The sequence below is a fragment of the Mytilus californianus genome, unplaced genomic scaffold, assembly GCF_021869535.1.
Source record: "Mytilus californianus isolate M0D057914Y unplaced genomic scaffold, xbMytCali1.0.p SCAF_10, whole genome shotgun sequence".
Taxonomy (NCBI): Eukaryota; Metazoa; Mollusca; class Bivalvia; order Mytilida; family Mytilidae; genus Mytilus; species Mytilus californianus.
In genome coordinates this window covers 26,797,325-26,858,272 of record NW_026262582.1, presented here as the reverse complement: position 1 = coordinate 26,858,272, position 60,948 = coordinate 26,797,325, and the positions used below count along the sequence as shown (strand labels likewise).

At 32.5% G+C, this 60,948-nt stretch overlaps 2 long non-coding RNA genes across 3 annotated transcripts; both read right to left on the bottom strand.

The window, feature by feature from the left end:
• Positions 1-19,144: 19,144 nt before the first annotated feature.
• On the bottom strand, positions 19,145-38,443 carry LOC127717863 (uncharacterized). 2 transcript variants are annotated; one of them, XR_007989444.1, is made up of 6 exons: positions 38,372-38,443; positions 26,045-27,468; positions 25,354-25,396; positions 24,625-24,717; positions 23,902-24,054; positions 19,145-21,923 (listed from the first exon to the last, which is right to left on the bottom strand). It is a non-coding gene; the product is annotated as an uncharacterized LOC127717863 (long non-coding RNA). The 2 variants fall into 2 exon arrangements; XR_007989443.1 differs by having other exon boundaries at positions 24,625-25,396.
• Positions 38,444-47,628: 9,185 nt separating this feature from the next.
• Positions 47,629-48,965, bottom strand: LOC127719057 (uncharacterized). Its single transcript, XR_007990140.1, has 2 exons — positions 48,632-48,965; positions 47,629-47,998 (listed from the first exon to the last, which is right to left on the bottom strand). It is a non-coding gene; the product is annotated as an uncharacterized LOC127719057 (long non-coding RNA).
• Positions 48,966-60,948: the final 11,983 nt, after the last annotated feature.

The following is a 60,948-nucleotide window of genomic DNA, read 5'->3' as shown; positions in this document are numbered from 1 at the left end:
TTCAGTTTATTCAACAAAAAAGTCTTCTTTAGGTGTAATACCACCAAATCATAGTACGTCACATCCGGTTGCATACGAAAATAGGTCGAAAAAAAATATTCCCTTGAATTTGACAGTTGTAGGTAATTGATCCTACATTTCATTGCAGTAAAACATTTCTGAGTCATAAACATATATCTTGGGTATTTCAAAGCACCATTATTTCTTTATTTGGGGTTTCTATAGAATATTTTGGAAACTTGAGGTTACATGGTTACTAAAGCTTGTACACAGGTTAAAAAAGGGGGAAAATTTGATTGGTTAACTTCCAGTGATGGTTATTTTCTTATATGCAATGAAATGTTATGTGAAATTTTTTCTATAGTACTGGACAGGATAAAACTTTACTCATGCCAAGTATTTCTTTATTTGAAACAAAGATAAATTCTGCACAATTTTTTGAAAAGTGCAAATTTAACAAAGACTAATAGGGGAAAATCAATGGTGGTATTACACCTAATATGGGAAGCTGTACATGCACCTTTGACCTTGTGAGTACTCTCATGTGTTAAAATTTCTTGCTATTTAAGTGAAATATTACAAATAATGAAATATTCTGAGTGGATTGAGTCTCCAAAATACATTTTATGAGAAAATTTCCTTGAAATAGGACTTTACCATGAATATTAGATGACAGAACAAGCCATACTTAGAGTCTTGGGGAGCTTTTTCTCCTTATTTCTTATATTCTGCTATACTAGAAAATTTTTCCTAAGAAATACTTTAATAAATATATAGTTTTAAGTAAATGAAATTATTTTTAAAGCAGTAACAACAAATTATTCACCAAAAGAGAAGTTTTTTATGTCCCTCTCTGGAACGCGGCGTGAATTTAAGTTTTACGCAAGGACTTATTGAAACCTCCTTGGAGACAGTAAACTTTTATACGGATAGTTCAAGCAGCTTGAATACTTCAATTAATCATTTATAATAACATTTCTATCATAAATGAGTGAAAGTTACCCCAAAATTTTTATTTATTGGCCTAAAAAGTAGAAATTTTGAGGAAATGAGAGGTATAAATGGACCAAAAGAGACAATATAAGGAAGAATAAGAGGTCCATTAGTAGTATTTATCATCCTAAAGTCATCTTTTGTATCATATTCAACTGTTTGTAGGCAGATGAGATAAATATTTGATCATTTATTGGTCCACACTATATTCTATCATGATGCGGCTTGGTTTGAATTTTTCGAAGAAATTTTGCTCGAATCGCTGTAGATGTCGTCTTACATTATACTAGATTTTTCTCAAACTATTGAACTGATTATGACAAAACTTGACAGGAATGCTTGAAATAACCAGTATTACAAAGGAAAAAAGTCACATTCAGTTTATTCAACAAAAAAGTCTTCTTTAGGTGTAATACCACCAAATCATAGTACGTCACATCCGGTTGCATACGAAAATAGGTCGAAAAAAAATATTCCCTTGAATTTGACAGTTGTAGGTAATTGATCCTACATTTCATGGCAGTAAAACATTTCTGAGTCATAAACATATATCTTGGGTATTTCAAAGCACCATTATTTCTTTATTTGGGGTTTCTATAGAATATTTTGGAAACTTGAGGTTACATGGTTACTAAAGCTTGTACACAGGTTAAAAAAGGGGGAACATTTGATTGGTTAACTTCCAGTGATGGTTATTTTCTTATATGCAATGAAATGTTATGTGAAATTTTTTCTATAGTACTGGACAGGATAAAACTTTACTCATGCCAAGTATTTCTTTATTTGAAACAAAGATAAATTCTGCACAATTTTTTGAAAAGTGCAAATTTAACAAAGACTAATAGGGGAAAATCAATGGTGGTATTACACCTAATATGGGAAGCTGTACATGCACCTTTGACCTTGTGAGTACTCTCATGTGTTAAAATTTCTTGCTATTTAAGTGAAATATTACAAATAATGAAATATTCTGAGTGGATTGAGTCTCCAAAATACATTTTATGAGAAAATTTCCTTGAAATAGGACTTTACCATGAATATTAGATGACAGAACAAGCCATACTTAGAGTCTTGGGGAGCTTTTTCTCCTTATTTCTTATATTCTGCTATACTAGAAAATTTTTCCTAAGAAATACTTTAATAAATATATAGTTTTAAGTAAATGAAATTATTTTTAAAGCAGTAACAACAAATTATTCACCAAAAGAGAAGTTTTTTATGTCCCTCTCTGGAACGCGGCGTGAATTTAAGTTTTACGCAAGGACTTATTGAAACCTCCTTGGAGACAGTAAACTTTTATACGGATAGTTCAAGCAGCTTGAATACTTCAATTAATCATTTATAATAACATTTCTATCATAAATGAGTGAAAGTTACCCCAAAATTTTTATTTATTGGCCTAAAAAGTAGAAATTTTGAGGAAATGAGAGGTATAAATGGACCAAAAGAGACAATATAAGGAAGAATAAGAGGTCCATTAGTAGTATTTATCATCCTAAAGTCATCTTTTGTATCATATTCAACTGTTTGTAGGCAGATGAGATAAATATTTGATCATTTATTGGTCCACACTATATTCTATCATGATGCGGCTTGGTTTGAATTTTTCGAAGAAATTTTGCTCGAATCGCTGTAGATGTCGTCTTACATTATACTAGATTTTTCTCAAACTATTGAACTGATTATGACAAAACTTGACAGGAATGCTTGAAATAACCAGTATTACAAAGGAAAAAAGTCACATTCAGTTTATTCAACAAAAAAGTCTTCTTTAGGTGTAATACCACCAAATCATAGTACGTCACATCCGGTTGCATACGAAAATAGGTCGAAAAAAAATATTCCCTTGAATTTGACAGTTGTAGGTAATTGATCCTACATTTCATTGCAGTAAAACATTTCTGAGTCATAAACATATATCTTGGGTATTTCAAAGCACCATTATTTCTTTATTTGGGGTTTCTATAGAATATTTTGGAAACTTGAGGTTACATGGTTACTAAAGCTTGTACACAGGTTAAAAAAGGGGGAAAATTTGATTGGTTAACTTCCAGTGATGGTTATTTTCTTATATGCAATGAAATGTTATGTGAAATTTTTTCTATAGTACTGGACAGGATAAAACTTTACTCATGCCAAGTATTTCTTTATTTGAAACAAAGATAAATTCTGCACAATTTTTTGAAAAGTGCAAATTTAACAAAGACTAATAGGGGAAAATCAATGGTGGTATTACACCTAATATGGGAAGCTGTACATGCACCTTTGACCTTGTGAGTACTCTCATGTGTTAAAATTTCTTGCTATTTAAGTGAAATATTACAAATAATGAAATATTCTGAGTGGATTGAGTCTCCAAAATACATTTTATGAGAAAATTTCCTTGAAATAGGACTTTACCATGAATATTAGATGACAGAACAAGCCATACTTAGAGTCTTGGGGAGCTTTTTCTCCTTATTTCTTATATTCTGCTATACTAGAAAATTTTTCCTAAGAAATACTTTAATAAATATATAGTTTTAAGTAAATGAAATTATTTTTAAAGCAGTAACAACAAATTATTCACCAAAAGAGAAGTTTTTTATGTCCCTCTCTGGAACGCGGCGTGAATTTAAGTTTTACGCAAGGACTTATTGAAACCTCCTTGGAGACAGTAAACTTTTATACGGATAGTTCAAGCAGCTTGAATACTTCAATTAATCATTTATAATAACATTTCTATCATAAATGAGTGAAAGTTACCCCAAAATTTTTATTTATTGGCCTAAAAAGTAGAAATTTTGAGGAAATGAGAGGTATAAATGGACCAAAAGAGACAATATAAGGAAGAATAAGAGGTCCATTAGTAGTATTTATCATCCTAAAGTCATCTTTTGTATCATATTCAACTGTTTGTAGGCAGATGAGATAAATATTTGATCATTTATTGGTCCACACTATATTCTATCATGATGCGGCTTGGTTTGAATTTTTCGAAGAAATTTTGCTCGAATCGCTGTAGATGTCGTCTTACATTATACTAGATTTTTCTCAAACTATTGAACTGATTATGACAAAACTTGACAGGAATGCTTGAAATAACCAGTATTACAAAGGAAAAAAGTCACATTCAGTTTATTCAACAAAAAAGTCTTCTTTAGGTGTAATACCACCAAATCATAGTACGTCACATCCGGTTGCATACGAAAATAGGTCGAAAAAAAATATTCCCTTGAATTTGACAGTTGTAGGTAATTGATCCTACATTTCATTGCAGTAAAACATTTCTGAGTCATAAACATATATCTTGGGTATTTCAAAGCACCATTATTTCTTTATTTGGGGTTTCTATAGAATATTTTGGAAACTTGAGGTTACATGGTTACTAAAGCTTGTACACAGGTTAAAAAAGGGGGAAAATTTGATTGGTTAACTTCCAGTGATGGTTATTTTCTTATATGCAATGAAATGTTATGTGAAATTTTTTCTATAGTACTGGACAGGATAAAACTTTACTCATGCCAAGTATTTCTTTATTTGAAACAAAGATAAATTCTGCACAATTTTTTGAAAAGTGCAAATTTAACAAAGACTAATAGGGGAAAATCAATGGTGGTATTACACCTAAAGGTGTACTAACACTTACACTTTATAAACAAGTATCGTTCATTTGTATATATTGTTGTTTGTCACATCTTATAAATCACATGTACAGTATATATTCATGATGTCAACAATCTAATGTAAGAATAGACAATTTGGATTGGGACGTACTTACAAATAGTGAATTAAGCTGAATATGAATTATAACTATATATGAAATTCAGTTCAGATTTTATTTACAATGGGAATAAAAACTGGTCGGATTAAGTGTGTGAGTGTTTTTTTTTTGTTGTTGTTATTAATGAATTTTTTTTGTGGGGGCAGGGGGCATACCTCTTTTAGTAGAATATTTTTTATTACATAGTATTTTTCTGATTCTTCTCTGCTGTCCAGTAGGTTTCTTACTCCGTTTTTTTTAAAACAGCTGCGCCGTGGGCGCATGATACGCTCGTCGCGTTTTCAAAGAATAAAGTTCATTCTCTTATGGTTGTGGCTTATTATATATTTCTTGCATGAATAGACATTTCTCATATCAGACTGCACGGAGTGTAATACGGAAAAATGATACGAAAATCTGCGTTAATTTAATTTGCTTATCCAGCATCATAAGGCGACTTTACGGCATTTCCATTGGCTATTCGTTAGGTCATTGATGACCATCAAAGGTTACGACGATATACATTTCATGTGCAAAATACTAGACCAACGATTCGCGGAATTTTTTATTTAACACAATGAGTGTTGACCATACGACAAATAGGTTTAACAACTTGTGAGAATGGGATATCGCTTGATATCAACTCTCGTTATTTAATTCAAGTAAGTAAGTAAGTAATTTCTTCTCGTTATTTTATTCAAATAGTAATAATAAACTCGCCGGAGGCTCGTTTATTATTATATTGAAGTTAAATAACTCGAGTTGATATCAAGTGATATCCATTCTCACTCGTTATGGAACCTATAAATAATTTCTCAATGTCATATCAAAAATTAATAAAAAAAAACTAAAAGGGAGGTTATCTTAATCTATATAAAGCAGTCACCAAAGTTTCATTAAAACTCCTCAAAGCACTTTAAAAATACTGTCCAAAAAACTGTAAAATCACCCCTTTTTAGCTCACCTGGTCTCAAAGGGTCAAGTGAGCTTTTCTCATCACTTGGCGTCCGTCGTTGGCCGTCGTCGTCGTCCGTTAACTTTTTAATTTTTGTTGTCCCGTGATGCTAGGATATATACGTCTAGAGTTATAATTGCTGTTGAACAGATCTTAATCTGAGCAGCTTAATAACTGTATTTTAATGTTAAGGATAGCGGATCATGAGCAACGCAATCTTTTTTTTTTTACAAAAATCTTCTCCTCTGAAACTTATGGACCAAGTTCATTATAGATAGTGATAACTGTAAACAGCAAGAATGTTCAGTAAAGTAAGATCTACAAACAAGTCACCATCACCAAAACAGAGAATTTTGTCATGAATTCTATTCTTTTCTTTAATGTAGAAGATGAGTCTTAGGAAGACGAAACGCGCGTCTGGCGTACTAAATTATAATCCTGGTACCTTTGATAACTTTGTTTTGATATGCACTGCAGCACATAGACCAAGGTGAGCGACCCATGCTCTTTAGGGCCTCTAGTTTGTTTAATAAAATCCCATAACTAGGAAACGTAAAATCTAAAATTTTTAAAATTCTAAAGGGATGATGCCTCAATAGATATAAACAATTCACCGAAGTTTTATTTATTTAAATTGGTTACCGCGTTTTTGAATTATTGTCCGACATGTTGACAACGAACGGTTGGACGGACAGACGGACAACGGTATACCATAATACGCCCCGTATAAAAACTCCGGGGTTCACCTCGACAAAAATTATTAACTGTGACAACAAAAGTACCATAAAATGAAGTTGAAAAGATTATGAGTCCCCTGCACTATGTTCTAAGGACCTTTTAATAAAGAATCCAAAAAATTCTGATTTAATACTGAAAAGTTGTGGTAGAACGTTTTCCAAACAGAAAATTTGCATTAAATTGAAAATGGTTAATTTTAATCAACGTAGTAATATGTTTTGGTTACTTATTGAGAATATATGATATTTTTCTTCATTAAATTACATTTATAAACTAGAAAAGTCATTTTTTAAAGTCAAGAATACATTTTATTCTTATTAAAATTTTTGTTAAAAAACCCGGACCATTTGTTTAAAAACCCGGACGGTTTCACAGTTCCTCTCGAAAAAACCCGGACAATAACAAACACTGAATTTAATGGTTAAATGCAAGGAAATTGTGCTTCTTTGTTACTCAAAACATGTATAGTATTCAAAATAAGATGGGTAGTCATCTAAAAGACTATTTAAATTACGAATTAGCAGTCAATTGACCTGATCGCATGTTTATCACTCGAAAAAGCCCGATCTACACTCGAAAAAAATGGACAGATTCACTCGAAAAACCACGATCCTAGCCGGACAATTTGGTCTGATGAATTTATCAATTTGAAAATTTAACATAATGATCCTTGGCACAAAATAAAGATTGGGATTGTTATTGGAGGTTCTGGACCCTGTAGTTTAAACATATGAATCATTATCAATATAAATCATTCGTAACATACTAATTGAAAAACAAAATTTATCTGATGGCTTTTATGCTATAAAAAAGCATACAAATCATTCTAATTGATGACTAACAGGATAGTAGTTTGAAAATATGGTTGATGTTTGTAACTAACTTGTATGGGTGTTTTACCAAATATCTGTTGTGTATAATTTTATCAGAACGTTATCTTCAGCATGTTAGTATATATATTTTATATCTTAGATGAGAATTGAAAGGAAAGGCAGACTCCCAGAAGAACCATCATATGGGGTTAAATTGAAATTCGAAACTCCAACCTCGTGGATATATGTAACCCGTATATTCAAAGGAAGTATTGAGATGTCAGTAAGTATCTTTTTCTGGAACAAGTAGACATGTAGATAGGAAAGAAACATCAGATACATTCATGTCATCCAAAAGAAATCAGCCTCGTTTATTTTTGAGTCAGTATGTCAAACTGCAGTTTATCACTGACTCCATTTTCATGGTCCATTCAGAACATTTGTGAATTTAAATTCACATTTGAACATTGTAGCTTTAGCCTTTGGTTGAAGTCTAAATTTTTTTTCCAGATATATCTGTCATCATATATGTAGGACTCTAAAGTGCGATGGTACTCTAAAGTGCGATGGTCACGCTAAAGTGCGATTGTGTCAGACGCTAAAGTGCGATGTTTTTTTGTTTTTTTAAAGTGCGATCAGATAACACGCTAAAGTGCGATGGTATGACACGCTAAAGTCCGATGGTGTAACGAGAATGTGGTTCAGGCAATGAATTTCGTTTGTTGCTGAGTTCCTATTACTCTTTTGTTATTTATACATCAATCCGTAGTGTTTCTCTTTATGAATTGTTTTACACTGGTCATCGTATAACCCTATATAGCTTGTTATATGCGGCATGAACCAAAGCTTAACGTTGAAGGCCGTATGATTCATACATGAACGCATTTGAGGTTGAATGGATAGTTCATACTACATCTTCATATTTTTATTTAAATTACGATAGTTGTCCAAAAAGTGTAATGGCTACATTGCAGTAGTTAGTTTATCCGGAATTTAGTTGTAGTCGTTTGTTGGATTTCATATTTGCTGTATTGTATTTAAATCACGTTGCTATTTTTATCTTTTGAATTGTTTTACACTGGTTGTTTAGAGGCCCATTGGTCTTAATAGAATACTATGGGGTGTAAGCCAAATTGAATGTTCCGCGTTAAAGGTCATAGTTACTATAACCTAAAATAGCATACATTAATGACATTAGGTCTCGGATAGAGAGTTGTCTTATTGGAAATCATATGATGATACTACACATCTGTCCGTTAGGTTGCTGTCTAGTTGACGTATATTCATTATTTAACAAAAATAACAAACCATATTGTAATTTTTTTTATAGAATTATTCAATTAGAAAGTAAAAAAGAAGACTTTTTTGGCACCCCAGCTGTTTTGATTAAATTTCTTTTTACAATTTTACAAATTAAGTTAACCTATTCCAGCAAGGACCAAAAATGTTCCAGATTGTGATCAATTGTTTCTCTCTTGTTTTCTTTTCTTGTGTAATAAAAACCCTTAATCTGGACAAACATTCTCGTCATAATGCTGTTTAACTTTGCTAACGTCGATACTTTTGCGGAAAAACGCACTTTAGCGTGTTCAAATGAATAGCACAGACCATCGCACTTTAGCGTAGCAAACCATCTCACTTTAGAGTAGGCCATCGCACTTTAGCGTGACCATCACATTTTAGGTTTGTTTTAGGTGTTGACAGATTTTATTTGTAGTTTAGAAGGGGATACACAGAAATTTCAGATCTTTTTAGCACACTGGTCTCCCCCCTCCCCCCTATTTCTTTTTCTGAACGTAGTGGAAAATTGACTGACATGGGTATAATACATCCTATATAATTTTCGAAGCTGCCTTCACATATGGAAAATATTAAATCCCATCAGGGAAAAAAATAAAAGAAGATTATGTCCATTTAATGAACAGCCATTAGTAATAAAATATTGATTGATTGATTGTTGGTGTTTAAGGACGCTGAAAATATCATGGTGGAGATATATATATGGAAACCTGATAGATGCTTTTGTGCTTTTTTGTAAATAATTGTTTGTTTTGATATTGTAACACAGTGATGACTGCTGTACCCATATTTTGACTATTTTATTTATAATGTCTGTTTTGTTCACGCATCGTTGTAAATATAACGGAATTTGATGAGACTGTCGTACAAGTGAGAGGTCTAGCGCTATAAAACCAGGTTCAATCCACCATATTCTACATGTGAAAATGCCTGTACCAAGTCAGGAATATGACAGTTGTTGTCCATTCGTTTGATGTGTTTTGTCATTTGATTTTGCCATGTGATTAGGGACTTTCCGATTGAATTTTCCTCGGAGTTCGGTATTTTTGTGATTTTACTTCCTACTGTAATCCGTATTCAATGGCTTGATGAGGTATTATATTTATATTACAGGAAGCAATGTACATTGAAGATATTGAAAACTAGAATGTAAATGAATACGTAAAGAAAACTTAACCAGACTGTTCAGTTCCTTAGTAATTTTCCACTAGTTTACATTGATAAGATATATATCTCCACCATGATATTTTCAGCGTCCTTAAACACCAACAATCAATCAATCAATATTTTATTACTGATGGCTGTTCATTAAATGGACATAATCTTCTTTTATTTTTTTCCCTGATGGGATTTAATATTTTCCATCTGTGAAGGCAGCTTCGAAAATTATATATATATTTTATTTGTAGTTTATATATTTCAATGACTCTGCCGCTAAATTTACAAGGATTAAACTTAACTGAGGCGACCAGAATTTTAGCTGGGCGAATATATTTTATCATCCTGATCGCCCAGTTGGAGTCTGTAAACTATTTTACAGTGAATCGCATTTCTATCCTTTCTCTCGCAATATAAACAAAAACGGAAACCTGATTGTCCAATCAATGTGGGAAAATTAAAGAGAGAATTTCCAGAAACCAGTAGGTTCATTTTGATAACTAAAATTAGGTCGGACAACTAGTTTTTGAACCCCTTCTCTAAACACGTTTTCTTATCTCTCCTTTAAAGCTTCTGCGATTATTTAATTATTTTTAGTGTTTTCGTCTCGACTGTTGAATCTGCATTGCTTCAGAGATGCATCCCAGTTGTTCTGCATGGGAGTCATTACAATCCTGTGTTTGACAAATAACGATACACACATCTCTATCTCTCCTATCTTTAATGAAAATATGAAAAGCAAAATCTCGTAAATAAATATTAAAATATCTAGTTTGCTATTCAATCTTCAGTGAAAAGTAATTGAATGATAATTTTTAATCAAAACTATTAGAGGATGGCTTGGATTTGAATAAGCGTTTAATGATTCAAAGAAACAGCCATATTGTCAAAAATTTAAACAGGAGGTTTAAATAGAAGAGAGACAATTTTGGCGGGTAACGTAATCTTTACCAGACTCTAAAGCTACATACAGGATTATCTAAAAAGTCTTTATTAGTATATGAAAAGTACATTTAAATCTTATTCTATTAGTATAAAAATTGGCTGGGCCCCTGACAAAAATATTGTGGGGGCCCAGCTGACCCTTAGAGAAAAAGAGTTAAGTTTAGTCCCTGATTTAAATGCTGGAGATGCAAACCATTCTTTAAAACAGGTATTAGAATCCTTGAATTAACATAGTCATTATTTTCTTACTTACTGTTTTACTATTTATTTCAGGAAACGTGTCTACAGGAAAAAGCATGTTTAGCAGAAAAACATACTGGAATCACAGAAAATGTTCAAAAGGTATATGCAGTTGAAGCTATCTTTAGTATTTTAGTTTTATTACATTTAAATAGAGCATCCTTGTTATGAGTGGAGCAAACATTGGACTATTTATTAATTTTTGTCTCGTCCTGACGGAGTCAAAAAGCGAGACATAGGTATGTTGTTTCCGGCGTCGGCGGCGACGGCGGCAGCGTCAACAATGTATTAGTTTGTGATTAGGTCTAGTTTATGGTGAACCACTAGTGGTAGGTCAATGATATTTGGTATGATGTTGTTTAAGCATTGGCACATTTCATTACCATAGAATCAGGGGCTGATCAAGCCGGGGGTTCCCAACTCAAGAGAAAAAGGGGGGGGGGGGTGTGTCCAACCATGCATTCAAATGCATCGATCTTTTAGATAAAAGTCGGGTCCAACCCGCGGAACCCCCAACCCCGGATCGGCCACTGTGTAACCGGGGGGGGGGGGGGGAGGAGGGGGGTACAGGACTTAGAATCCCCATTTATTTAAAGACCAATGCTTTAGAAAAGAGACATATGGCTGGGATAAAAAAAATTACCTTCAAGCAAAATTAAGAGTATTTAAAGGATTATTTTTGTTCCATATAGATGCTTATTGGAATTTCCTAAAATGTGCTTTTTTTAATATCATGAAACAATTTGTAGTGAACACTATTAGTAATTTCTTATGTTCATGCTATTTAAAAAATAATCAATTCCTATTGTTACGAATAACAATGGACTTTGTTTGCGGGATGTAGAAGCAGGGGTTTCCAGAAACCCCGCTCGTCACACCCTGTGGTCAAAATTTATTGTTATTCGTAACAATAAATCTATTCAATTTACACTTGTTTCAGAAATAGAAACTATGAAGTATAACAATAGAACTGGGGTGTAAAACTTGTTATATTGTGAAATAATGTCATAATCTATTGCTATTCTCTCTTTCTCTCTCGCTCTCTATGAACATTACATGTATGCCCTCTAATGAGGGTAATTTCAAGTCTCATGCTACTGAAGGACACTGAAACAAAAGCATGTTTATGTTTTATTTTATTTTAGATATGTATGCTATTTGAAAAATTGACAGATATTCTACATTAGAATAAGTCCATTTAACTAGTTTCTAAGTTGGAGATCTGTGTATGTACTAAGACAGACTTTTAATTAAGAATTAAACAGTTAATTAAAGGATTTTCATTCCAATTATATAAAGTGTATAATATGACAAGCAAGATACTAGAACAGTGTCTCAGTCTCTGATAATAATGGCTTTGTATTTCCTTGATAATGTTAGAGGCAGTATCTACAGTATCCACAAAAAAAAAATGGTTGACAGTTTTATTCAAGAATATACAAGTGAAAGCTTTTTCGGTACAAGTCTTCTTGTTCTTTTAGTGATAATTAATTTTTTATCTAGATGTTGAATTTTTGTCTTTTTTATCAAAATTATTTGAAAACCCAACCCATTTTCATATAGCTCTGGATTAACGTAACGGTTATAAATGCACAGACTTACAAAGTTCTATTGATTAAGAAAACGTGTTAACCAAAACAACATGTAATCCTGGTAGACTTACAACTTCACGAAATAGGCTAGAAATAGGCTATAAAAAGAGGTGTTTTTGTTGTTTTTTTTTAGCATGTTATGACTTTCATAAATATGGCTTCTTTAAAGACACAGGGATTATTTAGCCATCTTTGTACTTTAAATTTAAAGTTATAGGATATTTCAAAATTTAACATGTGTTATATACTTAAATGGCCAAGTATATTTTATCTTCTTAAAATCTTCAGAAATGTATGGCTTTTAATTTATTGTCTTCCTGTACTCTGATTCCCCATTAGTTTTTTTTTCTAATGCAGTGAAGTTAACCATGAGACTTCTCGTTAGTACTTGACTACTTGACAACAGAACAGGGCAAGTGCAAAACCATGATGAAAGAAAAGGTAAACAAACGTTGACGTTAGATATAATTGATTCGTAAGGAAAATTTGGATACTCCAAATCTTTAACAACTGTTATGACAAATTTAATTAACATATAGAAACGCATGGAAAATATAAAAACATATATCTTTTGCATGTCTATCATCTCACGTATGTGCTCAATGAATCTGTATTGATTGTTTCATGTGTTTATAAAGGCCATACATGCTATATGCTTAATAATACAGTTGTAAATCATTTCAGGCCCAGTCTTGAAAGGAGATAAAAAAATAAAGATGGCGCTATTAGTCTTTGGTATAAGAATAATAATTTGTTTTTATCTAACTAATAATCATAATTGTATTCAACCAGTGGAAAAAGTGTTCGTTTTGTGTGTCCATCTTACACTCAGGTTATTTTATTTTAATGTCGAGTGGGAAGGTCAATAATTCTTTGGGTATCACCAAGAGAGAAAAAAAAAGAACAGACCAAGCCTTACCTATTGCTGTAGGTGGCCATCTATATGTTTAACCAACATATTTTCCAAGTGTTCAAACTGGCCGAAGATATATTTTACTGTTGTAAAGGAGTAGCATAACAAGAAAAACAATATTCAAGGAGATAACTCAGTTAAAAGGTGAGTTTCCAAAGCACAGTAGTTGTTGTATAATTAAGACAAAAACCCTCACATTTATGTATAACCAGGTCGAATTCTGTATAAGAGAGTGCAGTCGGGACCCTTACATTCAGTGGTTGTCGTTGGTTTTTTGTCTGTCATACATGTGTTTCTTTAACTGCTTTAGAACATATCAGGCCATTAGTTTTTGCTCCGTATTTAAAAAACAAGTTACTACAGACAGAATAACCTTTTTTCTAAATTATTTTTATTAAATCATGTCTATTTACACTGTAATGACCACATGATCAAATGGTTTTAAAACAAATTTTCAAATTTGTTAAACACTTCAAGTGTTCTTTCAACTTACAGTATGAAATATGAAAGACATATAATTCGAAATCGTTAACAGAAAAAAGTCTGAATGATTAATCTATTATCTTTATTTATTCTGTTTCTTGTATGATTTTATTTCATCTAGTATTTATGATTTTACAGGGCTCACATCGTATTTAACGATATATTTGATGAAAATTACCACACCAATCAATGTTTGATTTGTATATTTGCATTGAAACATTGTTGGTCTTCCCTCAACGTGATTTCAACTCATAATCATGTCCTTTTGAATCTGCCATTGTCACAGCCGGAGAAAACAGTTTGAAGTTGGATTAATATGAAACAGATGCTTAGAATATTTTTACTTTTAAAGAGTTGACCTTTGCATTGAGGTTAAAAGTGCATAGGTATTACTACAGCCGGATAAGATTAGAGACACCTAATTGGACAGGTTTTTTTTCTTAATAGACGATACTTTTATAGTTAGATTTAACTGTATGAGCTAAAGTATATGTATATTATACGCCATTGATTCGTGATATGCAAGTCAACACAACTTAACTTACATGAATATATTCCTCATATCAATTTAAATTAATATCCAGGGTTATAGACAAGTAATGAAATATCTCACAAAGTTGCGAAGAAATTTTTTTTTAAAATAAAAACGATGACAACACTGCCGATATTTATGACTTTTGATAGTTTCGTGCATATTTTAACAAGCATGCAGAGTTTTTTTAATACTCGATTCCTTGTTTTTATGTAGACGCGTTTTAGAGCCCCAAATAAAAAAACACCCTGCAAGTGAAATGCATAATTCTGAAATGTGGGTATACATTATAAAACTGAATATTGCAATAAAAAGAATACTTGCATTAAAGGACTGTTAATGCCGATACAGAAATGCCGTCTTCAAGTCGTATCAGATACAAGTATGTACTATTTTAGTTTAATGGCATCGATTCCCTAACTTGTTGTGTTTTTAAACATGTATCAATTAATTTGAATATAAAGAATATAATGTGTTAGAAATAAATCGTTTTTTTTTTAAACGTTAACGGTATCAATTTTACTTTACTGCAACAGATGTTTTTATATTAAAATTTATATTTGAAGCATATAGCGTGAAAAATCATATAATAAAAATACTACAAATGATCAAATTATTAATACAATATCATTCATAACTTTATTTACAATTTAACAGTAAGAACAATGCTTTTAAACATACTTTGTTTTAAAGGGAGGAAGATAGAATTCCTCTGATGATACTTCACCTTATAGACGTTTTAAAATGTTGTACAATGTTTGAAATCTCTTCAAATGAAAAGGACTTTTTGGGGGTGCCTGTTACAATTCCATGTGTAATTTTTGTGAGTCAGCGGTTCAGTTTACTAGCTACTGTCTTGTGTGCAAAATAGCACTCTCAAAATGTTCATTATTGATATATTGTATTAACTTTAAGGTAAAAAATGTCCAGGAAAAAAAGTATTTTTGTTTTTCTTTTTTATTTAGCTCTCAGTTAATCATAGAATCTGAAGCGAGATGGTGTATCAAATACATTTGCTTTATAAATTTATACATTTTCAATACAAAATCGTCAACTCAAGCACGCCTGAACATAAAAAGGTGTACTCTATTTTCACTTTTCGATAAAATCGTTGCCCAATTTTAGGTATTTTTTCCAAAACATGTCTCATAAATAGTGCAAATCATTACATACAAAGTCGTCTGCTGAAAGATTAAACCAATCTAAATGAGGCAGGCGACGCAGAAATGCTATTCGGAATAGAGTAAGAGAATTTGCCTAATAATGCAGTTGATCATGCTGCATGTAGAATCACATACTTAACATATGGACCAAACTTCACTGATAAATCAGCCTATAATTTGGTGTTCGAAATGGTTGTTGAAATTCAACACATTAATTTTGACAATGCATAAGTCTTTCTTACCAGAAAACATTTGTAAGAACTACTACACGATCTTTCGTCTAAACTCAAGGTTAGACTTGTGAAGCTGAACAAGAAAGCCATAGTGTTCTTTGCTAAAAAAGGACAAGGTAAATCGAACATAGAACTTGCAAGGGAAATTTCTTTTGGTGACGCCGTTAAAGCCGCTAATAACATCAACGCAGAATTATAAATTCAGAAAATAACAGACGACTTGATATCAGTTTACACCCAGCATGCTTGATAACCTTTTCAAAGGGCATGCGTGAGTCACCAGAAGTTCAGAAATCCCTTCTGCCGGTGATTAAAACGGGTGATAAAAATCTCAAATCCCTTGTAAAAAATGCGTTGTCAACCGAGGGAAGCTCTATTTTCTATAACCCCGAAGGGTCAGATTCAATAATGGTTTACTATGCTTTTAATGCTGATCCTAAAGTTGGCGGAAAACGCGTCAAGGGTAGAATTGTTTTCAAATCAGATTAAATAGCTTCCACCATTTGAGTCAGTGTTTAAGCAACACCCTCGACAGTACGCGCACTCTGGCAAGCATAACTTGGTGTCTGCAATGTTGTCAACCCAAATAATTGCACTCAATGTGAGCTTGATTGGAAAATTGTGCAGAATTACAAGTAAGAGACAGTTTTCTTTGAAGAATAAATGCCATCAGTCGTTCCTTCTTTTATATCCGTGAAAGGGGAACATGCGCGCCAGGCGAGGCGTTTGAAAGCTTGCCTACGATCTGTAAGATAATGTTGAAGTAATTTCACTGCCATTGAATAAAGACATTAGACACATAGTTTTCTTCTCATGTGTTGACCATGGGAAGCACATATCGAGTTGAGTTGGAACCTCAACTTGAAAATTGGTCAAAAAGTTGAGTTACTTCACGGCGTATATTCAGAACGCTTTCTTTCCGGTTCAATCGCAAGTAACGCTTGCTTTCTGATTCCGGAAACGCGTAATTTCCGATATTGCGTAAGAAAATTACAGCAACGGTGGAAAGGTAGGTTGCTACAATCTTAAAAAAATAATGAAGTACCAATTTTCTTGAATGAAATTGAAGTTGACGGAACAAAACAAATAACCAGGTATCCAGTTTCATTTTTATTGTATCTTCGAATGATAAATGAAAGTTATTTCGTTTTTACAAGAACTGCGTTGTCTTGAAACACACTTTGAAACCAAACATATCCAAATTTTAACAATCTCATCCGCAATTAACATTGTTTTAAAAAAAAAGTTGACGTATCATGCTCAGGTTTATTCGCCGTTTTTCTAAACATCGATGTGTAACGCTTACTTTGAGGTTCAGGAAACGCTTACTTTGAGATTCAGGAAACGCTTACTTTCAGATTTTAAGGATGCAAGTTCAGTCAAACATAGTATGGTCAAACAAGTGCCATTGTAGAAACTTTACATTAGGGAACTATAATTCAAATCAGAGAAAGGGGGTGGGGAGTGGGGAGTGGTGGTTATGGTTTGTTTCTTTAAACATATTCTGATTCCAAACTTTGGAGCGATAGATATTTTGATATGGAGAAGGAAAAAAAAAAGATTCTGATTGAGAGTTTTTGCCATGCATTAAATTTAATTTTAAGTTCTCAAAAATAATAAATAATTTAATGCTTGCCTGGTACGTAATAGAATTTCAGAATTAAAATTTAGAGTTATATGGTTGTTCCATTACGTAATGTTACAAGGTACATATCTTTGTTGCCTTATTCATATAATGGCCATACAAAACACAAATATTTACTTCACAGTTCCTATCTTCACAGCATTCTACGCCTTCAGTTATATATTTGTCATCGTTTGTTTTCAATGAAATCACACGTAACCACCCCTCCCTGTCCCATCGTCCGGCTGGTTGATTTTCTTTATCTCTAGTATTCACTATTTCGGCCTTGACAGGCCTGTTCCTTCTAAAGTACGTTTTTTTTTAATTTCGAAGGAAATATGTATTAATTTCCATGTTTTACATAAAATATAAACGTAGCATTCCCTGAGAAAATATTAATAGTCCATTTTTCTCTCAGTCTTTATAAAAAATATATATTGCAAATTTTTCATTTATTCTATTACATGTTGCATTATGCAAAAATGAATTAATTTGTTTCCGAAAGACAATACATACTTGTCAACGTATATTTGTTCCGCCTAACAGAAGTTCCACTGGAAACTTTTTTATAAACAATGTCATAATATCTGTTCCTATTGGAACAAATAGTCTATATCATTTATTCCGTTAGGAATATATTCTGTAATATTTATTCCTGTGGAAATAATATTCCAGAATATTTTTTTCAATTTGGAACTTATATTATGAAGGAACTTCTATTTCGTGACATACTGACATAGCTTTACTTCCAATTAATTCACATAATTTTAGTTTTGCTTAACGATGTCGTTCTTGTAGGTTTTTGGTATAGTTAGATACCGAAAATTTCCAAACATCCGTTAAAATTGCAGTTTATCTTCTGGCGTTTCTCTATAGCTGTTTTTAAGTTCAGCTTTCCTGCTTGTGTTTCTGATGTATCTCAATATTCACCTTTAATCATGTTAATAAATCTTTGGAAAACAGTTTTTGGGTGTGACCTGTGTGTGTGTGTGCAGATATTGATATATATGTGTTTTTATGTCTAATACTTAGTATGTCTTCATTTGAGAATCTTGCTTTTTTGTATATGACAGTGTCCAGGAATGTTGTTTCATTACGTGAAAAATTCGTAGGTGATTTTCAAGTGCGAGTACACGTCTCACTTAACCTTTAACAAATGTTTGAAAGTTATAACCTGGCTATAATTTAGTGTAATGTAGTGTGAGTTGAAATGGCATTGGTGGATTTTATACAAGTTTTAGTCGGAAGATGTTTAGTTTGTTTGTTCTCGTCGTCCTACAAAGTTTTGATACTAAGACACAGCTCTATATCACTTCTCACTCAAGCTTTAACAAACAATCCAAAGATACAACCTGGCTTTAATTTAGCGCAATGTAGTGTGAGATGATAGGGCATTGCTGGAGGCGTAGTGGACAAATTGTAAAACAAATCAGCCTGAGATTTAAATGCCAAAATTACACAGTTTCAGCCCTTAGTGATAATTCTACAAATGACGAAAATGACCTGTGTGATGGAATCTTACAAGCAGAAACATAAGCATGTTATATTGTTAATTTGATGTGGGATTTTTCAAATGAATTATAATTTTGTAAATGTTATTATTTGTGTGTGAACTTCATTCACGAGTCAGACCATGTATTTGGCAAATATCGTACTTGTACACATAAAGAATATTTGAACCATACATAGATAAATGTATACCATGTATTTGGTAAATACTGATTACATTTAAAATAAATCATTTATTTGGTGAAAAAGTACAAATTGACCATGTCTTACATGTATTTGGTCAATAGCATATGATGCTTAGATACATTTACACATTGTAAACATAGCATATAAACATACAAAAATACAGAAGGGCACAGTTATTCGGTTTAAATGAAAAGATATTAAAAAATTTAACAAATAAAACAAACAAATAAAATGAAAATGAAAATGATAACGATAAAAATGAAAATTAACAATATTGCAAGACAATATACATGATATAAGGCAAGCATGACATACATCATGATTATCAATTTACATATATAAAGCTATAGCAGCACCTACATTTTAGATATTTTATTGTAGTAGATATCAGTGGTACATACATTTGTTGAATTGTTCACATGTACACATGTTGAAGACCCATTGATGGCCTTGGGCTGTTTTCTGGTCGGGTTGTTGTCTCTTTGACACATTCCCCATTTCCATTTTCAATTTTACATTCTATATGAACATGAATATTTATATTACATTTTATTTTGCATACCGGTTTATACATGTAATGTAATATCAAGTTCTTATATTTTAGATTTGAATTTTGTTATCTGTTAAAAGATTTATTTGATCCCATATTATTGCATATGAATGTTTTAAAGGCAATGATTATATTCAGCCTTTGTTCCATCCGGTAAAAAAATAAAAATCAAATATATGTATTTCATACTGAACACTTGAACATACATGTACATTCGATTAAATGTTAAAATGTTTGTTAAATATGGCCGCCTTCAAAAAGCTCAAGGAAAAGAAAGAAATTTTCGACTCAAAGATGACCTAACCTTAAATTTCACAAATGAGGAGTTTAGACAACGCTACAGCTTTGTGAGAAATGGAATAATGTTTTTGTCAAACTAAATTAGTAATGATGAAAGAAGACAAACAAACAGAAATCATGTTTTGACTGTACCACAGCAAATAATGGTGACCCTGAGATGTTTAGCTCTGGAAGTTTTCTGCAAGTAGTTGAAGACACAAATGGTAAGTTTTAAAACATTTTGATCATATTTCATTTAATATTGGAATGGTTTCTGAATATTGTATACACTGGTGATTGCTCTGACTGAGTTTGATTGTTGTTATGGCTGATACTTTGTAATAATAATAATATATATGCCATACATGCCAACGCAACAATTAAAGAAGGAAGACTTTTTCTTATTTAAAAAAAAATGAGATCTTCATCTTAAGACATATCACCTGTGAGGGAGGTAAAAAAAAATCCACGTATTTTCACTCCCTTTCATCATTTGAGTTGTTTTGATGGTATTTTCTGTGATTGGTATTCACAGACTGAGTGTATTGAAAAAACAATGCTTATTCACATCTCTCACGTGCATTTTAAGGGAGAAGTATACTTGATTACACTGAACTTAAAAGGAATTCAAGCCTTGTAAATGTTGTTACTGGAGTCTGTAATAAATCATATTTTATTACCACTGCAGTGTATTAGATAAGGGTTTTTGAAGGAAGTTATATAATATTGCAATGTCATTTTTATATCTGCAGTATTTTAGAACTTTTTGTTGTTAAAACTAAAGAATTGGTTTAAAAAATCTAAATCGTTACATAGGTCTGTACATGTAAGGAACAAAATGACGGATTGGGAAATGGCTAACTTCTTGGAGATAGTGGATATCCTTGCCGCTCCTTCTTGATGACCCCATACCAGAATCCTGTACAAAACCAACAGAAAAAACACAACAGATGCCATTCGTTAACCAGAAGTGTAATTGAGAGGACATTTGGAAGTCTTAAGAGACGGTTCCATATATTACACTCAGAGGTATATGTTATACGAATTGCTATGCAAAGAAGGACTTGAAGTCACATTGGCTCCTGAAAATTAATAATTATCTAAATAATTAGCAGTAAATTACTTTTAAAATTTTATATATCAATTATTATCCATATCAATATGATAACTGTTAATTCAGAGAGGAACAAAAGCGAACACATTCGGATGATCAGACAAATTTGAAACATGCAATTTCAAAGCCAAATCTGTTTATGTCCTGACCAAAAACAATAGATTCATTGTTAACATTTGAAACTTTAAAAAAGGTGTAAAACTATACAAAATAAAAAAATGCTTTGCATTATAAAATATATTTGTGAGCTTATCTTAGTCTTATAAAGTTGAAAACTAAGGCCAAAGCTGGAAATTTGTGGCCCTGTAATTATATATTGTACATTACTTTTACTTTTTGGTTTAAGATAAGAATGACACCAAGCAAGGCATGCACTATCATCATTTCTTGTGCTATTTCTCACAACATTTGCATCTTATTGAATGAACCGGACATCGAATATGATGGAGTAGTGATAGGCAATGAGGGAGATCTTGGGGAACGTTTCGTTGGTGATCAGAATGGAAGAGCTGTCAGAGATCACATTTCCTCCACATTTTTAATCGCTGAAATCCACGAATAAAACATTGAAAAAAGCTTTTTTTTAAATATGCATTTCATCAATAATAATAAAACATATGAAAAAAATAACATTAATATGGAACGATAAATAAATGCTGATTAAAGGTAATTAGGTAGAGCTTCAACATTGAAACGGTACAGTTATTTTAAAAAAACCTTTCATCATGTTATAGAATTCCATTTGCTTATCGAATAGTTCCATTTTGGTCTGATTTCTTTTCAACTCGCTTTGCAACACCTGACACTGCAACTCATACACGTCGTTTGCAGTTTTCTCGTAGCTTTCTTCATCCGCTTTCTTTCTATGAAATATAAAAGTTTTAATGTTTAGTAGATATTGTCGATAAAAATACCGGTATATACTTTAAATATATACTAGGTATGATTATTTTCCCAAAGGAAAAGATTTCCACAACTTACTCATCAATGTGTATACCTTTAACTAATACTCTTTAAAACAAAAATAGAAAAGAACAAGAGTGCACACGCTGAAAAGTCTCGCCTGCTTTACTGATCATTGATTTTATGTTAAAAGTCTTAAAGATAAAGGTTTTAACTAAACGTATTACAGAAACGTAACATTTTTAAAAATCTATGACAATGAGATCAAGGTCAGATAATTTGTGTCAGACAGACATACACACCTTACAATTGAAAACAGACCAAAACACAAAAACTGAACATAAATATGAGGTCAAGGTCAGATGATACCTGCCAGACAGACATGTGCACCTTACAATTATTCCATACACCAAATATAGCTGAACTATTGCTATTAGTATTTGAAAAACAGACCAAAAACACAAAAACTTAACATTGATCATTGAACCATAAAAATGAGGTCAAGGTCAAATGATACCTTCCAGACAGACATGTACACCTTACAATCATTCCATACACTATAGTCGACCTATTGTTTATAGTACTTGACAAACAGACTAAAACACAAAACTTAAAATTGACCAATGAACCGTGAAAATGAGGTCAAGGTAAGATGATACCTGCAAGACAGACTTGTACACCTTACAATCATTCCATACACCAAATATAGTTGACCTATTGCTTATAGTAGTAGAAAAACGGAAAAAAAACACAAAAACTTAACATTGACCAATGAACCATGAAAATGAGGTCAAGGTCGGATGAAACCTACCAGACTGACATGTACCCAATACAATCATTCCGTACACCAAATATAGTTGACCTACTGCTTATAGTATTTGAGAAACAGACCTAATCACGTAACTTTAACCTTGATCACGGATCCATTAAATGAGGTCGAGGTCATGTGAACTCTGTCTGACGGACATGAACACATTGCAAGAAAACCATATACCAAATATAGTTATCCTATTACTCATAATAAGCGAGAAATTCACATGACAAAAAATCTCAATTTTTTTTTCAAGCAGTCGCTGAACCATGAAAATGAGGTCAAAGACAATGGAAATATGATTGACGGAAACTTCGTGTCATAAGGTATATGCATACAAGAAATGAAGCATCCAGGTCTTCTACCTTCTGAAATATAAAGCTTTATATAAATAGTTTACGCCGCCGCCGGATAGTAATACCTATGTCTCGCTAGACAAAAATTAAAGGGATTCAATTTATAACAGAGTATTTTGGTCAGTGCTTCTGATTAAGATTTAAACAAACGGTGATGAAGAGTTTTGTGCAATTAATTCTACAAATAAGTATTTGGGATATTTTTCTTTGAATCTTATTTTGAACAGGTATTTAAATGAGATAATCTGATTTGGAATTATGATACCTATTTACAGGAAATATTTGAACACACAAGAATCATTTTTATTAAACAAATCAGGGTATCAAAGGTATATAATTATTCATTTCATAAAGTCTAGCCATTCAGTTCTCCTTTTCAAACTAGTTTTGAAGCTCAACGACTGGTATATTCATAAAAAAAATATGCATAAAAATCTCATATAAACATTGATGGGAGTGTTTTTTTGAAATATCTCCATGTAAATATATTTTTGAAAATTCACCTATTGAAATAACAACTAAACAACATCTGATTATAACCTAATGTACTATGCACTATGAGTTTAAGACTATTGTTTTATTCAGGCACTTAAAGAATGTGTATCAGTATTCAAATGTTAATGGCTAGGCTTTTCAGAATGGCCAAATTTTTTTAATGAGTATTAAATAAATCATGTTCCCATTCACTAAAGTATGAATCCGTACACCCCCAACTGACTTAGTGTAAACACATTATAAACGCTGTTGTATTCTTTCATATAAAACATATACCTGGCTTTTGGGGTTTGCTGAGTGCTGGTAGCTGAAAGAGGTATTTAGGCACGCACTGGTAGGCTGGCATGTACAGTAACAGGTGTTTCTTCATTTCTCTGTTGAAGCTGCTCTAGTCTCCTAATCCAGATACTCTCCAAAAGGATGGTGGTTCTAAAAGGTTTGATTTGAGAAACATTAAGATTTCCTCTGTTGAATGTGTGTACATTGCATATATGTTTATTATACGAAAAAATGGAGATATGGTATGATTGCCAGTGAGACAGCTACCACCAAAGTTCAAATGAAATGGATGCATATTTGAATATTTATATTTGGATGTTTTAGTCAAGATACATGTACAGGACTTAAAATCTCCATCAACTGAACAGCATATATTGGGGAAGGGTATTGTAAAAATGCAAAACTGAACATAACTTCTACTTCTATCCATAAGTCATTATGTTCTGTGACAATTAAAACAACAATAGAAAATATATTAAAACCATTTGAATGAAAGAAAGACAATAGATACAAAATTAACTTAAATCATGCTATTACAGAGACCCTGTATAAGACACTCCATAATGCATTTTTATAAGTATTTCTTTACACAGCCATATGTATCAAATTGAGTTCTTACATAAAATATTGATCCTAAAACATTGCATCGTCCCATTTATGAAAAGCAGAATTGTAAAAATAATTTGCAAATCAAAATGCAATTATCTAAGTAATAATTACCATCAGCTGTCTGGCATCTTGAAGCAGTAATCTGTGCTGGAATTTGTGAGCTGACAGGTTCAGCAGAATATATCTGATCAGATGATGAGCTTTCTGAAATAGAAGTCACTTAATTATATTTTGTTTAACAATCCTGTTATTTGGGATATTAGATAGATAATTTATACCCTTCATTATATCCAATTCAAATAGAATAACACAGAATAACAATTGAATAATCTTATTCTTGTCTCTGTTTTCACGAGCTGTCATTTATATACTATGCATACAAAGGATCGATATGCATGAACATTATCCTTCATTGATTACAATTGCACTCGAAAATGTATACAAAATTAATTTCAACATAGGCAAAAAATCCCACTCTTCACTTATTGACCCATGGTTACAATTATAAAAATATTGCAAATTTCCAGTCAGTTTTAACATTTTATAAACCCTTGCTTATATAAATCTGTATTAGGAACTTTTATAAAACATTTATTAAACGTGTTTGGCCCGCAATTTAAAAAAAAAATATGTATTAGAAACTGTCATTTTTTTCTTAAATACTAATAAGTTATAAAAGGTTACAGACTACTATACAAATCCTTGAAATCGATCAGAAGCAAATAGATGGATCTTTTTTTTTTTTTTTAGATAAATTGATTTTCATCAGACAAGCATCAAACAAAATTTCTTTAGTAATTTATGGACGTGTATGCATGGATATCTTATTTAAATACACACCTTGTATACTGAATTCTGTTGTTCTGCTCTCACATGTTTCTCTCTTTCAAGTGAAAAATACAAAAAATCAGACACAAAGAAAGATAACTCAATTTTGTATTTATAATGCATGCCCTATAAACATGTCACATTGACTGTAGTAAAGTATTCATTGCCACTACGATGTATATGGTATTTACAAATTACTTTTGTTGAAATTAAAATTATCTTTTAACAAGTTTAAAGTAAAACGTTTTTCTCTGAAAATGTTATTACATTTTAATTTTTTCGAATTATTTTTTTCATCGTAATAAAAAAAAGATATAAGGGGTATTACACGATTGACCACCAAAGGTGATGGCCAACAAACTTCAACTCTTATAAAACAATATTTATACCATCTTTATATGGATAATCTGATTTGTATGTGATAATTATTACTCATCAAGATCATACCAAGGAATTTTTATATATGAAAGGTAACAGAAAGGTTAAAATTATTACACGATATTAAATTCTATTTTTAGCACATCGGCGCCGTCTGTAGGGAATTTCTGTCAAAAGGATATCCTACTGTCATAGCAGACGACGCGCTTTGGTTTTCAATTTTTCTGCATTATTATCAATGATAGCAATTCAACAAATAACTGATTTATTGTTTACAAAGTAATAACATTCGCATTGCATTACTTCATCTATCTAAAATACCTACCTACTGAATTCTCCATCCCTTCATCAATACCTTTGAAATAGGAGGTATCTTTCAAAGATTGATGATGTTCTCCTCAGCAACACTGATGGGCTTTGGAGAAGGTCCTTCTCCTGTCCGTTTCCTCTCCTCAACAAAACAAGTTCCTCAACCACTCTTCTACTAATGAGGTTAACTTCCATTTTGGAAAAGTTCTGCCCTCTTATTCTGGGTATTTTCTCTTGGGGTTGTTGTTCAGCCATTTTCAAACAGGAAGTGGAGGAATTATTGGTTAAATTTAATTTTCAACAGGGAATTATTGGTAAATATTAAAATTAAGAGTTGTTAAATTTTTAAGCAAGTTGTTAGTTAACCCAGTCGTTAAATTGTTTTGAACAACATAATTTAACGCAGTGATAAGCATCACAACAATGTAAAACTTTAACGAGTTATTAGGCTTAACTAGTTGTTAGCCTAACGACACTTTTGAACAACCAGGTCCTGATGGTTTGTTCGGATTGTAGGAACAAAGCAAATATATTTAAGTAGTTCAAAATTCACTTGGTCAAACACACATAACACATTGTTGTGCACAACGATACTTAATTGCTGAAACTAACTAAAACCCCAAACCAAGCTGTATTCTCTAATAAAATAATAAAACTAATTTCTGATTATGTCTCAAATTTTTGTTTTATAAAGTGATCATTTTTTTTCTGAATCGGTCTAGATAATATATGTTTAGATGCGTCAAGTATACTTCTTACAAAATCTCAATCACAAGGATTCTTTATACCCGCAATATGATGTGCTCACTAAATACTGTAAAATGCAGCCTCAACACCACTGCATTGACTACTGGTATCTAATAGATTTTGCAAATATAAGCTGACATATACTTCATCACACGGTAGTATCGAAGATATTTCTTGATATGTTCGTGCCCATTTTATAAAAATACCCAATGTACTTCAACACTGTAGTTTTAGACCTCCAATCTAGTACTGATGATGAAGTTTTGTAAAGAGTTTGTTTCAACTGGGGGAAAGGGGGGGGGGGGGTAGAAATTATAACTCTGTTTCCAGAAACCAGCTGTAAAAGTTTTCTGTAATAAAAGAAAATTCCGAAAATAGTCTTTTGAATTTTTTTAAATGTTTCTAGTAATGACAAAATAAATCGATATTTACCTTGTAAATTTATCAGTCCATTCAAGCGGTACAGTGACCATAACTGCCAAGTCCAGTGACAAAAACACTCTAGATTCAGTGATTATAACAAATCCTATGTCCAGTTACCGCAATAAAACAATTAACAACTGTAAGTCAAGTGACAACAAGGAAGGAACAATCACATCAGTTAGGTGACATTCCTATGCCAAAACACTTAGAGTACAGTGACCTTTATAATGACTATATAAATCCAGTTGTCCAGTGACTAACATCGCCTATCTGTAAAATAAGTATAATATTATATTTCTTAAGCATTCAATCTTATTGCTCAAACGGTTACTTTAAAAGCTAATTTGGCAAAAAGTCGAATTTACGTTATGCCTAGAAACAAATATTCTATTTGCCTTAAAAAAACTCATTTACATCTTTAACATATGGTTTATAAACTAAACCTTTATCAAACAGTAACGTATAAACGGCAAAAAGGACCACTTTAGAACTTCCAAAGTACCAACATCTTTACATTTAATTAAATGATTAACGACTCTATCAGACAGCATCACTGGTGGTAGCAACCAGTTATCTTCTGCATGCCAGTTACATGTAAATGAATCAATACTTTCTGATATCAATAAGAAGATGTGGTATGAGTGCCAATGAGAACCAGGATTTAACCAGGATTGCAATATAAAAACATAAAAATGTGTTGAGCTTTATAGAAAACCTGCTGCATCTATATCTTTTGAATTACAATAAAAACTAAACTCATTTGCCTTTTATGATAAAGAAATAGCCATTAAATAGATGTACGTTATTTTCCAAAAACATGAACTAAAAAATCAAATCACTATATAAGGTAATGTCGATACACTGATCCCAATCTTCTCGTTCGTTGATCACAACAAAAACTGCTCTAATTTTTATTTGAGTAACGTTACCGATTGCTGGAGTAAATATAACCTTGAAGCAAATCTTTGAAAGCTTTCTGACTTAAAAACTAATACTATGCATTCTTTCAAGGGTACTATTTTTTGCTCTTGAATTTGCAAAAAACTTTTTTGTAAATTCTATATAAACCCCAACAATTTCAATAAACAAGAAGGGGACCAAATACTTTCCTACACATTTTGCACAAATGCAGACGAAATTAAATCTGACTTAACGATATCTGCATGCGATTTACATACTTCGCTATAATCAGCTAACCCTCATCCGTAGTCTAAATATAAGACAACTTACATACCCTTTCTCAAGTAGTTCCCGAATAGTGGTTGTAAAACCGTTGTAAATGCATAACCAATTTATTTCAATCCGAAGGATAGTACTGTAAATACATAGTATTTTTTAACACCATCAAACTTCGATGAAAAAACCAAAATATATGTACTTCTGATATAGATCAAATGTATAAAAATGATGGTAACATGATTTTAAATTAAAAAAAAGAAGAAACCCAACAGAATTATTTGTAACATATTGTTAGCAAATTTAACATCTTCAAATTTAATTTTGTTTACTAACACATGTTTGTTTACATGTCTTAAATCCAGTTCAAGTCTATGTTTTTGCTCCGATTTCAACTGTTAAATTAAATGGTTCACAACGTGCAGTCTGCTCGATACTTCTATAACTAACTCCTTTTTTAAAGCAGACCTGAAATATCTTCAACATTGTTCAAGTACAAACATACCATTTCTACAAGCAGACATACTATTTGTCAAAAATACAGATTGAGGCTCTTGTAAAAAAAGGAATTTTATAACCTCCTTTGGTAACGTTCAAAACAAAATATCTTGTTCAAATTAAAGTATTTGATCTGGATCTGCCCTTTACAGCTATATGAGAAACATCTTCATCGTATCAAAATAAATGTCAATATTAAATGATTGATGTACCTTAAAAGCTTCTTTTTTTTTTTAAATTTGTTTTAAGGAGCAGGTGCTCTCGGTACTATATTCTAGCTTTTACTGCGACATTCTTTCAATATATGCCCATAAAATCCACACTTGTAGACGTCGGAAGGTCTCTGCTTACCTAGGGCTCCGCCGTCAGACGCCCCTGCACGAAAGGACTGAAATTGAAAACCATTACCACCAGAATGTCCAGTAAACTGAACCTGTTGAAACGACGAACAGCTGCTTCTGTGAGTCTTTTCCTACCATGCTGCTTTTTGTCCGTCTTAGCTGCCTTAATCTTCTTGACTGTCCTGTTTTACGCGGCCCGGATGCATTTCTCATCTTCCTAATCACTCGCTATCTCATCAGATAAGTATTTACTCACAATCTTCTAACTGCCTCTGGACTTCGCGATCCTTATATGCTTATTCCGTTTATTCAGCAGGTGTAAATATGAAATGTCTTTATTCGGACGTTTCTTCTCAATACAAGAAATAGCGGAGTCTATAGTTTCCAACACATCCACATGAAATTCAAACTGCATCTTTTTTTTGGATTTAAAGGTGGTTTCCGACTTCATCACCTTTTGGCCAAACTTTAGGTCGACTCCTCAATTTTGTTGTAATTTATCATCAATGTCTTCATTTAAATTCTTCTCGCTGTCGGACACGATATCTACACTATACTGAAATCAATGTGGCCAACGCCCATCCTCGATAACTGAAAAAGAACGTGATCCTATTTTTTAATAAGCTACCCGCGAAATTCAAACTGGTTCTTTTAATCTAAACTTTCATCTTTACGTCATGTAGTTTTAAATTAACATATTGTATGATAAACCTATTGTAATATCACAATGGTATAACATCGTAACATCTAAGCCAAAACTGTATTAATAATTCAGAATCATAAGTTTTAGCTCTTTATTTTATTTGTTATCATAGCAATCACAGTCGATGACTGAGGATTTTCCAGTTGCAAGTAAACATCATGTAGTTTCAACTTCATAGAGGTCCAATCAAGTAAATGCAGGTATAAAAACACTCTAACATGAAATGGTCACTGTGTAATCTAAATATGTTAATGGAATTAACATCCCCAAAGCGCGTTTCGAACAGCATTATTTGCAACATTTATTGCTAGCAATTACGAAACTTATAGAAATATATTGACTATACTCCTTAAGCATTTTTTAAAATAATATAACATATATTTGACCAACATTTAATTATAAACATGGAGAAATAACAGAATTAACATGCATCTACATGAAATACTGCATTTACTTCTATAATGTTTATTGTTTAACCCTTTTATAAAAATATGCCTGACAGTAAAAATCCAGTTAATTGCATAAACTTGCTAGACGACTAGAATTGTTTTAAATCATGACCAGAGGTCCGCTCTCACGTACGCCAATTAAAATATTCTATCTTAGAAGTATGCCAGTTCTACCCTCGACCATTTTTGGACAGTTCTATCCTAGGACTGACAATAACACGTCTGAAAAGAGGTAAGAACTGGTCCATACATACTTGTATAATAATATTTGTTGATCTTTTTGTTAACTGTAACAAGTTAAAGCCAGTGGTGAATCTGTTATAAAGGTTGCGTAAACAAGAGTAAGTACCCTGTTGAACAACTTCTTGTTTAACACATGGTTATATAGAGTTTGCTTAAGTTTTAATCAAACGGAAATTTTTCTCAAATCAAAGATTTATAAACACTCTCCTCATATCTCAGAAAACAGAAAAAATCAGTATGGACAAAGCAGGTAACATGATATGGAAAGAGTATGGTATTATTATGTTGAGATAGTACAGATATGAATAAAAATATGGACGTATAAAGGCAGAAAGACTATACATAACGCAATAAACAGTTTTTAATTGAATTTTATTGCAGATAGCCAAACACATCAAAGCTCTTAATCGTGTTGTTATAAACCTTGGTTACGACATTTAACCCCATGTTGAACCAAGAGATGTACCACTGGGACAGAATTCACGAAGCAATAAAATACTTCTGGATCATTATAAATTTCTACTTCTCTTTGGAAAGGATTTTATACAATGGCCTTGATCGACGCCTTGCATTAGCCAGAACTCTTTTTATGGGGAACAGTTGAAACTGGGTTAAATAGGAACACTTGCATCAGTAAACAACAAAGACGTCTGGAATTGAACGTCAACGTTTGCAAGCCGAACAATTATCAATGTTTAAAGCTTGCATGAATAAGTGAGATGTAAGGGAAAACATTCCTGAGAAAACATGAGAGTCTAAATTGTCTTATTCTCCCTTTCTATTTAATGCAGAATAAAAACTTATACAGAGCCTTCACTAGGAGATGTTAATCCTTTTCACATTGACTAACAGCACAGAACAGTTCAATATTTGAATCGTGCTAAGTGTAAAACCATAGCATTAAAGAAACCAATGTGTAACTGAAACTAATTCTAACATGTATGACCAAGGTATCATTTTGGGGACTTTTGACCACCTGCTGTACCTGCCCACATTAAAGTTGTGTTTGAATTTCAGTTTTAATTCAACAACGTAATCTGTGTCTTGTTAACATGCCCAGTCTTTTGTATAGATCTCTTTTGAATATACACAAGCTTTCCTATTTGCAGTTACTAAATATATATATAGATGCATAGCACAATTTGTTCATATCATTTGTCAGAGAAAAAAACTGGAACTATTTGAAATGCCGATGACATAAGTATGAACTTATCGAATATCTAATCTGACCTCATGGTTTGGGAATAAAATCCTTACCAGTTGTAGTTTACCTCTAGGAAAACTGCCAAGATATACATAGCACAAGAGGTCGGAAGTTATGTTACACTTATTGGAAGGACAAAGTTATTTTTAGAATTTGTAATATCGTGTCTAACGAAACAGAAAGCAATCCACCTCACGACATGCACCTATGTTGCATTAATCAAATGTAAAAAAAGATTCAACAAAGTTGCATTTCAGTTTTGCCTTTTGGTCGTTTTTTCGTTTTTTGTCATGGCATTGTCAGTTCGTTTTTTGTCATAGCATTGTCAGCTCGTTTTTGCAATTGCATTGTCAGTTCGTTTTTGACTTATGAGTTTGATTATTCCTTTGGTATCCTTAAACTCTTTTTGGTGAGCAGCATCACTATAGAACAGCGTTTTTCTACGCCACTGTAATACTAGAACGTGAACGTAGACAGAAACAAATCCTTTGGTAACGCTGTTTAAGTTTAGAAACTTCCATCATAATTTATTATAAAACGAAAAACTGATCACAGATAAAACTAGTTTGTCAAGTCATTGAACAGCATCTACTATCCGGTATAATGTCTAAACGCAGTTCTTTTCAGACAAAGCTGATGCTTAAAAATTATGCAGCAAATTACTTCGACTTGTTATTGGTGGCATTGATGTTTAACAGAAAGAGGGCTGTGGACCATCTTCGAGTGAAAGGCATGCATTTCAAACCATAGAGAATTTTCAACATTCTATTTACTAAGAAATTGTATTTTGTTCAGAATAGTTAATACAACCCATAACCGTTGATTCATCTTCGAATGACCGATGTTAAGATATTAAGATAATGACATAATGATTCAATATTGAAACGACAATATATTCTATAATACATGTTATACATATTTAAGTCTTAAATCAGGTTGTCACAAACATGTTTTCTAACACTCGACGTAATTTTAAAGCTGAACAAGGCATCAGATAAAGCAAGTGCGAGTCAGCTTTTCGCGATATTTTGACACCATCCTGTTATGTTTTGTCGGAAGACAAGACGCTCACACAATCAACATTATTTAAATGTAAATATATTATCGCTGTTAATTTATTTTTGTCTTCATACGATCTGTTGAAATTTAACACTAGTCTCTCTTTGGAAAGTATTTTTTTCTCGAAAATTGGAGAAGGTTGTCGATTTCCAACTTGACCCTGTAGCATTGATAATACTGGCGATCACTAAATGGTTCCTTTCAATAGTTGCGTTATTTGTGATTCGGGGATATAAAACTATTTGCAGAGTTATTGAATTCTTTTTACTTCCATCAGACATATTGCCATTTGAAGTAACAAAAAAAAATATACATGAAACATTTACTGATTTGTCGAACAGGATGTGACCAGACTTCTTAAATTGGAATGAGAGAAAAGTATATTTCAGTTTTCGGCTCTATTAGTTTAATCAATCCATTTGTAGTTTAGCCTTAATTCCAGTTTGTTGTCATTTTAAACTAAATTCACGTTTATGCTGACTGCTTTAAAGTTGCAAGGGAACTTTGGTTGAAGATTTATAATTAATAAACATAACCATTTAACAAAATGGATCTCCTCAATTGTAAAATATACTTCTAGCCAAGGCAAACATTATTGTAAATGATTTAAAAATAGTATCGGAAATCATTCATTTTTAAAGAGGTAGGAAGTATAAAGCATTATATTTTAGAAAATTATATATTCTGTTTTGGAGAACATATTCATCAATAGTTTGTCAGGATACATTTTTCAATCAAAACTAAAAGTTCTTTTATTCCTAACTGGAATGTAATTTTTCTGTGCTTTCAGCAATAAATGCTCCTCATATTTGACATTATTATTTTATGTTAAATGACAAACTCACAGTAGGACTGTTATTCCCTGATGCAGATTTTGAACTTATACCTATAGCACAACGGTCTTTATTTCAGCATGGTATAGAATTACAAGTAGAAGTATGCAAATTTATGTTTCAATTAAATATTATAGAAGGTTGATAAGGCAATTACAAACATTATCAATCCAGGGGTCCAACTTGTCAACATATGAAAGATTAACATAAGCAGTATAGATATTTTAAGCTAAATTAATACACCTTATCGCTAATCCCGCTTGACCCGAGAATCAGTCCCGCTCGAACTTTTGACGTCATACAACAATCACTTTTCCATTGTGGCGTCAGATATTTCTATTATGACGTCAAAATTTTACGGGAACTTGTGTGATGTCCAGTAATGGCGGATAAATAGCGATAAGGTGTATTAGTTTAGGGCTCAGTCCATCACGAGGCTTGACAGCTCAATCCCTTCAGGTTGGCATGAATTACATAACACTGTTGGAATACGTGAATGTTTGTTTCCATTTGATTTAAATTGAAACATTGGATACATGTATTTACCCTGCAGTGTAACTTAAAAATCGAATATCTATTATTCCGAATTAATGGGCCCACAACGGCAACACGAGATTATAACAATAAGCAGTAAAACAAATACAAAAGAATACTGACTACTGACGGAAAAAATTTAAGGGTGAAAGATGACCTATTAAATTTGATTTTATTTCAATACAGAAGATATCAAATATGTGTATTACACTATAGCGCTAGATGAGAAAAAAATGTTTTAGCACTACTGAATTGATAAAATACCCTAATCTATTGTTTTACGGACCTACCTCTCGTTTTTGTTTTCAACCAAATCTTTGAAAATAGTTATACTCTTATCTAATAGTACTGCAAACGCAACACGTACTATTTAAGTTGAAAGTGTATTTGAAATGAAAATATAGTGTTTGAACAAGGAAACAACAGCTCATTTTAATAATTAAAAGGAAAATCAGCGGAAAGGGGAGTGTAACCCGTCTTGAAGTATTTAGAGTATTAAATCGCAGATTCAACTGCAAAATTGACGATTCAATCATAAAAACGATTAGAACAAAGGTATACTGGCCTTTATGGTGGATGTTTTGTTTTCTCAGAAAGAGTAAATGACACCACATTGCGTTGAAATATGGCAAAAAATACAAACAAATCAAAATAGTAAGGGAAAATGGCACAATTTGAAAATGGTTTGACCCTCAGTCTGTTTTATATTTCTTAAAAAACAACATTTTGCCATGATTTTGTTTATTAACTTTAGAACATACGTACATGCCCTTATTATAATACAATTTATTTGTTGCTATATATTCATCGTGGGTTGCAGTGATGACTATTTAGTACATCAGTTCTGTATCTTTCAGGAGTGATTACTCGTATTCCGCGTAATAAACAGCCTTGGCAGCTCTTTGACTCGATAATACGGTTTTAACGGTTTCAACTCGGTTGGAAAAATCTGTATATTTCGGTCAATCATACAATTTAGCATGTGTAACTTTTACAAGAGTTGACGCTTTACCGGTTTCTCTTTTAATATTCTTCACATTGACTGGTATTTCGTACACAGTTTGTTCATTTCTATTCTCCACTTGTTCCCAGTAAATGTTAAACGGCGATTCACACAGGGTTTCCTTCAACGGCAGTCTAAATAATCCATCAGCGTATGAATTTTTGCTGTACATTATGCACTTTACATTGTACTGACATCCACTAAGTAGAATTGTCCACCTTTGAATGCATGAAGCAGCTAACATCGGTATTCAAGTTTTTGGTCCAAGTGGTAACGACAGGGTATGTTTGTCAGTTATCAACGTGAACCTTCCTCCATACAAATACTGATGAAAACTCCAAAATTATTACCTAACGCTTCTCTTTCAGCACCTGTTAGAGTGCGCGACGCATACGTAATTTCTTGTTCTACTCTATTTTAATATCTATGTGAAATTACACAACCTAAACCATATGGAGATGCATCAACGGCTAATTTAACATTCCAATTTCGATCATAATGAGCTAACACTTTTGTAGAGCTCAACAATTTATTAATTGTCAGAAATGATTTCTTACAATTTTTATTCCAATTCCAATTAGCCTGCTTTGCTAACAACTCATTTAACGGTTGTAACACTGTTGACATATCAGGAATAAATTTCCTATAATAATTCACTAATGCAAGCCAAGATTGCAATTCTTTCACAATTTCTGGCTCGGGAACATTTAACATAGCTTCCCCTTTTTCCGGAGATTGTTGAATACCATCTATATTCACATTAAATGCAAAATTTCACTTCTGGTTTTATAAGAGAATATTTAGATTTGTTCTGCCTTAATCCATACCAACATAGGAGTTTTAACACTGATTCTAAATTTTTCAAATGAATTTTTTTCACTTTTTCCATTGATTATCAAATGATCTAGAATAATCCCACTCCATCTAATCCTTCAAGAACTTTATCCATAAATTCTTGGAGAATTGCAGGACTTGAAGAAACACCAAACGGTAATTTCGTATAGCGGTATAATCATAAATGCGTATTAATCGTCACTAGATTTCGGGATTTTCATATGTAGTTATTGATATGCCTGAGATAAATCCAATTCTAAAAACTTCTGACCACCATTTAATCTCGAAAACAAATCATCAGCCTTTGGTAATGGGTACTGAGGTACTTCTTAACATGAAATGATGGTAACTTTATAATCTCCGCAAATACGTACACTTCAATCTGTTTTTTTACAGGAACAATTCTCCCCCTGCCCCCATTCGGATTTCTCAATAATATCTTGCTTTTCAAGACATTAGATTTCATCTGCGACTTTGTTACGCAAAGTATACGATATAAGTCGTGGCTTAAAACCTGTCGGCACCTTAACGACACCTGCATTCCTCTCACTGTACTTAATTCTTCTTTGAAAACGTTCATATGCATTGACCTTGTCTTTAACTGAAGAAGGTGTAGTCACTGATCTGGTATGTTTCCAATCTACAGTTAATTTTGACAGCCAGTTCCTTCCAAATAGAGACGATCCCTCTTTTACAACGATTAACGGCAATGTTTCTGTTCTGTTTGTTTTTCATCAACCACATTGACATTTACCTCACCAATAACTGTGATTTGATTTCCTGGACAGGTGTTCAATTTGACATTGCTCATCCGCAATTTGATACGCGAAAAGTGATTTTTGTACTTTTCTTCTCCAATAATTGATAATGCTGCACCTGTATCTAATTCCATAACGTAATCAACATCTTCAATCTTGACATCTAGCTTCAGTTATTTGTTATCGGATGTTCTTCATGTTTTGACAGTGAACACTTCCAATTAGTTTTCGTCCGGTTCTGATATCGATTCTGGTGAAATTACTACAGTTTCGCTTTAAATTTTGTGTTCTTTTTATATTTCCTTTTAACGTTGTCTTAAATTTCGTTTTTCGGTAACGATTTCATGCATTTTCTACTAATATGTCTAATTTCCTTGCACTTATGACATCTTGAATTCTTATAGAAACAAATATTCGCACTATGTCCAGGTTTTCTGCAGCGGTAGCAATCTGACGACCTTTTGTCACTTTATGGGTAGTTGATACTTCATTTTGAAATGCATTGGTCTCTTTTTCTGCAGCTTTCATACCAACAGCAATTTCGAAAGCTTTTTGCAGATCAAGTTCACTTTCGGATATCAATTTCCTTTGGATGGTTTTTAAATACATTCCACAAACAAGTCTGTCTCTTAACGCTTCCCATAGAAATGCATCAAATTGACAACTAAAAGCCAGTATTCTTAGATTAGCTAAATAATCCATCAATTTTTCATGGCTTTCCAGTTTGCATTGATGAAATTTGTATCGTTCTGCAATAATCATTTGTTTAGGTCATAAATGCTCAGTTAAAATGTCTTTCAGGTTGTCAAATGTCTTTGTGTTTTGCTTTGCTGGAGCACATAAGTCCGTAACTATCTATAGGTCTTTTCTCCACAGACTGAGAAAGTTTGACCTTTTCTTGTTATTATAATCGATCATTCGATATATTCCACAACATCTCGATCCGACCATATGTAGGCATTCTAACGAATTTGTGTGTGTTAAAATTTCAGCAGATTGTAAAAATAAAGTCCTTTAAAAATGTTTTCCATATCCTCGTCGCCAATGTTATATATTTATCGTGGGTTGCAGTGATGACTTTTCAATTAGAGTATACATGTTTATTTAATTATTATAATGGTTTCAATTTGCAAAACATCAGTATACACAAAACAACAAGTAATGTGATGTCATGGGAAAGTTACGCCCATAAAGAACGCTGTGGACTATGTTTCGAGATAAAAAAAACTATTGACAGACACGTCCGCTAATCTGATGATTGTAAATTCCTAACTGTCAGTATTTATTATAACCAAATTAAACTTTAGTGATAAAGTATCATGTAAACATAACATTTGTCTCTATTTCGAATGACGTCTTGTCTTGGTCTAAATATAGATTTAGATTTTTTCCCCAAAGAAGAATAGCTGATGTCTCTATATACACAGAATATTATGACTAAAACAACAACTTCACATTTACTAGACCCTAACTGTGAAAATAATGCATTTTGTATCACACAACCTTAGAATCACTGCGTATCAAAACAAAAAACTTACCAGTAATCGTTGTTTTCAGAAATGCAACAAGGGAAATGAAAAGCATATGAATGAGCCTTTACCTTTTCATAACCGAAAGTAGTGTATATTGATTAATTATAAATGACATTTTATGTACTTATCAATTTAGGGCGTACAATATTAACATTGTTAGAAAGGATTTACCTGCCAATTATTAAAAATTTCATTCGATGAAGATAAAGCTCTTATTATTCTAAATTAATGAATCGTTTCCTCAGACTTAATATTCGGCTAATACATTTCTCAGTGTATACATGTACATGTACAAAGTGCGAATACTGAAATACAATTTTTACTGTATCTGTAATGTATTTCTGATGTAGATTGATAACAAATTTTAACCGATTTCGTAAACTGATGATTATTTTAGAAAATCAATCATAATAATTACCAATCTAGAGTAAGACAGTATTACGCTCACTATTTACACATACATCAGGTGTCATTTAAATTTATTTTATGTTTGGATTTTTGAGGCAGTTGTAAGGAAGTTTTTGTGACCAACGTTTGTAAACACACGTGCGTTTATCATACAGTTAGTATAGTTCGAGTTAAGATTTGGAGTCTTAAATTTATATTTATGACTTAACTTGCATACAACGCTTACAATACATTTTTGTATACAAATTGTGGACATTACTCAGCATATTTTAAAAATAATTTATTGGCTTCTCTCAGCTTATTGGTTTTTATATCTCAAGTACGAAAACGTCTGGAATCAACTATACGGCGATTATTTCCCGTCTATGTTCAAGTAAGCATGCACGATAAGAATGAATTTTCAAAGTTGTAAATATCATCAATATCAAAGTCATCAAATGAATATTGTCATTGTTTGCATGTCCAATTATCATTTTAAACCATAATGAAAATTCGTCGCACCTCAAAAAATCCCACATCAGAAATGATCGCACTTACATTGATAATGAATCGCACTTCTAGTTAAAGAAACAAACTTTTAATAATCGATATTCTATATTCTGAGCTAAAATACCACTTTGTTGGTCTTTAATCCTGTTGGTGTACATTGTAAAGTCATATTTTAATGAAATTGTGTTAAACTATACATTCAAATTGAGTATTTTGTATCTTCAAAACGTTAACAAACACCATTTTTCCCATCATACTTTATTCTACAATAGTAATACTCGCGTATAACAGTGAAAATGAACTAGCTGGATTCGAATTTTGTATACATTGATTCCATTATGTTTAATCAATTAGTTTTCTTAGATAACATTTTTCTTTTAATTTTGAATACATTGCTTAGTATGCATACATTGTACATTCGATTTTTATCTAAACATCCATAAATGAAGCATTTTCATTTTTTTGCCAAATGACACCGAAGTAATGTAACGAGGAAATGTCATAAGATATAATAAAATAACTGCCGTTCAGTAATAAAGTTATACAGATTACACATCTGTTTTGCGAAATTAAAAGAATTTATCGAACATTACTTTCAAACGTTGATGAAAATGTTAAAAGGTTGAAATACAATGTAAGCTACTTTTGTCTATACTTCTTTATATATTATGTAAGAAGATAAGGAGAAAAGGTCAGACAGACATCTAACTGAAGATAAAGCTACAGTAGATTACCGATTGTAAATCTCGTAAAAACAAACAACAACTAAGAGAATCGTATGAAGCCCCAAAGGGAGCGAGACCGGGTGTCGATTTCAGTCGTTCTTACTAATAACTCTGTTGGAACATGTTTGTGTAAGTAGCACGCCTCCTTTTCGGTCTAAGAATATCTGCGTTCCGTATCACTTAAACTCCTACTCGCATAAAAAATAATGCGCAACTCACCGTTATGTTCTTGTATGAGCATGGCTCTAAGTCCAATTGGACTAGCGTCTGCGATTACCTTTGTCAGTGCCGATTTGTCATAATAATCTAAAGTTTCCGCATTGGCAAGACGACGTTTTAGCTCTTCGAACGACCTTTGTTCGTCTGTACTCCATGTAAACGTGGCATGTTTACGAGTAAGTGCACGCAGCGGAGCTGAAATAGTAGCCAAGTCAGAAATAAATCTTGCATTTTAATTAACAAGACCTTAGAAACTACGAACTTCTGCTGAAGTTCTTGTCTCGCGTGCTTCAACAACAGCTTTGACTTTGACATCTGCTGGCCCCGACAAGACAAGACATGACCCATGAACACTACTTTGGACATATTAAATTCACATTTATCATTGTTTAAAGTTATACCTTTGGCTTGCAGTACCCTAACAACATTTTCAAGACATTTATCATGTTCAACCTGGTTACTAGCATGTACAATAATATCATCCATAATGTTATGAACACCCTCACAGCCCTGAAGGACTTGTTGCATGATATTTTGATATAATTCAGGGCCACAACTAATACCAAACATAGGGCGCTTATACCTTAACAAGCCTTTATGAGTTACAGAAGTAGTAATTTCCCTAGACTCTTGTTTTAACTCAATTTGGTGATAGGCCCAAGTTACATCAAGCTTACTAAACACTTTACTAGAGTTCATTTCTTGCAATAGTTCATCTATTGTAGGAATCGGATGTCGCACTCGTTTCACAGCTGTGTTGGCCTGGCGCATGTCAACACATAGTCTGATGTCATCACCTGAACGTTTTGGCACGACTACTACTGGAGAAACCCATTGACTAGGTTCATCGACATGTTCAATTATATCTAAATCTAAAAGTTCATCTAACTTCTTGGCAAGTTTATCTCGCAGATTAAACGGTACCGTCCTCATAGGCTGAATAACGGGTTCAGTATCTGGGTCGATTGGTATCTGTAACTGAAATGATTTCAATTTACCAACTCATTTAGAACACTCTGGATACTTGTCCTTAATTGTTCCAGATTCACTGACATTGTGAACTAGCTGCAACACACCTATCTGTTCTGCTGTATTACGACTTATCAAAGCCTGGCCTTTGCCTTCAATAACAACAAATTCAATATCATTTAACGGTTCTATTGTCATGATTGTTACATTGTACAGTGGCTGTAAATATTCCTGTGATTTTCAATGGTTCCTCACTACCATATGCGAATAAACTCTTCGTAGACTTGGACGAAACACATTTCACACGGTTATCTTTCAAATAATTCCATAAATTTATTCCCATTATGTTACAGGATGTTCCGGATCCTCCCGAATCAATTACCATTTTTAAATCCACATTCCCAATATTGACAACAATATTTTCACACACGGAATTTATCCGATTTACACTGAACATGCTGAATACATATTCCTCATCATACGTGTTGTTCTGTGGTTGTTCAGCAACCATGACGAATCTTTCCTTTCTTCGACTTATCCTTAGTTTTACAAAAATTTTCGAAATGACCAACGATTTTACATTTCCTGCATTTCTTCCCACGAGCCGGACAGCTCTGGTCAGTCCTAATGTGACCTTCACGTCCACAGCTGTAGCACATTGATGTACATGTAGACTTGTTACCAAAATTAAAACTTTTGTTACTAGAATTAAACTTTTCCTCCCATACTGTTTACCTTTTGACTGTATCATGTTGACTTGACCTTGACCTTCAATTGATTTGCGTGTCGTTCTGAATCTTCCATAGCTTTTGCAATACTTCTCACATTTGCCAAAGTTAGTGTCCTACCTTTCTCAAGCAGTTTACGTCTGAGATGGTGACTTAAACACTTATCAATAATTTGATCCCGTATTATTTCATCAATTGCATTTTGATTGCCGAAATCACATGTATCAACTCTCTGTCGAAGACGCGTTATATATTGTTCAATCGTCTCTGAAGAAGACTGAGTCATAGATCGAAAAATTGATCGTTCATAAGGGACATTTGAAAGTGGTGTAAAATAAGCGTCTAGAGCACTCACCGCCTTTTCATACGCACATTCTCCTGCACCTTCCGGCAATGTGAAGACAATGTCCTGTATATTCATTCCGTCTGTGTGCAATAATAATGCATTTTTTTCTTCTGCATCTGTCACTCCTTTTCCCGCTGCAAAAAGTTGAAACGCCCGAAGCCATGGTTTCCATCGTGCAGACATTCCTGTCGACTCAGAAATGTCAAAATTCTGTATTCCGTTAACATCTGGCAGTAATACAGTTCCCATATTGTAAAACAATCTTTGTTTATCCTCGTCGCCAATTTAAATATAGTCTATCACAATAAACACTCGGATTAGACCAAATACTGGAACACAAAAAAACACCATTCAAGGTACATTATTTATTATCTATCCGGAAACTCAGGATATTGCATAACACAGTACAATGGGAAATAAGCAGCTTACATAATTTGTTCCAATATATAACAGAGTTATCCCTCTTTCTATACTGATACACTAAAGCATATATAGCAAACACTACAGAATACATTGTGATTTGTAAACGTCATACGACGGAGAAGAAAATATGTTATTGCTGCGAAATGTTTGACAATAGGAAAATTGAAATCATCACGTTTGCATATTCTAGTTTGCATTTGTCCCTCTGTGTCAGTGTCGGGGAAAACATCAAGATATGAAGCAAACCTTTTACTTTAGTAGTATCCTTAAAACCAATTTCACTGGGATGTATGAAATTTAAGTACTCATTCAAATACAAGTATGGGTTGTTGTTAAACAATGTTTTATTCAAATTCAAATATTACATCACCTAGATCTATGTGCATTTCAAACATTAACTAAGTATTCTTTTTTGTGTTTGCAGTTTCTCTCTATGTACTAAAGTTTTTGCCCAAAAAATTCGAAAAAATAAATTTCAAAAATCATCATTTAAGTGCCTTTTTAAAAAGTAAGAAGTGAATTTTGTTCCCAATTCAGGTTTATTGACTCATGTGTATGTAGGTCTTATCTTGCTGATAATTTTTGCTCTTTACCGATTCCTTTTATCTTCTATTGATTGCCCAACACATAAACTATTATTAAAATTTTAATTGTAATAACGCCTACAAATAGTAAACTGACAATATCTGCATGTTGAATGATCTATACATATCATGCATATTCAATCTAATGCTGCGGATCAATTCTAATGTTAACAGTTATTTAAATATGTACCATTGTTTTGACTAAAAGGGCTAACATTGCTATTTGAAGTTTCTCTGTATTTATTATTACTTTCAACCTGATAAGCAAACACTTAATATACAATTGCTAAAAATTGTCATTTAGGGACAATTATAAGGAGCCAACCACCGATTTCGGATTTGTTACTTTATTATAGATATTAGCTTGCTGGTCATTTTTGTTGCATACAGTTTCTGTTACAGTTTAAAGATAAAAGGAAATAATGGAGAAAAAAACATGGCAATGTGTGCTCTAGAATGTCTTTTAAAAGTATCTATCATAATTTTCAAGATAATAAGCAAAAACGTATATTGATAAAAAATCATTTGGGACAAAAACTTTTGATATAGTATAAGAAGTCGTCTGACAATTCTTGACATATAGACAATTTGTAGTTTTTTTTTGCGGATTAATGTTTGCTATTGAAAGTTTCTTTCCATCTTTTATAGTTTTCAATATAATAGGCAATTATAAAAAACTGGCAAAAATGGTCCATTACGAACAATAACTCACATAAGGTATCGCCTGACAGATTCGGTGTAAATGACAGTTGTTAGATCTCAACATTTTGAACATTTTTGTCACTGTCAAATTTCTGTATCTATAGCTGGTTTTCAAAATAAACTACAAAACTTGTATTTTACCCTTATGTTATATCTAACGCAATATTCGAACATGTTGCTTGACAGGAGGGGTCATCTGATACATTTGTAAAACTAGATACCCCAATAATAATTGTGGTAGTTTATTTTAATTGACCCAGTTAATTCAGCGTAGAATATTTTGCAAAAATGACGGACTTTCGACGACGGACGCCGATTGATGACATTACCTCATTGGACTCTATGGTTCTGTTGAGGCACACATGGAGTGAAACAAATATTGTTATGCTAGCATTTAAAAGAAAAAGAATGAGATCTGATAACAAGGTAACACTTTCCTGCTATGCTTTTATAATCCGTAATACGAGATAGATGTATAAAGAAATATATAGTGCATTCTGTGTGTATCACGGAGTTAAAATGCAATTGGGAAGTCAGGACAATGAAACACTTACATTATGGATTATCCAATGCTGATAGCGAATGTTGAACTAGGTAGCAACAATTTTAATCGTTCTTCATCATAAGTTTGCCAGGGAAATGTTTTGAGGTATGAGTAGCTAATCTGAAAGGTCTGTAATTATGAAAAACAAATTAACTAACAAAAAATATCACAGACAGCAACCAATGACAACCACTAAATTACACACTCCTGACTTGGGACAGGCAAATAGCGAATGTGGCAGGGTTCACCATGTTTAACTAAATATACCTCCCCCCCCCCCCACCCTCAGGAAATTCTTTTGATTTAAATATGTTGAAACACATGCGGATTTTTCTTAGATATGCATTGAGGCAATTCTTCAGAAAGCAAGCTATGAAATGTATACCCATAACTTGAATATAAGACCTCTACATTATGGTTGAGATGTTGCTTTCAACAAATTTCTTTGACGGAAAGATCATAATAAGAATCAATGTATGTCAGCGCACAACCATAATATAATCACGCAGATTTTGAGATGAAATGTTTGACCTCATTTAAAGCTCCAAAAAACAATAAGTCAGATTTTCATAAAGTTATTGTTTTCATCAGATCCTCCGGTTTAGTCCTGGAGATAAAGTTAATGATATGTGATAGTCGTTGTGTTTGATTAACATTTTAATAGCTAAAATACTCTTCAAATTTGAGATCCATTGGATATTGGTCCAAGGTCATGGATTCATTGATTGTATATCATGTCTTGCTAGGGTGTGCGAAAGATACATGTATGTGATCTTCCAATATTTTCATAAACATGTACATGTAGCACCATGGGTTTTTCAAATTGCACTGTATTAATAAAATTATCGAACAATACTTATTATACACTTCATTATAAAATATATTATATAGTACAAAAGGCCCTTGGGTAAACCTAGTAAAGTTTTTATACATTTTTGAATTTTGAAGTATATACATTTGTATGACTGTAATTTTCTATTTCCCTGATGATGCAATTGTATGAAATTGAAACTGACATATGTACATTAATACATGTAAGATGATATACAATGTGTAAAGATCTAATTTTGTTTTATATTCCAAATACTATATAAAAAATGTGGACCTCGGTGGCCGAGTGGTCTAAGTAGTCGAACTACTATTTCACTAGCCTGTCAACACTGAGGTTGTGAGTTCGAATCCTGCACGTGGCAGGTGCGATCGACGCCAATCTTAATTGGCACTTTTTTACACTGGTAATCATCAAAATCTAAAGTACGAAATTTAAATTTCAATCGTTCAGGTTTTATTGATATAAAATAATGCTTATTTCTAACTCAAATTCATCAAATGCAACACTTTAAAGGCTGGTCCCTCTACGGCTATCTTTTCAATTCATTTTTATTTCTTTAGTTCTAACAGCTTTGGTACAATTTGATTTTATTCTTTTAAAAATGTATGCCTGTTAACCTAACTATACGAAACATTGGCCGTTTCTCATTTCTATTCGAATGATCTGTTAGTTGATCAACACATATGCATGATGAGTCTCATTGCTTATGTCCACATTTAACCAGTGTAAACACGACTAAACTCACATAGCCAAACAGATGCTGAATCTATTTATTTTATTTTTGGTATCATTTTCTCTGCTATGATATTCTAAAGTATAGGTTTTTTTATATCTTGCATTAAATTCAAACTTATTTTTTTACGTTGAAATATTTGCTCAACTTTTACTTTTATCTGAATCTTTTAAATTTTTAAATTGACCTTAGGAGTCTAGGCATAATGAAATCAAATTCTTAATAGACACGTTACGAAAAGGTATATACTCGATGCTGAGGTTGACAAATTATACTTTAAATGCGGGGACTGTGTCAAAAACATTGATTATCCAGGTATCATACACACGTTTTGGTTCATCCTAAATTTTTTTTTAATTTGGAACGTCTTAGTGTAGCATTTTCTGATATCAATGATTGCTTAACGTCCAGTTGCAAATATTTCATGCATATTCAGGACGAGAACAAATAAACAAAATACAATAGAGGCCGTCCGAAATAAAGGTCGGAGAATTTTTACTGCCATTTGAAAATTAGGATATATTTGATAGGGACTTTAATTTTGCCTTGCATCAGGCATTACGGGCCTCTCAAAGTATTTTGCAAGGCTTTAACGTGCACAGCGCGTGGCACTTATTTCACACGAGGCACCAGATCTAACGTCACCTTCTGGCTGAACATGGCTGCATACTTGTACATCTCGCACAGCCAAACGGACACCCTGCTTTTTAAAATGTTTTACTTACTTACGGTCGGAAGAAGACAAAAGTGACCATATTGTTATTCCCAAATTACTCGGAGGTAGGGGGATTATAGGACGGGAAAGTCGTACATTTGTGCGGGTGAACGGGAGTTGAGGATGGGATTGATTGTAATGCAAGTATGCGCTTCTATATTGATGAAATTTACAGAGTATTAAAGTAAGTTTGATAATTTTGTCACAGATCATGGAAACGTTCAATCTGTCACTACATAAAATCCGCACAAAATTTTCTTTCTGGTTGATTTTTCTTCGAATGTCTCCATTATTTTAAAGGCTTTCATTGACTTTGAAAATTTTAAGCGCCCTATTTTAAGCTGTAAAAGAAGGACTAAAGATACCAGAGGGACATTCAAACTCATAAAAAAGAAAATAAACTGAGAATGCCATGGCTAAAATGGAAAAAAACAAACAAACAAATAATAGCACACAAGAAACAGCATAGAAAAGTAAAGACTAAGAAACACAAACCCTACCAAAAACTTGGGGTGATTTCATGTGCAAGTCCAAAACCTGCTTACAGTATGGCGATGTTGGTGATGGCGGGCGGGCAGGCTGGATTTCTAGTAAAAGTGGTTACCTAAAGTGTGTAATCAATTCCTCCTACAGTTTTCAAGCCAGATCCATGACACTTTAAAGGGAGGTTGCACATATATTGAAGTTGTGCACCTACCCTTATGGAATTGTTTAAGGAATATTTACATTTCATATTTCAAATATTTAAATATTCAGCATATTTGATTTTTTTTAATCATAGGGCTGTCACGGATGGACGAGAGCTGACTTAGGAGTTTGTACTTACAGATAATAAATGACTACTACTTTAAACAAAATAACAATTTAATTAGGTACAAATTTACAAATATAAATAGATGAAATCAAATGAAATAATACTGTCAAATGTTTAATGAACTGTTCCTTCTTCTTTATACTAAACTATGAAATCTGGATAAACGATACTACGGAATTTTACGTATTTGGTTTTCGGTAACTACACAAAACTGGCCCAACATAAGCGGTGTACACATTACGGCTGCCCTATTGTCTAGACTCGACTCCAAATATTCTATGTTGCCAAACTATTGATGATAAACACGGAACGCCGCACTGTCAACAGGTTTCACCACCATCTGTACTATATCTCCATACTTTACAATACAAAACTACATACACCTAGCCCGCAAACTGGGACCTATTGAAATACATACTGTACGTTAAGATACAATACTATACTTAAGAAATATACATATGTTTATGTATTACACATGTCGCATAAATAATGACAAATACTTAGTACGACTACTTATGTTCAATCTATAGAAGATTATAGCATATTGAATAATGCATTACTTATACACAAATAATTACGGCATATCGTATAATGCCTTACTTTACACAATACAAACTACGGCATATCGTACAATGCCTTACTTTACAAGTCACATAATTGACTTTATTGTATACTATCATTATACAATTACTACACACAATATACAGCTTTTAACGCTGAATATACATTTATGCTTATACGTTGCATATTACTTTACATACTTATGGAGATACATACATCATTGCATTATCGTACGCAAACGTTCCTAAAATACCAAACAATTTCGATACTCGAATATTTACTACAGCCGGAAACATATAACCGTGTTAAACTTTCATTATAATGAACATTAATTAGCTTATTACATTTATAAAATAGCAATGTCAAAAATTACAATTACAATTGAAATAATTATTCTATATTTGCGTTGTTGCAGAAAACTGAACACTTTAGAACGAATAATGATTAAATAAATAAGAATAAATTGAATCCTACCTCAGAAATCCAGTGTGTGTGTCCACGCCACATTGTAAACTAACTTTATACAAACATTTCTGACCACACCTTGACTCGTTAAGGTGTTACCTGAGAGTGAATAGTCAGCTCATCAAATACAGGTATCACTGTTACTCAACCCGTTCGACAAGTTTACAGGTAAATGCCCAAGTAAATAGTGGACACTACTTAATTAATTAGATGTAAAATGTGGACATGTATTATACACCGAAGTCTGCAGAATATAGCATTTATAAGATACTGACGTTCTGCAAATCGAAATAGAATTAACAACCAAAATAACAACATATATGTGAGTAAACAAAGTCACCCTGTGACAAGGGCTCTTTACAAGCATATCAATCAATTTACAGATACACACAACACAATATCATTATGATTATAATAGATCATTCTTAACGTTCTGTGCAAATCGGCCATATGAGTCTTTGAACTATTTTTTTTGCTTATATTTTCTTCTTTCTGCCCGTGAATAAGCTCTTAGTTTTAGTTTTTTTTAAACGGAAATTATAATTTTCCTACAAGCTTTCCTAGAAGTTATGGGCAAATGAAAATGCCAGAATATGGTTTCTTTAACTTTTTGAATGCTCCAGTAAGGGATCAGGATGGCCCTACCGTTTCAAACGGATCAGAGGAAAGATCGAAAAAAGGAGCGTCAAGCATGTGGAAGGGAAATTAAGAGACAAAGAAAAAACCGTGGACAAAAAACAAACACTACGCAACCTCACACTGAAACCAGTGACAAACGAAAAACACCTGCGGTCTTTGTATAAACTATACAGACATTATCAGATCTTTTCTGCAACTACAATGCATCATGTTTCAAGTATCTTGATTAACATGTATATATAGTAGGTCTCGGTTGGATGAAAAATATTGATCCTACATAGATCAAATGAAAATTTCTTTCTTGATTACCATATCAGATGTAATGAAAAGAAACCAATATTGCAGATATTTTCACGAGAAGGTATTAAACATATATGTATACGTTAGATTGTTTGAAGGGTTTAATGAGGGTTCGCGGGGGACTAGAGGTGTCACATTTGGTAATTTTCACATTTTTGACGAAAAATCACGAAGTTTCAACCTCCAGACATCAGCAAAATATATCCTAAATAAATCTAAACTAAAGGCCCGAAAGAGCCTGTCTCTCACCTAGGTTTATTTACATCTTCAACATTGTAGACTACTGTTTACAGTTTCTCTCTATCTTATTTACTTTTTGTCCAAAACACAAAAGAGGGTAAAAAAGAAATTGTCATTTAAGGACAATTACTCCTATCTACAAATTGTTTTGGAAGAATTTGACCTGATTGTAGATCTTGTCTTGCTGTTCATTTTTGTTTTTTTTTAAAGTCTCTTTCTATCTTTTATAGTTTTCAAGATAATAGGCAAAAACGCCAAAAATTGGTTAAAATCATCATTTAAGAGCAATAACTTCAAAAACCAGTCAACTGAAGAATTCGGCTATTGGATGTATTCTAAGATCTTGTCTGGCTGATCACTTAATATGCTGTTTAAAGTTTCTATCTATCTTTTGTAGTTTTTAAGATTTTAAGTAAAAAAGCAAAACAATGGTAAAAATTGTCATAAAAGGGCAATAACTCTAACAAGGAGTCCATTGACGATTTTGAAGTTCTTGTATGCTGATCAGCTATGCTGTTCAATGTTTCTCTCTATCTATAATTATAGTTTTCAAGATAATAGGCAAAATGGAAAACAAGTAGTAGAATTCGTCATTTTAGTGCAATAACTCCAATAACAAATTGTCTGACAGTTTTGACGCTAATAGATAATAGGTAGATCTTAACATTTTGAACATTTCTGTCCTTATCAGATTTTCTCTATTTATAGCGGTTAAAAAAAAAGACCAAAACTTACATTTTACTCCTGTGTTCTATTTTTAGCCATATCGGCCATCTTGGTTGGCAGGTAGGGTCATTGGACACATTGTTTAACCTAGATACCCAAATGATGATTGTGGCTAAGTTTGGTTAAATTTTGCTCCTTAGTTTCAGAGGAGATGATCTTTCTAAAAGTTAACGGACGACGGACGACAACAGACGACGGACGCCAGTTGAGCTAAAAAGAAGGTGAGCATGTTCTATGTATATGCATATACATAGTGCAAATTTGAAAGATCTTAGGTTAATATTCTGAGAGTAATATAATATAAAGAGTAATATAATGCACAAAATGGGTACCCATTTTACCACTCTCCTGCACATCAATCCTCCCTCCGTCTGATGACGTACTTTCATTATATTATATAATTAGACTGTTTTACTGTTCGTAACCCGTCCATAAGTTCTGACCTCGAGTAAACCTTTATGTTAAAAGGTCCGTCGATATTTATTTTGAAAACGCAAAAGTTAAAAAGTTTCGTTTAATTATAAGGAAGGACAGGGGATTTGTTTTTCTCATCCCGAATCTTTTCTTGCGGCCTTCTTTCTCTTCTTTCTTTATGATCCATTTATTTTCTGCAATTCCCTGGTCGTCTCCTGTTAGTGTTCCATTTGGAAGAAATATTATGGAACTTATAATATTTATACCTCATGGAATAAATTTTATGGAATTCTCGTCCAATAAGGAATATTGATAATGAAATTGTCCATAATAATGCTTCCAAACGGACACCTGTTAAACAGTACCATATGCAGTTTAAATGATACACAAGTAATATAAATCTTTAAATCACTGTTGTGTTTTGAAAAGATACCCACATTTAAAGTCTAACTTGTCAACCTCAGCGTCGAGTATATACAATTTCGTAAGACGTCTAATTGCAAAGCCTACCAATGAGTTGCATTACAAATGATAAAATTTTAAACACTATAATTTGGATGCAACTCATAAGGCTAAACAGACAATAAATTTATTCATTGCATTTTCAGTATCATTATCACATTTTTCACTTATATTCTAAAGAACTAACACGTTTTCTTGTATTAAATTCATATTTCAAAAATTCGATTACATTTTATTTTTATTTAAATCCTTTAATTCATTTTGGTCTTGGGAGTCTAGGGATGACAACACCAAATATGCAACATATTTGCAGAACCACTTCAGCCATGGTAATTTTCAAGAGTTTCTCCTGAGAGTTGACCATCATTGTTAAAAGATTTTAACATCCTGGGGTGTCTGTTTTACCATTTCAACATAAAACAATGTTCATATTCGCCAATCCGACAACACAACGGATTTGTAGATTTAAGAGTGACATCTGCACCTGCTGGCACCCTGCAGAATCTATCATTGCACAAATCATTATGAAAATTTGCCAATCAGACAACCCTAGTCTGTGTCCGCACTTGTCATTATCTTAATCAATTTATTATTTTTTCGAAATGTTGTTAACTTTCTTTGTCTATTGATTACTTATACTATACATGCTATAGTGTCTAATAACTTCGGTTATTCTGCAAAGAAAAAGATGCAATTATGTTTATTTTTTTGTGATGACTGTTTTAATTATGTTTTGTGACCATTAAGATAGTAACAAAACATTCGTAATATATATTTTTGATTAGAGATCCCTCGTAAAATAATTTATCAAGCCGCAATCCGAGTCGATTGTCGAATTCAATCGCTAAAAGGAATTCAATTATTGAAACAATTGTAGAAATCATCACAGTTGCAAATACAGGATTTGAAAATGGTAAGGCCAGTAAAGAAACGCTAAGAGTGGGATTTGTATAAATTTTATGCATATAATATAACCATATATATGATGTTCCTTGATAGGGGAGAGCACCCAACCCCGCCTCTAAAATGGTTAATGTCAAACCGATTAAAAAACATCTAACAATAAATAATAGCGATATCAATAGAAGAAGAAGAAGAAGAAGAAGAAGAAGAAGAAGAAGAAGAAGAAGAAGAAGAAGAAGAAGAAGAAGAAGAAGAAGAAGAAGAAGAAGAAGAAAAGAAGAAGAAGAAGAAGAAAGGGGGGGGTCAATTTGGGGGATTAAAAAAAAAAGTTTTTATACACAACTAAAAAATTTAAGCACTCCGATTGTTTTTGCTATGACAAATGATATGATTAGTGTCATGAGATTACGGACCAAAAATACAAAAATGGCCTCTTTATTGGTTTTTATGTCGAATTGGTTTCACAGTTAGATCAATGTTTTAAACAAAAGAATGTCAAGATGTTCTTTTCAGGCATTTTATTTATGGATTAACATTAGTCATGTAATCAATTTCTTATAATGGGAAATTTTATTCAATTGTACATAACATGTTGATAACACCACAGTATGATATAATGGTAGCAATTGTATAAGTTTCCCTATTGTGGTTGTGGATAGAAATCATTTAATATTTTAGAGGAGAATTATTTTTTTGTTTGCTCACAGTTCCAATCAATTTATTTCCAAATTCTATTTTCTTCCACAGCTAATGCCAATATTTGCATGAAATACTGATCAATACTACTTCGTGTAAATGTCAAAAAAGAAGTATTTTATATGACATTCAGTATATATTTCTATGAATTTCTGATTTTATTGAATCGGAACATTTGAAATTGTTTTAACTAACTGTGTATCTATTTATCATAAAAATAATTTATATTGAGTTTTGGAAAAGAACAACGAACTCAATTTGTAATACCTCATATATTCTTGCTTGACCGTTTAATTAATTGGTAAATTTCATCCCGTACTGGAATCTTCATTTGATAACCAGCAACAAATATGATTACATTTCCATGATGTGATGCTGTGACTGATCAGATTGAACACATATAATCATCTCTCTCTCTCTCTCTCTCTCTCTCTCTCGCTCTCTCTCTCTCTCTCTCTCTCTCTCTCTCTCTCTCTCTCTCTCTCTCTCTCTCTCTCTCTCTCTCTCTCTCTCTCTCTCTCTCTCTCATATATATATACATACATATATATGACACTGATGTAGGCCATTTGTTGAGCCCAAATTTCTGTCAATACGATTTCATTTCATCTTGTTCGTATATATTTTTTTCAATCTTTTATCGATTTTGTTGCACCAACCTTGAGACTTATATTATATTATATGTGTATCATCAACTATTAATGTATTGATTTTAATGAAAAGTCAGTTTCACGTTGCCAATATACGTGAACTATTTTTTGTAAAGTAATCAAACAAACATGGTGGTACAAAAATAATCATCATCAATGAATGTACTTACATTGGTTATATTTCACTTAAAATCCAACAGATACACAGACACTAGGTATTCAGTACACAAATTAACATATATTGACGTTTGTTATTGAAATAATCTCTAAAGAAGGAAATCAAGTTGGGATCAGATCAAACCTCTCTTAAAACATGAAAAATCTGCCAGAAGTGTCAGAAGAAATACTTTAAAACGATTTTTAGAAAATTTTGACAGCTCTAATTATTTTTTGTTTACAGCTCTAATTATTTTTTTTTGACAGCTTTTATTATTTATTTCATTTGTTTTACTAATTTCATTTATTAATCCAGATATCTTTTCATTTGTCTATTTATCTACTTTTTTATGAATAGATCTATATACTTTCTGTCTTTCATTTTATCTTTTTATTTGATAGAAAACTTTCTTGTTAATCTATTTCTTCTATTTGAATTCTTAGTTTGAAACAAAGTCAACGTGATCGAACAATTTGTGTATTTTCGGTTTAAACCCACTTGGTTTCGCTCCCTTTGGTAGCAGTACACAGGAAAACATCTTTAAATTGACACTCATGATTTTTGATTACCCTCTTTCTCTTGTATTTTTTTTAACAAATAAAGCTTACTGTTTGTCTCATGGGTATGCATATGTATTGAAACAACATCTTCCATAAATTTGAATTCCAATAGTTGAAATGGTGAGGTATAATCTCATTTTTGTGTAACCATGGCAATAATCTGCATTTGTTTGATACACAATATTGCATTAAGGTGGTAGGTGAAAATGTCATAAATGTCCCCAAAATTTTATCCAAAGTAAAACTTCAATACATTTGAGTGATACGCATTTCATCTATTTTTTTCATAAAATTGAGTTGAAAAGTTTGAACGTGAAAATGTTGTTAGAAAACCTACAATAATTTTCGAAATTTTGGACCGGTACGGATGTTAAATAAGAGGGACGAAAGATACCAGAGGGACAGTCAAACTCACAGATCGAAAACAAACTGACAACGTCATGGCCAAAAATAAAAAGACAAACAGACAAATAATAGTACAGATGACACAACATAGAAAACTAAAGACTAAGCAACACGAACCCCACCAAAACTGGGAGTGATCTCAGGTGCTCCGGAAGGGTAAGCAGATCCTGCTCCACATGTGGCACCCGTCGTGTTGCTTATGTTATTACAAATCCGATTAATAGTCTAATTCGGTAGGTCACATTCGTGAAAAGGGAAGGGTTTTGTAGTTACGATATAAGGAACATATCCGATATCATCTGTGAAACGGTTATTCCATAACGGTCAACCAACTCGTGATGGCGTCCGTAAAATTTACGAAGGGATGATTTCAACTTCACCATTTGGAACTCTTGGTTTAATAGCTTCCTTGTGAGCAGCAATCCTTTATCAAGGAAATCATGATAGGAAATTCAAGCCCGGGAATATCGTATCAATTGGGAGATATATACTCCGTATGCAGGCGCTGCTGGAATGTTGCTACATAGAAATGGAAAGTTCACAATTGGGAAGCTGAAATCATCTCTTTTTTCGTAAAGTTTTGTTTTCAACCGACCCTCATTGTCAATTTCATGATGTAAGTCAAGATATGAGGCAGCCCTAACTGTATCTGTAGTATCCTTTATCTCTAGTTCGATGGGATATATTCGTTCAACATAGTCACAAAATTTTGTATTATTTAGTGAGAGAACATCATCTATATAGCGGAACGTAAAGTTAAAGGATATTGCTAACTTCTTATCTTTCTTCCTAAGAAGTTCCTGTATGAAGTCAGCCTCATAATAATAAAAAAACAAGTCGGCAAGAAGAGGGGCACAATTAGTTCCCATTGGAATTCCGACAGTCTGTTGAAAAACAAGTCCTCCAAACGTAACAAATATGTTGTCAATCAAGAAATCAAGCATCTTGATAATGTCAGTTTCAGAGAATTTATTGTTTGAATCAGAGTGATTCTTTACAAAGTAGGATTTATCCCTCCCCAAGACAAGATACTTGTATCTATACGTTCGCCATTCTTTTTAATGAAAGAAAGTAATACCAACTCTTTCAATTTGTCTTTTAGTTTTGAATGGGGAATACTTGTGTAAAGTGCGGACTGTCAAACAGAAAATGGCATATAAAACATCCCAAAAACAAACAAGATGTTCATATTAACCCACTTTGAAGGATATATCATTCATCAACTAAAATATAAAATTATTTTATCGCACAACAACTTTCAAATTGGAAAAATATACCGGGGCCAAAATTCAAAACCAAACTCATAATTATGTAAGGTTACCTTTGGGGTTCATGAAATTCCATCAGTTTTTGATTTGTATATTCTTAACCGATTTATGAGATATGTGCATCGGTTAACTGCTGGTGCCTTAAATTAGGGACTCTGTGGGATTTTTTTAATGAAAAATATACACAAAAATCATTTATTATTTGAAATATATATGTAGTAGAAATATACTAGGACAAGAGTTTTCATTTTTATGTCTGACCTTTGACCCCAAGCATCTGCTATTCATGAATATGTACCTTTTTTCTGCCAACATTCCAATTTACAATAAAACACACTTAAAAACTTGGTCATATAACTACCGCAGCACACATCATACACAAAATGAGCAGAAAGGATGCAAAAACTAACTATTTTTTATTTATTTATTTATTTTTTTTTTTCATCTAAAAATATCTTTATTGCACTTTTCTTTGCTGTATTGACAAATTACTCGACGACCTACAGTAGTTGGCCGAGTATCCCTGTGAATTAGTCACTAAATAACCAGGGAAATTACTCAGTGAATTCATATTTATAAATAGTTAGTTGGTTTTACAACTCATACTTAATACAAACATTTTTTGAAAATACATGATCGCATGATTACGGAAAATGTACAGTTTTGTCCGGTTTTGTTTCTAAGTATTAAAACTTTATGATCAGTGACATTAACCTTTTGTAAAAGAACCGTTAATCAGTTGTCCTGGGGCGTGTTTTTTTGTTCTTCGGTAGTGAGCCAGAAGAGGTCCATTTCTGTTTTTTTGAAAAGGGAAGATCTTCTGGCTCTCTTCCACCTCTTCTTTTTTGATAGGTAGTTTAGACGGCAGAGGCACATAACAAACATGGCGTCGTTTAGTCTAAATGACATTGATAAATTTATGAATGCAGCTATATTAGAATGTGAGCTGTGTTATAAACGTTTTTATGGTATGATAGTCTTAGTAGGACATCCATGTAGGACGATAAGCTTGATAAATATAAGAACTACACGGACAATAACAGTTACGGGACGACTATTTGATATTCTAGGGAAGGGGTTTTGATTGATTATTGTTTAACGCTACTTTCAACACTAAGTTTGGCTATTCCGTGGTGGTCAGTTCAAATTTATAGATGAAGGATGGGAAGGGAAGAGGGCATTATTAACTTTTTTAATCCGTCGCTAATTATGCCTATTTTTCAGCTCTTACCAGGCAACTATATTCATATATGAAATCCTCCTGTCCCCCATCCCAATAAATGAATAAATATCAAATGGTTTTTCTTCTTATTTAACACAATTTTAAATTGATTTATTGTTTGTTGCTAATTGTTAACGCCCAGTGACAAATATGTCATGCATTATCAGGACTCGGTTCAGGAAAACACACGAGTTTAAAATTCAGGTATATAATGTAAAAACGAAGAGATGTATGATTGCTAATGAGGCAACTATCCACCGGATAGTGGATGTAAGCAATTATAGGCAACGGTAATTAAGGCCTTCAACAATGACAAAACCCGATACTGTATTAAAAGTCGTCTATGAAAGGCCCGACGTGAAAAGTGTGAGAAACAATTCAAACGAAAAAACAAACGGCCTTATTTTACATAACAAAATAATTTACAAAATATCAAATATGAGTCGAGGCATGAACCAACGACAACCACTAAACTATAGGCTCCTGACTTGGGACAGGCACACAAGGATTATGGCAGGGTTGATATAAAAACGAAGATTGCCAATGAGACAACCGTCCACAAGAGACAAAATGACACAGCAATTAACAGCTATAGGTCACCGTACGGCCTTTAACAATAAGCAAAGCCCATACCGCAAAGTCAGCTATAAAGGCCCCGAAATCACAAATGTAAAACAATTCATGCGAGAAAACTAACGGTCTAATTAATGGACAAAAAAATGAACGAAAAACAAATATGTAACACAGCAACAAACGACAACCACTAAATTACAGGCTCCTGACTTGGAACAGGCACATACATACAGAATGTGGTTGGGTTAAACATGTTAGCGGGATCAGGCCCAACCCACCCCCTAACCTGGGTCAGTGGTGTAACAGTACAAGCACATGTTTGTGAGCGCTCAGTCCTTCCTAAAGCTGGGACAGTGGTGTAACAGTACAATATAAGAACAACCTGCATAAATCAATTGCAATTAGATTAACTCAAAAGATCGGTTCGAGACACACACAAAAAACTTACATTAAGACAATAGACACAAAGCACCGAAATAAGAGTATGCAATTACTGGAAGTTTGTTCAAAGCTAATAACAACTAGTACTGAAATAAATCTTGTTCTCCCAGACTGAAGTATCAATCAGTACACAACCAACGGATTTATTAAAAAAAAAGAAAAAAAAACAGTCTGAGAAAAGTCTGGTATACATTGTATACTTGCATATTGATACATATACAAGAAAATTTTTGAAAAGTGGTGGTCCGAAGGTTTTGACCATCGAAATTTTGCAATAGAAATAATAGTTAGGACCAGAAGATTTTCTTCAAGGACCACCAGAGAAAAAAATGATTTTGAGAACTTTCCGATATATTTGCTTTATACAAAAATAATCCAGTTTGGTTACTTAAAAAAAAAAGGATAGACAAGATGTCCTTTTTGATCATATTCGAGACAAACATTGACGAATTTTTGTGCAGTTTAAAACTATTCTTCAAAATCAAATAGTGGGGATTTAAGCCAGATTTGTCTAGCAAAATTGAGTTAGAGGAAAGAACAAAGAAAAATGTCACGAACAGACCACACTTGCAGTCATGTCTACCGGACGTATCTTAACTTTCTATAAAATCATCGTAAACTTCATTTATGTCATCCAACATAACAAAAATCTGCTATATTCGACGGCAAATTGAATTTTTGTTTTAATGATCTTCCGTAGAATATCTTCAGATGAGGTCCAGATTCATTTTTTTGAACTCTTCACCAGAAGACATTCTGGAGATGTGCAGAAGAGACCAATAAAACACGCCCCTGATGAATTCATGCGTCTTATTGATTGTTCTCGCAAACAGCTTAAACTTTAATTAAATATTGGAAGTGGTAATTCTTGGAGTCGTAAGTTAGTTCAACATTCTGATTGAGCCGTCATGTAATAAATTATGCGCATATGAGTTTAGAGACAACTACTGTACTTTCGTTTTCAGTAAGCATGCTGTTTTAATTTCTTACCACGTGTTCAGATCTATTTAATGCATACATGATGAGATTTTACACAAGTTTTCGTATATATGAAAAAAGAAGATTTCTAGCTATTCATGATCATAAGTATCTTTTTATATCATTTAAATATTTACTGTTTTTAACATTAATGAATTTGTTTATTTCGTAAATATTCAAAAATTCATTTATGAAAACTGCATAAGCATCTATACCTTTTTGTTTATAATTTGATATATGAGTACTTTTATGAATTGAATAGATTAAGATAGTTAAGAAAAGATTTATATCATGACACATAGGATCATGTACTTTATAGCCCAAAACTAAAGTTTTTATATTAAATATATGTGACCCTATCTTTGTTTTGCTTACAAGCGCATATACTTTATTCCAAAATTCATGAAAGTATTGACATTTGAGAAAAAAGTGTTCGTAGTCTTCAGTCAAATTACACAGGACACACAAAATTGTATCTTCTATGTTCCATTGTTGTAGTAATTGTTTACATGGGAGGATGTAATGGAGCAATTTCCATCTTAACATTTTATATTTGTTATTTATTAAATAAGAAAAAGTATATTGAAGCATGTTACTTATTGGAGTGATTGATTCTAGCTTGAAGATGTTTTTCCATTTAAAGAATCCTATAGGTCTCTCGTCATTCTTGATATTTAAATGGTTGTATATTTCTTTAGATAACATATTTTCAATTAGTTTAGTTGTTCTGTTAACAGTCAATGACAAGTTTAAATTTGTTTTAACCAAAGTTTTCATGGATATATCAGATTTTAATGTATTTAGCCATTGTTTTGGAATTGAATTTATCAATTTTGAAAGTTCTGATATCCAATTAGGTTTAGAGGTTAATTTCTCCAATATAACTTTTTGTGAAATATGCCCTTTATAATCAATAATATCATTGATGTAAATAATACCATCTTTTATCCAATTACGATAAACTAAACATTTTCCTTCAAATTTTATATTTTTGTTACCCCACAGCATTTGCTGCCTAATATTTTTAAAGTTTGTGATGGGTATGATACTTGTTGGTGTATTATTTGCTTTGTACCAGCTCTTTAATATGTTCAAGTAAAATGAGGGTAATGTGTTACTTAAATTGGATATTGAGTTTATGTTGTCTGGCATCATATGAAATATAAGGTTGTTTTTTCCAAATTTGTTAAAATAATATGTTGGAATGACTTTCCAATTAGCAAATTCCTTTGTAGTTAATCGTTTAACCCATGAAATTTGTAATGCATTTAAGAAATTATCAATGTCTGTCATTTTCAGACCCCCATTTGTGTGATCTTTGCTAAGTGTTGAACGTTTAATTTTTTCTTGTTTATTGTTCCATATAAGTTTTTTGAAGTCTTTTATGAAGATTTGGGGAATGGAGACAACCGATGCTAAAAAAGTAAGATTGGGTAAGATAAGTGACTTAACAACTGTTATTCGACCTATCATTGTTCAATTTCTTCTTTCCCAATCGAATATTAATTTTTTTGACTGTTTCATTATTTTTTTCAATATTTAATTTGTCACATTTGTCTTTATCTAACCCAAAGTAGACACCTAAACTTTTTATTGGTTCTTTGCTCCAGTGTATATTTTCATTTCTTTCTTTACAATGTTTGAGTCTACCCAACCATATACCTTCTGTTTTAGATTTATTGAGTTTTAAAC